The sequence below is a fragment of the Mustela erminea genome, chromosome 6, assembly GCF_009829155.1.
Source record: "Mustela erminea isolate mMusErm1 chromosome 6, mMusErm1.Pri, whole genome shotgun sequence".
NCBI classification, from domain to species: Eukaryota; Metazoa; Chordata; class Mammalia; order Carnivora; family Mustelidae; genus Mustela; species Mustela erminea.
The window spans coordinates 46,165,242-46,237,330 of NC_045619.1; the positions used below are offsets into that span (position 1 = coordinate 46,165,242).

At 38.9% G+C, this 72,089-nt stretch overlaps 1 protein-coding gene across 1 annotated transcript; it reads left to right on the forward strand.

Moving 5' to 3' along the window:
* Positions 1 to 25,288: 25,288 nt before the first annotated feature.
* TSPAN8 (tetraspanin 8) lies at positions 25,289 to 56,466 on the forward strand. The gene is made up of 9 exons (XM_032347031.1): positions 25,289 to 25,305; positions 25,758 to 25,926; positions 38,399 to 38,461; positions 43,298 to 43,435; positions 44,923 to 44,997; positions 45,099 to 45,206; positions 49,180 to 49,311; positions 52,175 to 52,258; positions 56,173 to 56,466. The coding sequence occupies exons 2-9, from the start codon at positions 25,867 to 25,869 to the stop codon at positions 56,224 to 56,226; spliced, it is 714 nt and encodes a 237-aa protein (XP_032202922.1). The 5' UTR covers positions 25,289 to 25,305; positions 25,758 to 25,866; the 3' UTR covers positions 56,227 to 56,466.
* The last annotated feature ends 15,623 nt before the right edge of the window (positions 56,467 to 72,089 follow it).

A 72,089-nucleotide genomic window follows, 5' to 3' on the forward strand; every position in this document is an offset into this window, starting at 1 on the left:
TTTTTTTTAGGAGGGAGTGCCCAAGGACAGTTTTCACATTAATTCTACTTCAAAAACATCTCAAGGTCAGGATAATTTTCTGGGGCAAATTTTCCTTAGAAAACAGAGTATTGTTTCCCGATTCACCATGAGAAAGGATTGTCCTTTGAATCTTGCAAGACAGAGAAGCTCGTGGTTAGCAGGACTGCTTTTGCAGGAAAGAACTGAAGTTGTTCCGGGGAATGCTTTTGTCTTTTAAAAGGACCAGACACATCTGTTTGCAGAATCCACATGGGATTATTAAGCCTTGTGTTGTACAACATAAGTCGTACAAGGGAATAACTGTTGTATGATCTTATATTGATATGTAATTAACATCAATGTTAATGGTCTGTTCTTATATTATAAAAAACAGTAAGCTAGTTTAACCTATCAATTCTTGCATTTAAATCTTATGGAAAATAGCATGTACTTTGTGTATCTCTTTTTAATGTTATACATATAAGAGTTCCTAAATGGGTATGGTCGGATGGTCTCTTCCTTAAAAATAAAAATATTGGGGTGGGGGGTGAGGCAATGAGGTAAGTGGGTGATGGACATCAGGGAGGTCATGTGTTATAATGAGCACTGGGTGTTATATAAGACTGATGAATCCCAGACCTGTACCGCTGAAACAAATAATACATATGTTAATCAATTGAATTTAAGTTAAAATAAACTAAATTTAAAAATAAAATAAAAATATAAAATATTTACATATGAACATCACCTTTGGGCCATGTACAGAGGAACAATAGGCAGGAGGAACACAGCCCCTCCCGGTGTTATTCCCAGCTACAGTATCCAAAGCTGGCTCAAAATCTTGTTCTGTTGGTGCATTTTCTCCCAAATTATCTGGCCCCCCCAGTCTCAAGCATGTCACTTAGCCATTCTAAACCTCCATTTTCTTTTCCATAAACAAGGATCACAATATCTAATTCACAGTGTTATCGGCAGATTTGATAAAGTGACCTGCAAGTAGTTTCCGGCACACACACACAAATGTGTACACACAATAGACACATACACACGGTCCTCTCCAAACCCTAAAGAATTCAGGGAAGGTCTTTATCACAGGAGGGGTTGTTTACATGACTTCGTAGTGGATGCCAGTTATAGTGAGGAGCTGGCGGCAAACATGCTGCAGAGTGAAAAGAAGGCATCTATGCCACATCTTTCAGGGGACCATTTGCAGGTTTAAGTCCTTTCTTTTGCTCCTGGACCAAGAGTGGCAGTAGCCAGATGCTTTGGGAGCCAGAGGGGCAGAAGCACCTGATATTCTAGGACTCTGGGGGAAAATGACTTGGCTTTGCATTCTGGACCTTGCAAGACAGGGAAGCTCGTGGTTAGCACCACTGCTTTTGCAGGAAAGAACTGAAGTTGTTCAGGGGAATGCCTTTGTCTTTTAAAAGGACCGGGCACTTCAAATTCCTCAAGGTGCAGCGAGTATCCTAGTTCTCTTCTAGGGTAGCTCTTAGGAAAAGAACAGGTTAATAAATGGAAACATAGACATGGGTGGGGAAAGCTCAGCACAGGGTCTGACATGTTGTACATTCTCTAGCAAGGTCAGTTATTTATGTTTGAAATGCAAAGAGGAGTGGCTTCTAAGAAAGGACATGTTAATGTGAAAGAAGTGAAATTGAAGAGGATGGAGGCAATTGATTACATATTACATATTGCTCCAGTCACTAGGGCTATGATTTGTCATTTGGAAGATGTGACCTTACAGGACATTGTTGGTGTCATCCCAGAACCATGCAGCACTAGAAATGCATAGAAAACGTAATGTGGTGAACCTATTGTTGAACTGCAGTCCGTAAGTTAAGTGGAGAGTTTCTAAGGCTGCACTGATAGCTACCACCAGATACAGCTGTTGACTTCGTCTCCTTGAGAGATGCAAGTAGGAAGAAAAATCTTAATTATAAGAGAATACCAAAGCCCTCTTTGCTATGTTATCGGCATAGGCCTTCCTGAAGGGATATTCTCAGTCAGCAGATGCCTATCAGTGAGGAAGAGATGTGCGTGCGTGTGTGTGTGTGTGAGTGTGTGTACATGAGTACAAGCCCATATTTGCTGTTGCAGGACTTGAAAATGAGAAAGAAAACCAACCAGGGATCAGGGAGGGCATTGACCCCATGAAATTTAAAAACTAAAGTAGTGGAGACTGATTTTGAAAATTAGGTAGAGGGGTACCTGGGTGTCTCAGTGGGTTAAAAGCCTCTGCCTTTGGCTCAGGTCATGATCCCAGGATCCTGGGATCGAGCCCCGCATCGGGCTCTTTGCTCAGTGGGGAGCCTGCTTCCTCCTCTCTCTCTGCCTGCCTCTCTGCCTACTTGTAATCTGTCCGTCAAATAAATAAATAAAAATCTTTAAAAAAAAAAAAAAGAAAAGAAAATTAGGTAGAATATTTCAAATGTTTAGTAAGACTCACATGCCTTAATTCACTGGGTTTTGAGCAGTCGAAGTAGAACGTTGTGCGTTCCGTTCTCCTCCCTGCCACGATCACTTCATTTTTGTTTGTCTCTAAGTGCACTTTCCTCTCCTTTATTGGAGTTTCAGAAGAAGAGATGTCCCCTCTCCTGGGCAGAGGCTGTGCTCTCCTGGTCAGTTCTTTGCCCCTGCCAAGGCCAGAACCCTGTTCTCTCATTGTTTCTTCTCACATCTGTGGTGTCGTTGTTGTTTTTTTCTTTTTAATTTCTTTTCAGCGTAACAGTATTCATTGTTTTTTTTTAAGATTTTATTTATTTGACAGAGAGAGATCACAAGTAGGCAGAGAAGCAGGCAAAGAGAGAGGAGGAAGCAGGCTCCCTGCCGAGCAGAGAGCCCAATGCAGGACTCGATTCCACGACCCTGAGATCATGACCTGAGCTGAAGGCCGAGGCTTAACCCACTGAGCCACCCAGGTGCCCCCCCCAGTATTCATTGTTTTTGCACCACGCCCAGTGCTTCATGCAATACGTGCCCTCCCTAATACCTACCACCTGGTCACATGTGTGTTTTCAACCTCTCTTGATCTTCTAACCCTGGTGTTGCCCCTGGTTCTACGTGCTCAAGCTTCTCATAGTTGGTTAAAACGCAGAAAACTAGTGTCTTTCTTTGCCTCCCTCATTGTCTTTTACCTTTCCTTTCTCACTAAATTCATCCAAAAATCATCTGTGCTCACCTCTCCATTCTTACTATTCACTTTTAAAAATTTTAATTTCTCCTTTTACCAAAATTTGATAAAAATTTCAGTTTAAATGGTCAGTATCCCTTCATTTTCTTTATCTTTATATTCCTCATAGAACTTAAAACATGCTACTTGTTGGTTCTTCCATTGTCGACAATACCCGTCGATCATTTCCATTCTGTGAAAGACGAGGATTTCTCTCTTACTAACACCGTCCTTTCCATATATACTTTCCAAGAACTCCCTTTCCTGTATAGTTATATTTAAATTTTGGTGTCACATGACTATAACTGTTAAATGGCGTTCCTAGATGAATTACATGATAGGCTTTCCTTTGCCACACACCTTTTTTCTATTTCCTGAAGTTAACAATTTTTCTTTCCCTCATTTGCTTATTCTTCTCTGTATTTATTTAACCCTTCCCCAGTTGTCTAAATCTCTTCTCGTTGCGTTCCAACCCATCAGGGAGTTTATCCGTTTTACCTTTTGCAGACTTTTCTCCTGGAGCCTTCTGACCTGCTTGGGTTTGGGCTGGCTGTGACCCACACCTGGTGCACAGCTGTCCTTCTGGAAGTGCTCTTCATCAGCCGGGACTTCCTCTGCCTCGCCTGTGTGGTGGATTCCCTGTCTCCACACCCTCATTTCGGTAGATTACTCACAGTAATTTCTGGGGAAGGGATGCACGGTGGGTGGAAGAGTGTAAATATTTTGGGTCCTTGCATGTCTAAAAATGTGTGTAGTCTATCATCACATTTAATTGGTAGTATGGCTGTGTATAGAATTCGGAGTCAGAAACCACTTTCAGAATTTTGAAGCTAAGGAACCCAAAACCATGCTAATTCCTGATCTTTTGCAGGTGGTTTAATCTTATTTATATTTTAATCAAAACTTTTTTTTTTTTTTTTTGGTCTCTGTTTGTTTTCTAGGGATACAGATTTGTCCACAGTATTCTGCAGTTTTTCAGGGTGTGCCTGACATTGATATATTTGTACCTAGGGTATGTTTATCTGTGCACTCTAGGGATGCTTTCAATGTAGGAAATGTTCTTTTTTTTTTAAGATTTTTTTTTTTTTAAGATTTCATTTATTTATTTGAGAGAGTGAACATGAGTTGGGGGGGAGAGCAGAGATAGAAAGAAGCATACTCCCCACAGAGCAGGAAATGTGATGGGGGCTCAATCCCAGGACCGTGAGGTCATGACCTGAGCTGAAGGCAGATGCTCAACCAACTGAGCTACCCAGTTGCCCTGTCAATGTAGGAAATGTTCTTAAACTTATTTGATAATTTTCTTTCCTCTGTTGTCTTTATTCATTCTTTTTGAAACATCTGCTATTTGAATGTTGGGCTTCATTGATCAGTTCTCCAATTTTCTTTTCTCTCTTATCTATCCCTTTATCTTTTGCTCTACTTTATAGGAGATTTCCTGAGAGTCTTCTTACCTTTTTCCTATTTTATTTCTGCAAACATTTTTACTTTTTCTTATTCTTCCATTGTTCCCTTTATTTGCAACATTCTGTTTGTATTTTTCAGGCAATCCACTTTCTGACTATATTAATGGTAGTTTTTTAAGGTTTTCACTTCCCTGCATCGTTGGTTATTTATTGTTTGCCTTGTTTTCGGTCTTTCATGTTAGAGGTTTTCTTTAGTTGTTTGGAGATTCTTGACTGTCTGCTCATAATTAAGGTAGCAGCACTAAAAAGCTGATGGGGAATTCTCAGAGAAGAGGGTACATTCTGACTGTGCACCATGTGAGTGGTGACGGAGATCAGGTTGGCTTGGTTCTTTGGAGAATCCTCCATGTCTCTTCTTTTAGGCTGGCTGGAGTCTTTGGAGAGGATTCTTTTAGTCTGAAGATTCCTCATTATCTCTATCCCCACTGTGTTCTGTATAAACCTTTATTATAACCCCCTTGGCACTTTCGTTGACCTCATTTGTTTGCACATATATTTTAAGCTTTTCGAGGATAGTAACTACGTATGATTCACGCCTGGGTCTCCAGAGATTAGCATTCCATCTGGAATACAGAAATATTTCAATATACATTTGAGGATGAATAGATATGGGAATAACAGTGGAAAGCATATGTGCCATTTGCACTGCAGAGAAAAAATTTTCCTACAGTGGAAAAACTTCAGTGCTTCAATGGAAAATTCTGCTTTGGTTAGAGCATTCCCTTCTGTGTTATTCAGTTCTGATTTTATGGAAGCTCTGGGTCTTTTATTGCCTTTGAGCTACTCTACAATTCTGGAAACTGTAGATAATTGATAGTAATGAATAATAATTCTTGCTTTGGGCATGCAAATAAATTCAGCACGGTAGAGATTCAATTGACTTCTCTCCCTTACTGTGGAAATAGCTAACTATGCCTCCATCCATTTGCACAATCATTTCAATATTTTAGACCTACAGATTGTCTTTGGAGTCTTCTTTAAATCACTTATAACTTCTTATCAACTCCTTCACTAATGATGAATTAAAATCTTTAACATATATTCAATTTATATCTGTATGGGCATTATAACTTTCTTTCTTGCTTTCTTTCTTTCATTTTTTTCTTTCTTTCAAGTCCTTTCATTGTGCCTCAAACCTGTCTAATGATGATCTTGGCTATTTTAAAATATTTTGTGAGATGGTCTGAATACAACACATCCTAAGATGATCTGAAACCATCTTTCCTATGGGACATCAAAATTATCATTGAAGATTAATAAAACACGTTAGTCATACAGGTTCGAATTTGAAGCCTTTTGTCCAATGGGAGGCCTGACTTCAGGACCTCTGTGCTAAAACGTGTACAACTTTTCTGACAACTTCTCTCATCCCATGAGGCAGAGAACAAAGATAATTTTTTTTCAAGGATGTATAGAATCATATGGGGCCCTTATGGGGCTCTGGGCATATGGAATCAGAGATGTGCGAATAGTCTTGAGGATTATAGAAAGGAAGATTTGGCAGAATAATAAAGAAAGGAAAATTATGTCTTGAACACCCTTTCAATCTTTATCAAATTGTAACTATTACAAAGATTATTTAACCATAAAGGAGTCCACCTTAATTGGATCCACTAACTTGGGAAATGCAACATATAAATTATGAAATACTACTAAAGGAAAGCAGGTTAATTTAGGACTGGCCATACAGAAAACTCTAATTTAAATTAACTGAAGAAAAGAATCAGAGTTAATGGCATACCTTATTTATGGCAAACTCTGACAAGAAATATAAATTTACAGAGGTCAAGTGTTATAGAGTAAGATCTTAACTTGGCTTGCTTTAATGAGAATATTCATCTGTAATCAGCACATTAATTGTATGCAAATGCATGTGGTTAAATCCACCCAGAAACGACAGGTTTCCTTAATTAAACTAAGCGTTTTTTGCCTCACATTTTGATTACATTATTTATTTGCTTCACAGAACAAATGCAAAATCCCTAATTATCAGCATATGAATTAGTGAGGTTTGTGATAATACAGAAATCCAGATGAAGGACTAATCAAGGGAAGGAGAGGGAAAAGATGCTAAATTTCTCATTAGATTTTTCACTATGCTTTACAAATTTTTTGATATATCTCTTTCTGGTTTAAAGATGTAACTACTGATGCATATTGTTTGAGTGTCTGCTAGAGTTTAAAAGACCCATCAGTGATCTGTAAGCTTTTATAGGTGGCTACCAGGCCTATACAATCAACAGCCATAGCAATAACAAGAATGATCACTTGCTGAGAATTTATGAAGGGCAATTGTGTGCCAAGAAGTTCGTGTATCAACTCTCACAAGAGCGTCCATCTTGTGAGTGAAGCAAAATACCTTTTCCTCTCTCTGATTGGGTATTTCACCCACACTCTTTGTATAGTTGGATGCTTATTTTTTGTATCAACTAACTCATTACCTCCGCAGAGGTTTCTTCAGAGTAGGTTCTTACTGTCATTAATGCTCTGACATCCATCATTTTCCTTCATAGTACTCATCATCATTTGTAAGTACAAATTGATTTGTTAGTTTATTTGCTTTATGTTTATACCCTGCTAGATTGTAAACTTTACCAGGGCTGAGACTATATTTGCTCTATTTACTGTCATGTACCCGAAATCTAATAATTTGTGGGTACTTAAAAAAAAAAATTTGTTGACTAGACAAAGCAACAAAGTTCTCTGAGCTGGTAAGAAACAGATTCTTACTTTTCAACTCAGGACTCTGTGAAGACAAAGCTCCTGCTTCTGCCAAGAACGTTTGGCTTCAACCTCTCTACTTTGGATAGCTCATCACCCCAGCCCCCGCTTTTTTTTTTTTTTTTTTTTTTTTGATGGTTTACTTCACAGTCTCTGATGGAGACCTCTTGTCTTCCTTGCAAGCTGAGCTGCCTTGTATGTTACTGTTTCTGGGAAAAAAGTTGTGAACCTTTCATTCTTGAAAACATTGTGGTATTCTGATGTCAATGGACACTGTTTTCAACCTGCTGTCTGTTAGCTTAATTGGAACCTGCTCTCCTCGTGGGAGGCCTGGGTTGTGCAAGGTGACTTCATGAGGAGCAATGTTAACATGAAAGCTTAGAGAATGTAAAATAGGAAAGTTGGAGAAGAATTTTAGTTAAGAGATAAAAGGATTAAAAAGAGGGATGTTGACAAGTCAGAATGCAGTTTTTGGTTTTGCTTTGTTACTTTCATATTAGGTTAAAATTTCATAGCAGGTTTAATAAAAGGAAGCACTGCGTTTTGTGCCAAAAAACTAGAAAGTCCAAAAAATATCTCTAATTATGGTGATGATGAGAAAATTTGGTGAATTTGGGAATAGTTGTTTCATTGATCAAAGATGATTGTTTTTAAAAATCATACCTTCTTATCTGCTTAGAAATCCCTCAGAAAAAAGAAAAATCAAAACATTTATTTTTTTATTCATTCAGTATGTGCTAGACACAGTTCATGGTATGACAGATACATAGTTGAAGAAATAAAGACCTTGGTTACCTGCATGCTAGTAGAGAGAAAAATACAAATAGATAACTGAGTCTACTAGAGAATGCTTGAATTGAATTATGGGGGAAAAGTGCTCTAGGAGTTCAGGAGAAGGAAGAGATCTATTTTAAAGAAAACCTCTCACATGAGAGGTATCATTTGAATTAAGAGTTGAACAGATCTGATTCTATCTTTGAAGTTGTTGACATGGGGAGAACACTTGAGACAGGAAGAATGGAAGAATAAAAGGAATAAAAGGTTAGAGCTGGTAAAAACAGGAAAAAAGGCAAAAAGTCCAACTTGGTTGGCATAAATGGTACCAGTTGGGAAATCTTAGGAATATAAGATTGGAAGGGGAGAAAGGGAAATTGATGTTGAAGGGCCTTGAATGCTCTGGTAAGGAGTTTATATGAAGTATTTATATTAAAGACATTTTTGTTAAGACATAAGGAGCTTTTTAAAACTGCATTCTTATTCTGACTGTTCATCATGAGAGATGAAAGATTATTTGGGGAGAAATTTCTTCATGGGTCTCACATTTCTGTGCAACTTCTGAACAAAGACATTAAAACTTTTGTTTCAAATATATTTTTAAGAATGTCCTTGGAAGATAGAGGCAGAGAGAAGATTTCAAGGGAGATTGAAATTTAAGAGGTTGGAGTTTCTTAAACTCAGAGTTCCTCAGTGTGATACAAGCTTACTATGTACTCAGCATCCATCTGGGCTGCTGGGCATTTACACAAATAGGGAACCAAAAAAACCTAATATAAATAAAAAGCTCATAGAACTTGCTGTGCTGTGAGTTATAAAGTCATTTGTCTCTGGTCTGGGAGTCTCATGTCTTTTGACAGCAACCATTAAACTGTAGCAACTTAACTTGTTAGTTTGAAAGTGGGATAATCTCTCATAGCCTTCCAAGTTCTTGATAGATTTAAGTCTTGAAGTTTCAGCAGAGAGTAATAACAATTCAAATAAGGCACAATAAGGTATTGGTAGTGTACATAAGTTTTGAGTTTTCCAGAGATAGAATTAACAAAATATGTCTGTAAATTGAGAAAATAATTTATCAAGAATAATGGTTTTTGAGCCTTGGTTTCCCATGGGACAATGCTTTATCTCATTAAAAACAAAAAGGATTAAGAGAATGAAAAAGCACACCACAAAATGCGAGAAAATTCTTGGGAAACATCTATCTGATGAAAGACTGATCTCTGAAACTTAGCAATTGGAAAATAATCCATTTAAAAACTCGGCAAAAGATCTGAAAACATTTCACAGAAGAAGATATATGGATGGTAAATAAACATATGAAAAATACTCAGATCATATATCATTAGGGACTTGCATCTTAAGCCAAGAATAAGATATGGCTACACACCTGTTAAAATGACCCAAATTCAGAACCCCAGCACTTCCAGTGCTGATAAGGATGTGGAGAATCATGAACTCTAATTCATTGCTAGTGGGAAGATAAAATCATGCAGCCACTTCAGAAGACAGTTGGGCAGTTTTTTACAAAACTAGCCACAAACCATACGGTCACTGAATAATCAAAGCCATCTTGAGGAGGAAGAACAACAAACTGGAGGTATCACAATCCCAGATTTTAAGATATACTACAAAGCCATAGTAATCAAAACAGTATGGCACTGGTTAAAAAATAGACACCGAAATGAGTGACACAGAACAGAGAACCTAGAAATAAGCCCACACGTGTGTGGTCAATTAATTTACAACAAAGGAGGCAAGAATATGCAGTGGGGAGAAGATAGTTTCTTCAATAAATGGTATTGAGAAAACTGGACAACTGCATGCAAAAGAATAAGATTGGATCACTCTCTTACACCACATACAAAACAGACTCAAAGTGGATTACACACCAGAATGTGAGACCTGAAAGCATGAAAATTCTTAAAGAAGATAAAGGCAGTAATCTCTTGGATACCAAGAGATTAACATTTTCCTGGACAATCTCCTTAGACAAGAGAAACAAAAGCAAAAATAAACCATTGTGACTATACTAAAATAAAAATTTTTTGCACAGAGAAGGAATCATCAGCAAAATAAAAAGGCAACCTACTGAAGAAGAGAGGATATTTGCAAATGATAGATCCAATAAGGAGTTAATACCCAAAATATATGAAGAACTTACAAAACTCAACACTAAAAAACAATCTCGTTAAAAAAATGGGCAGAGGATCTAAATAGACATTTTTCCAGAGAAGATATACAGATGGCCAACAGACACATGAAAAGATGCTCAGTATTACTAATCATCAGAGAAATGCAAATCAAAGCTACAATGAGATATCACCTTATCCAAGACAAATAACAAGTATTGGCCAGGGCGTGGAGAAAAGGGAACACTTGTGCTCTGTTAGTGGGGATATAAATCCATGCAACCACTGTGGAAAATAGTATGGAAGTTCCTCAAAAAATTAAAAATGGAAATACTACATGATCCAGTAATTCCATTACTGGGTGTTTATGCAAAGAAAATGATAACACTAATTGGAGAAGATATATGCATCCCTATGTTTGTTGCAGCATTATTTACAAAATACAGTAGCCAAGCTATGGAAGCAACCTAAGTGTTCATCAGTAGATGAATGGATCATGATAATATGATACACATAAACACACACACAATGTGATGCACACACTCAATGGAATATTACTCAGCCATAAAAAAGGTACATTGAGAAGGTACATTATGGGGGGGAGAGGTAGTTTGCCATTTGGAATAGACAACATGGGTGGACTAGAGGGTATTATAATGAGTAAAATAAGTCAGGCAGAGGAAGATAAATACCATATGATTTCTTTTATATGTGGAATCCAATACAAAACAAAATAAATAAAACTCAAAATGTAATAAAAAATACAGAGAACAAACAGGTGATTGCCAGAGAGGAAGGGGTTTGGGAAGCTAAGTGATGTAGGCAAAAGGGATTAAGAGGTACAAACTTCCAGTTATGAAATGTATAAATCACAGAATAAAAATTATAGCATATGGAATATAGTCAATAAGATTATATCAACATCATGTGGTGACAGATGGAGACCATACTTCAGTGAGCATAGCATAATGTGCAAAATTGTTGAATCACTATGTTGTACACCTGAAACTTACATAACACTGTATGTCAACTATATTTCAATTTAAAAAAATGACAACAACAAAAAAGAAACTTCCACAGCTAACTCAAACTTTAGCAACCAACACAGATCACTCAGCAGCCATCAACCTCAAGGCAAGAAGCTCCACCAGCAAAAAGACTTGGACCTGCTGAAAGTTCAGATAATTGTTAGCGTCTTTGAGCAATAATTTTTAAATTATGGTATGCATTTTTTAAGACATAATACTATCATATTTAATAGACTCCGGGATAATGTAAGTATAACTTTTATCTACACTGGGAAACCAAAAAATTAATTTGATTTGCGTTATTACAATATTACCTTTATTGCGGTGGTCTGGAACCAAACCCACCGTATCTCCAAGGTATGCCTGTATATAAATTCTGGCTGTAAATTTGGGGGTTTCCTCATTCCCCCATCCATTTTGATAATTTGCTAGAATGAGTCACAAAACTTGGGAAAGTGCTTTACTATTATTATTATTATTGGCTTATTATAAACGATACACATTAGGAACGGCCAAATGGAGGACACATAGGAGAAGGTGCATTGTGGGGGGGAGGGACAGTTTGCCATGCAGAGCTTCCATGCCCTCTCTTGGTGTGCCACCGTCCTATCATGTCAGTTTGTTTACCAACTTGGACTCTCTCTGAGCACCATTGCTTAGGAATTATTATGGATTTTTCATTACTTTCATTACGGAGTTTTCAAGATTGATTAAGTCACCGGCCATTGGTAATTAACTTAATCTCCAGGCCCTCTCTCCTCCCTAGAGGCCAAGGGGTGGGGCTGAAAGTTGCAGTAAGCCTTGATCTTTGTGGGAATCAGCCACTTCCCAGAAGTTGTTTTAGCTACTAATCACCTCATTAGCATACAAATGACATTATTATTCCTCCTGAGATTCCAAGGGTTTTAGGAGCTTGTACATCAGGAACCCACCCCAGAAGGGACAAAGTATGATTCCAAGTATGTGACACCCTGAGGAAGGCAAAGCTATAGAGATAGTAAAAACCAACAGTGGTTGCCAGATGTTGGAGTGGAGTGAGAGAGAAATGAGTTGGTGAAGTACAGGGAATTTTTAGTGCAATAAAACTGTTCTGTACGGTGCTGTCATGGTGGGTGCATGTCATCATACATTTGTTAATATCCATAGAATGTACAACACCACGAATGCACCCTAATGTGAACTACGGACTTTAGTTATGAATAATGCATTAATATTGACCCATCAGTTGTAACAAGTGCACCCTACTAATGCAAGATGCTGATAAGGAAGAAGCTATGTGGGGGAAGAAGGAGTGTAGAGGAACTCTACTTTCTGCTCCATTTCTGTAAGCCTACAACTCCTCTAAAAAGAAAAATGAAGTATATTAATTTAAAAAAGTAATAAAGATGAAGATGGTTGGGAAAATAGATTAGTTTAACTTGATGATTTTGAGTTTGAGGTCCTGAGATACATAAAGATATCAATATGGTACATAAAACAATTAAACAGTTGGGGGGAAAGTGACTCACCAAGGAAGGCCAACAAAATATTGGGTAAGACAGCAAGAAAACTGGTAACAGTAATTTATCCTGGTGGTGAGACGAGAGGGACCACCACATTCAGAAAACAGCTTGTTTCTGCCTGAAACACCTCATGAAAGACCAAAGACCTAGGGCTCAAGCCCCCAGCATCCTGGAGAGGGTTGAGCCCTCTCTCTGTGGTCATCATTAGCTTCCAGCTTCCATAGAATCCACTTTATTTTTCTTTTGGAGAGAAATCTAACATTACCAAGTTGGTCTTTATTCTCTGAGAAGAGCACTGAATTCAAAATATGGAGCAAAGTAGCTCATAGAACATTGTAGATGCTCATAGAACATTGTTCTTTTATACATATCTGCCTGTTTGCATCATATCCTGATGTAATTATGCTCCCTTTTCCTACCCTGAAAAATTTCCTAAATATTTGATTGGTCCCTGATCCCTGCGTTCCCCTTATGTACTGGGGCTCTGTCCATAACCACCTGGCGATTATACCTTTCAGGTTCCCCTCTGATACGAACCAAAGCAGATCTTAAACACCATCGCCAGCCTGTCTGCTGAGATCTGTTCAGTTATCTGTCTCCTTGGCTTTGAATTGAAACTCAGATTTAAAAAAAAATTTTTTTTTTAATTTATGAGAGAGAGAGAGAAAGCGAGAGTGAGCAGGGGGAGAAGTAGAGGGAGAAGGACAAGAAGACTCTGCGCTGTGCATGGACCCTGACATGGGGTTCCATCTGAGAACCTGAGACCATGATCTGAGCTGAAACTGAGTCACACACTTAACCAACTAAGCCATTCAGGTTCCCGGAAACTTAAATTTAAATTTAAAAAGTTAATTTTCTGGATAGCTAATACATTTATATAGCTCAAAAATCAAAAGAAAATAAAAAGATATATCATGAGAAATGCTCTACATTTATGATTTCCTACAGACTTTTATAGAATCAATGAAGAGTTTAATTCTACATGATATAATATTATAATTTTAATGGTATATATGGTAAGAAATCCTCCAATTTAATTTACATGGGAACATATTTTCACATCCCTCTGAAATTCCCAGTGATCAGTGGAACTATATGAGCCCATGTTACTCAGGCTTCCATATTTTGAGTGCTTCCCTTGAAACTTGAAATAATTGTCTAAATGGAATGATTTTGCTTTCATACTTCTCATTCCTTCTTCAGCCCTTTCTATTTGGACTCTGTCTTTACTATGTGATTGAGACTGGTCTTCTCTCAAAGACAGCAGTAATTAATATTCATGCTGCCCGAACCAGTGGCGAGGGAAGTTCTCATCTTTCCAGACCTCTCAGCAGCGCTTGGCATCTGTGCCATTTCTCCTTTAGGTAATTATTTTTTCTTGCTCCCCCCACAAAAGTCCATCTCCCTTCCACAATATATCTTGAATCCAGTCCTTCTCTTCCTCTCCACTGCTATCACCTTTGACCAGTCACCATCATCTTCTACCTGAATCACTGCATCGTGTCACTTTAAATAAGAAATGAATCTTGCAGTTTTGAAGGTTAGAAGTCTGAGATCAAGGTGCCAGCAGTGTTCATTTCTTCTGAGGTCCCTCTTCTTGGCTTGAAGGAGGCTGTCTTATCTTTGTGTCTTCACACGGTCTTTTCTCCCTGTGTGTCTCTGTCCTAATTTCCTCTTATTATAAGGACATTAACCATATCGTATGCAGACCCATCTTAATGACTTCATTTTACCTTCATTGCCCCTTTAAAGACTTTATGTCTAAATGTAGCTATATCCTATTTATTTGCTTATTGTCTTACTGTGGTAAAAACCATTACTGAAGATAGGCACAATATTGTAAAACAGATCTCTAACGCTTAATTATCTTACTTCACTGAAACTTTACCCTTGTTGATAAATAATTCCCCATTTCCCCCTACCCCCAGCCCCTGGTAATCACCATTCTTGTTTCTAATTTATGAATTTGATCATTTTATTTTATTTTTTAAAAAGATTTTCTTATTTATTTGAGAGAGAAAGCATAAGTGGGGAGAGAAGCAGGGGGAGAGGGAGAGAATCCCAAGCAGACTGCCATCCACTGCTGAACACAAAGCTGGCATGGTGGATCCCATGACCCTGAGGTCATGACCTGAACTGAAATCAAGAGTCAGATGTTTAACTGACTGAGCCCTCCAGGCACCCTGAATTTGACTATTTTAGATACCTCCTCTAAGTAGAATCATGCAGTACTTGCTTTTTTTTCCGTGTCTGGCTTATTTCATTTAGCATGTCTTCAAGTCCCTCCATGTTGTCACGTTGTGCACAATTCCGTTTTTTTTTTCTTAAAGTTTCTGTTGCCCTTTTTTTTTTTTTTTAAAGATTTTATTTATTTATTTGACAGAGATCACAAGTAGGCAGAGAGGCAGACAGAGAGGCAGGAAGAGAGGCAGGCAGAGAAAGAGAGAGAGAGGAGGAAACAGGCTCCCCGCTGAGCAGAGAGCCCGATGTGGGGCTCGATCCCAGGACCCTGAGATCATGACCTGAGCCGAAGGCAGAGGTTTAAGCCACTGAGCCACCCAGGTGCCCCCACAATTCTGTTTTTTTTTAAGATGAATAATATTTCATTTTATATTTATATCACATTTTCTTTATGTATTCATTTGCTGATCAAATTTTAGGCATTTCTTCATCTTAGTTAATGTAGATAGTGCTTCAGGATGCCTGGGTGGCTCAGTGGGTTAAGCCTCTGCCTTTGGCTCAGGTCATGGTCTCAGGATCCTGGGATCAAGCCCTGCATTGGGCTTTCTGCTCAGCGGAGAGCCTGCTTACCCCTCTCTCTCTGCCTGCCTCTATGCTTACTTGTGGTCTCTCTCTCTCTGTCAAATAAATAAATAAATTCTTAAAAAAAATTTTTTTTAAATGTGGATTGTGCTTCAGTGAATATGGGAGGGCAGATACCTCAGTGAAAACTCAATTTCAGAGCATTTGGTTATATGCGCAGAAGTGGGATGGTTGGATCATGTAGCAGCTCTATTTTTATTTTTTTGAAGACCCCCCACACTGTTTTCCATAGTGGCTCCTCCATTTTTGCATTCCCACCAACAGTGTGTGAATGTTCTAGTTTTTCCACATCCTACCGAAACTTGTTGTTTGTGGGATTTTTAGTTTGATAATAACTGTCCTGACCGGTATAATCTCATTGTGGTCTTGATTTACATTTCCCTTGTGATTAGTGACCCTGTGCATTTTTTCATATACCTGTTGGCCATTGGTATATCTTCTTTGGAAAAATGTCTACTCAAGTCCTTACCACATTTTTAAATTGGGTCTAAGCTCCAACACTGGCAGGATCAGTCCATCAGCTGGGAAGGCCCCTCTAAAAAGTTGGAGCACTGGATAGGCAAACCAACCCTTCCTTTACCCTGGAAGAAGCTGGGAGCCAGGAGGTCTCTTTCTGATCATGTGGCACGGAACCAGGGGAAGTGACTCCAGGTGGAGATGTCCTGAATTTCTTTACTGGCTTCAATACATCTGTTTTTGTGCTTGGCAAGCATTCAAGAGCCTTTCACTTAGTTTCTAGATTTCCCATAAAGGACATTTATTTGTTTATGAATTGTTTAGCTGGTCTGTTTGTGGGCAGAAGGATGGTCCGTGGCTTTCTACTCCAACATCTTGCTGATGTCACTAATATAATCACATTCTAAGATATTGGGGATGAAGACTTCAACATGAATTTTGGGGGGGCATCATTCAGCCTGTAACACTTTACACTTCCATTAACACTTAAATATATCCATTCTCTTTTCTCTGTCTCACAGATCTCTACAGGATCTGACAAAAAGAGCTTCCTCTGATCTCATCTCTAACCATGCTCCCCATAACTCTCTATGCTACATACACACCAGCCTTTTTTCTCTAGCATGGCAAGTCTGTGCTCCCCTTAGAGTCTTTGCCCTGTCTGTTGTCTTTGTCTAGAATTCTCCTACCCTACATCTTAGCATGGCTTGTGCCTTTTTCTCATGCAGGACTCTGTTTACAGTGTATTTATTTTTAATGATAAAGATATCACTCAAGAGCTTACTTTGCATGAGGCATCCTGCTAAACACATCTATGTCCCAACAGACATAGTAGTTGAAAACATAACGTTTGGAGCTAGACTGCCTGGGTCCACATCCAGGCTTTATTACAAACTATGGGAATTCGGGAAAGTTATTTAACTTACCTGTGCTTCAGTTATTTTCCCCTCAAGAGACCATTTATTTTTATTCCAAATGATCTCAAACCTACAGAAAAGTTACAGGAATGAAAGAAAGAATTCCCACATCACCTTGCCGAGAGACCCCATTTAGGTTGATAGATTTCGCCAGTATCATCTTTTATACAGCAACAGATCCAATGCAGGATCCTATTTCCCCAAGTTGCCATGTCTTTCTCCAGCTTCTCTGAATACGGAAAAATTCTTCAGTCTTTCCTAACTTTCATTGTCTTAGCATTTAAATGACTTAGGCCAGTTATTTTGTAGGATAGCCTTGTTTTGGGTTTGTTTGGTACTTCCTTGGGATTTGACCCAGGTCAGGACTCAGTTTGAATGTCAAGTCCTCAGGGTTCCATCTAATGGAAGGTAGTTGCCTCAGTTACTTTGTAACAAGGTTCCTGCCATCTTTCTCTTCTGGGTGTTTTCTTGCATGCTTATGTGTGTATTTGTGTGTTTGTTGTCTCACGCGGGTGGAGTATGAAGTTCATAAGAGCAGGGTGGACTGATTTCCTTTTGCAATGCTCTATCCTCGCACATGCGCTTATATTATCTGCCAGCCCCTGTGCTAGTCAGTAAGAATGTAACAGGGAACACGAACAGGTCTTCTTTGTAATTACAAAAAATAAATTAGAAAGTGAGTGAGATAACTTGCTACTTACACATTTGTTCAATAAATATTTATTGAACACCCACTATATTCTGAGCCCAAGGGCTGTGGCAGTGAACAACACAGAAAATGCTCCCATCTCCTGAAATTTACATTCCAGAAAGGAAGAAGACAACAATGCACATAAATAAATATATAATACAATGAGTGGAGATGATGAGCCATCCAGCTCCTGTAGATGAAGAGGATTCCAGAAGAAGAAGAGGAAATGGGAAGGCCCTGAGTTGGGGATACACTTGGCAAGTCCCAGGATCTACAAGGAGACCACTGTGGCTGGAGCAGCATGAGTGAGGGAGACAGAGGGAGGAAATGAGTTCGGGGAGGCAGCCAAGGACCCATCTTGTGTGGCTTTGGATTTCATTCTAATTGTGATGGGAATCCATTAGAGTGTTCAAAGCATGGGAGTGACATAATCTTTTACTGCACAGAGAATTGCTTTATGAACTATTTCCTTCGCAGAAAGCTCCTGAGGGGATTGGCTGAGAATCTGTGATTCTCGAGAAACTTGAAATTTCTGGCTGATACTTCTTATACGTCAGGCCCTGAACTGGTAGCTAGAAATCCTGGAATGTGTTCCCAGATTTGCACATTCCTTTTTGAGGGGCTTTGGCTCGGCTGGTCTTCCTGGCTTTACGGTACCTCTTCACACTCAAGGATTCAAGAAAGCATGAAGAGTGAAGAGCAAAGAGAGCAGAGCACTTACGGGAATTCTCTGGCTATCTGAAGCCTCAACTACGAATATGGTATAAATAAATTAGTAAGCAGAGAGAGTCGGGTCCGTTTCACACACACAAAATAAGTCAGTGTGTTCTCCTTTAGAATATTTTCTTAAGGTTTAATGATTAGTGTAGGCTAAATTAGAGGTCAACATGATTCTGCATAAAGTAAAAAACTTGAATTGACCCCAAGAGTAGCTTATTTTAAATTTTTTTTTCACTTCCTCACGTGATTGGCTTATGGACAGAGCATTTTCTGAATCAGTCAGTGTATTAATAGTAAAATAATTGCTGGGAAAGTTTAGGGAAAGATGCTTTAATACCTGAGTATAAATGAAGAAAGGAATAGAAGAGAATTCTAGGAGAAATGGTGTATTCCATTTGTGGTAAGATTGCATTTAGATATTAGATTCTTAAATATGTGTTCTTTTATTTGCTATGGATTGAAATTGGGGTGATCCGTTTATACGGGATGATAGTGAAGAGAATACAGCCAGGCCCTCTTGTTTCGGGAACAATGGGGTAGGTGTTCACCCATAGATTTTCTGGTTCTCTCAGTTCTTTTGCCTTCTTGCAGTAAGGGAAAATCAAGTCTTTCGAGTGCTCAGGGAAAATCTAAGTAGGACTCTCTGCGGTTTAAAAAAAAAAAATTCAAGACAGAGTCTGAGTTGTTTTCTACCTGAGCTTAATTTGGGATCCATTTTGTTGCTTTTTATAAAGGTGTGAAATGGAAGTTTGGGATTTCCTCGTAAATGACCTTCTACAGTGACTTTCTGTTATTTTATTTTCTCCCGGGAACCAGAATAGCCATGCCATACATTCCCACTGTGTGAGGTTGAATAAACCTTTCTAATTTAGAATCAGTCACTTGTGAGAGCCTAATTAGCATTATGAGTAAAACGTCTGTGTTTATTTCTGACCAGTCATGGGATAAGCCTGTGTTAAATTCAGTGTAACATTTTGTTGCCTCCTTCAGTTTGAGAAGCTGGTATCTGATATAAGCATTAAACATCCCCACCCTCTTATTTTTTTCTTTTTCTTTTTTTAAACTCTGTGTTGGTGGCCTCTACTCATTTCCTTGCCTCTTAATCACTGTTACCTCAGAGCCTAATCATGCCTGGCAGCGAATGTGTACCTTGTGAACCGACCAAACAAAGGACTGATTCAGAGAGAACTGAGGGAGAAGCAGGTTGGCATTTACACTTTAAACTTAAAAAGCAAACAGCCAGGCAAATATGCAGCACAGAAATAGAGTATCCAATGATCCTGGGCTGGGGATTACAAAGCTCTGTTTTGTATTCTTCATTCTCCTGTTGAGCATTCTAGTCTGTACGTGGGCACACATCCCGATTCGGAGAGAAGGAAAATAAGATTGATCTCTGAGACATCAGCTAGGAAAATCTATAGGCATGGACCAAGGGAGCAGTCATTTTTAAGTGAGGAATTTTAGAAATCTCTAAAATGCAAGTCAAATGCCATCTTGGAAGCAGGGCTGAATGGTAATTACGGTCAGTAAGTGGATACCCAATATTCTCATCCCCTTGCCTGGGGATAGACTGTGATCACAGAGAAAGCACAGAATGAACAGGGTGCAGAGAGGGCCCCTGGTGGGGAAAGAAATCCATGGTTTGTCACAGCAATATCCACGGAGAGGCTACTGCCTCCACTGAGTGTCATTTGGTGGGCTGGGCTGTTGGATCCATGATATGGTTCTAGACTCACGGGACTATCAAATCTTAGCCATGCATCCACCGACCCTTTACTGAATTTACCCTCGAGGAAGCCATCTCTGTGTGCTCTGGATTCTGCTGCATACTTGCTTACTTACAGGGAGACGATTGTCTGATTCAGCCCCTCTCTGATGCTGGATGGCTTCATGGGTGTGTGTCTCATGATAATCTACGAAATTGACATTCTGGCTCCTGCGATATCATCTAAACTGAATCTGTCCTAAGAAGGAGAGCACTTCAGGAAAGGCTGGCAAAGCTGAGGTTCAGGGGCTGCCCAACCTAGAGCCTGACCCTGGCCCACACCCAGCAGCTGGCTTCTTTCTCATCTTGCTGCAAGCATGAATAAAGTATAAACACTGCAGTGAGATCTAATAAGAACTCATGGGCATCTCTAATCCATCATAGTCAAAAAGTGCATTTTTAATCACTGTACCATTTTGTCTCAGTCTTTGCTAGTAAACACTTGAAAATATATTTTGGTGGGGCATCTGGGTAGCACATTTGGTTAAACATCTCGCTCTTGATTTTGGCTCAGGTCATGATCTTGGGGTCCTGGGATCGAGCTCCGTGTCAGGTTCTGTGGTCAGTGAGGAGTCTCTCCCTTTGGTTCTCCCCCTGCTCATGTTCTCTCTCTCTCTCTCTCTCTCTTAAATAAATAAATCTTCCTAAAAAATTGATTTCGGTGATCTAAAGTCTGTTTTCTGATGCATATTTTCATATTTTTCCTTTTGTAACCTATATGGTTAGTGACTTTATGTCTAGGTACAAATCATGACTATTTTAGAGGAAAAGTAAAAGAGGAAGAATATTGGATATCCATTGTTCATGAGCACTGTCTTGCTACTTCACAAAGACAATTCCAAGTCACACTTTATTTTTGAGTTGGAATTAATACTACAAATAGATATTATTGTTTTTAAATGTCCTACAAAGGAAGAAGACAGATCATTCTCATACCAGATGCTTCCCATCCCCAGTGGGAATATGCAAGAGATTTTTATGAGCTAGGCTCCATAAGCACACAGGATAGGAAGCATAGAGCATTATGTTCAAATGAAAGCGGAAGAAAAATGTTAGTCTTGGGAATGCTGAAATTGGACTAGAGGACAAGAGCCAAGGCTCTACTCCTATAAAGGGAATCATAAAAACCAGTAAATGAGCAACCCTCCATTTTCTGAAAGTAAGAAAAAAGGATTTTCAAAATGAGAAATGCTAAAGTACCAAAACTTTCTCTTCACTCTAATTGTTTATAATGTATGACCTCATATCTTCATGCACTTACACACCCACACCTAAGTAGTCATAAGGCAGAGAAACTTCAACATCATTTCTCTTACTACTGCTATCAGCTTTTGAGGAAATGAATATCCACAATCCATTAAAAAACCCATAGAGTATTCAACGATAGTTATAATGGGAGAATATATAAGATAAAATAGAATATAGTCTTTTCTCTAAAACACATGACTTGAGGGGCACCTGGGTGGCTCAGTTGGTTTAGTGTCTCCCTTTGGTTCAGGTCACAAGTCATGATCCCAGGGTCCTGGGATTGAGCCCTGCTTCGGGCCCCCTGCTCACTGGAGAGTTCTGCTTCTTCCTCTCTGCCTCTCCCACCTGCCACCCCTCTTCAGATGCTCTCTTACATGTGGTCTGCTCTCTGTCTCAAATAAATAAAATCTTTAAAATAAAATAAAATAAAATACATGACTTGATTTTTAGTACCTACTCCAAAGACAAATATACTGGGTAATTAGATTTTGGAAACAAAAATACAAAGAGGAAGTTCTCTTCCTTTCTGGAGTACAAACTTCAGGAGATCAGGAGCATTTTCTATTTTTTCACTGCCAATCCTCCGGACTCAGAATATAGTAGGTGTTCAATAAATGTTTGTCGAATGAATGACTAAACGGCAAGTTATCTGGATATGCTAATTATCTTTAAATAATAATAAAGAGCATCGGTTTATATTCACATTGTAGTGGGACAATAACTTTCTCTTTATATTTTTGTTTTTAAAATCTAGTTACCCAAAATATCTGTGTATATGTATTGTATATAATTTCCCATGAGGGCTAGGGTTTTTAATCTTGTTTTGCAAACTGCTGTATCTCACAAATGTATTTAATACATTTGTGAAGATATGAAGTATCTTGTGGAGGGAAACATGATATCATGGTGAAAAATGAACCTCCTTTTTATGTTTGCTTGCTGGTTCAAGTCCCAAATGTATGCCTGATTTGTTTGATGACCGAGAGAAAATGTTATATTTCATGTAAGGTACCTGATGGCTTTATTCAGGCCCTTTACTCTGAACACAAGGAATTTCTCTCTCTCTTCTCCCTGCCAGGGTCCCCATACTGCTATCAACACCTAGCTTACTATTACCACCTTATGGAGAATGTTCATGATTAACTGGATCTGAATGAATTAGTACGAGTGATAATACTTGGCACAATGGGAGCATTAGGAAACCTTTGTCTAATTTATTAGACTTTTCTTCAGTGTCATTTCCTGCGATATCCTACCCTCCATCGCCTCTCGTTCCTGGCCTGGCATTTCGCTGGGTCTGATATATTACTGACACTCCCCAGCCCCTCCCTCCCTCTGCCCTCCCACTGTTAAATATCTGCATAGAACAACTTCTCAAGATCTAAGGTGGTAACTGACTCATCTTATAATCACATTATATAACACAAGATATAGTTGGTACAAGTGGACAGAATACTGTCTGTCCATGATATCTGTCTGTCATGATATCTGATCATCATGAGACCTCCAGTCTAGAGCTAAAGAGCTCCGTCCTTAGCCAGTTTTGTGGAGTTGGGCTATTGAATCTCCTTGGGCTTCACTTTTTTTTATGTGCAAAATGTGGATGTTTGTTTGTCTAGATCAGCATTTCTATAAGTAAGTGCTGTAATACTGGTTCAAAGATATGCCTTTCAAAAATACTTTCTGGGGTCCCATTCATTTGGGAATTGCTATGTATTTTGTCACCTGCTAGAATATCAGCAATTTAGGATTCTTTTTTTTTTTTTTTAAGATTTTATTTATTTATTTGACAGACAGAAATCACAAGTAGGCAGAGAGGCAGGCACAGAGAGAGGGAGAGGCAGGCTCCCTGTTGAGCAGAGAGCCCTATTCGGGGCTCAATCCCAGGACCCTGAGATGATGACCTGAGTTGAAAGCAGAGGCTTTAACCCACTGAGCCACCCACGCACCCCGCAATTTAGGATTCTGACAAGTTCTGAAATAAACTATTTTTCCTTACTTGATAATTGATCTTTTGAGAAAGGCGAAGGGTAACATGTTGGTAGTTCCCAGAACTTGGTGACACAACACAGAGTCATAAAATCCCAAGAAATATTCTGGTCCTGTGAATCAATGTCAATTTCATGGATATGGATACTGGTTACCGGGTAGATAGAGGCTACCAAGGAGAGAGGAATGGGAGAAAGTTCTGGGAGGGGGGCAGAGGCATGCCTACCTACCCCGTGCTATCAGAGCCATCCTAAGAAGTCTGGAACATATCCTGCAGGTGACAGGAAGCCATCCTTTGATGGGCTTTTAATCAGGGGAATTACATAATCAGTAAGTATTTATGAAGAGATTTACAGAATGAAAAAGAAAATTCTGGAGTGCTAAGGCAGACGGAGGGGGAAGAGACTGACAGGGAAACTAAGGTTCTTATGGAATGAGAGAGGGTAACAGGTTGAATAATGACAGTAGCTAAAGGAGAGATGGAGGAACCAGATTTGAAGGAAATTTAGGAGCTCAGCGGACTGTGGGAAATGATTGGATACCAGGCAAGAAAGAAAGAGGAATACAAAGGGACTCCACAGTATTAACTTGGTAAATGTTGTGTGATTACAAAATTTACTAGGATAGGAATTCAGAGGAATGAACTGTTTCATTTAGATTTTGAATTGAATGTTTGAATCTTCTACAAAAAGGAATTTTTCTATAAAATGCATCCATTGATTTTTGTGTTTCGGAGTTCATTAGTGATTTAATTAAAGACTATATTCTTTTAAAAAATGTATTCTAAACTGAAATTTGGTAAGTACTCAATACATTCTTGTCCACAAAACAGCATTTTTATCTATAGGGTTGATTTTTGTTTTGTTTTGCTTTTTTAATTTTTACCTCTAGCTGATAACCATTTCTAGGACTTCAAATCCATTTTGGTTTTTCACTCAGTCCAAACCAGTTTCTTCTTTCAGCATCTGATAATCCTATCCACATTAATATCTCAGTAGAAGTTTGTGAAATTATTAGGACTCCAACAATTTTCATGATTATTTAAATATTAAGCCATTATTTTTGAACTAATCCTGAACTTGGCATTCACATTAAATATTACTGATGCCAATACAATAAAAATAAATTGTGTTTATACTCAGGGAGTGGGATTTTTCAAGAGCACCTTTCTATGTCAGTGAAAAGTAGAAAAAGATTCTTTTAACTGACCCAGTTTCTTATAGGTCCATGCTAGCTTATTGTATAGAACTTAAGGAAGATTTTAAAGAATTATTCTGTCCTAAAACATTTTGAAGTATAGGGTTCTTTTCTTTAGGGACACAAGAACTCCCTTTTAGAGGCAGGATGTGGAAACAAGCATGACCCAAATTGTTTATACAAAAGCAGTCCACACCTCCCTGATTAGGTCAGAGAATTTTGCCTTTTACCTGCCACAGCTGCCTTCTATTAGCACTAGAAACAAATTGTACAATCTATGGTCACTGAACTGTGACCACCTTCTCATTTTGAATTTCTTTGTCTAAGAGGACCAGGAATCCAGAAACCGAGAGTTCGTGGGGAGGAGCTGTTGCTGGATGTAACTTACCAGGGGAAGGGAAGTACTTCAGCCTTAACAATAAACTGAACTATCAAAATGGCCACCTATTATAAAATGAACACAATGAGGCAGTCAGAAAGTGACTCCTGAGCATTTTCCCCCTCTTTATACTGTAAAGAAATAAAGGTAAAAGCTGAATGGTCTTGTCATAGGCAGGGCAGTCTCTCCCTCCCCACTTCCCGTATCTGTGCTGCCTTCACAGCAGCTCCCCGACTTGTTTTGAAATGAGTTTAGAAGCTTTGGAAGGCAGGTGCATGTCGTGGTTGTTCCCAGTACTCTGGGGTTCAGGATGAAAGGAGACTGGGGGGTAAGGCTTCAGATTTTGCACATTTCCAAATGCATTCTATTGCCCCCAGGAGAAATCTTGCATTGTCGAGAAAATGCAGTGCAAAAACGAGTTGAGATACAATGTCCCTTTATGTCAGAGCGAAACAGTCTTGCTTTCCTATAGTAGAAACAGAGGGCAGGAAGTCAAGTTGTGGTTTCTGAAATCCAACAACCTCGTATCGCCGTGCCACTCTCACTCGGATCCAGCGCCACTCCTTAACTTGATATCTGTTTACTTTAGAGGAGGCAGTTTTTTGAGAAAGGATCATAAATATCCTGGCTGGGTGCCCCAGAAGCCATGACAAGCAAAAGAACATACTCGCCTAGTGATAGTCCTTGTGATATCTAAATGTGTGGGTTAATTTTTTATCCACTTTAATAACTGGATTATTCCCCTCCACTCCTCCTCTGCTTTCTATTTCTACTCTGAAGCTGTGGGCACAGAAATCTCTGCAGGCAAATTACTCCAGAGCATATCGCTGGATAGTCCTACAAGGAACAGTTACATTCACGGCATCTGGATTCCTGATCGTTTTCCGACATGGCAGGTGTGAGTGGCTGTATAAAATATTCTATGTTTATCTTCAACTTCTTGTTCTGGGTAAGTTTTTTTTTTTTTTAATTATCAATTTTAGACAAGAAAGGGGGACCTTGATACAAATTTATCATAAATGAGAACAGACTCTGCACTAGAGAAATAAGAGGAGGAAGAAAATATATTTTCCATTTACTTGTTTGGTTTTGTTTGTTCTTTCTTTGGTTATTTCAGTAATTGAAAATGAGCCAATGACTCAAGAAAAGTGGACTTCAGGATCTGTAAGGATAAACATTTCATAAATGTTTTGATATTGTTGCAAAACAATCACAGAGGGAAAAAAAATCCCTTAATTAAAGGACAACGATTCTGAGTTGTGTATCATGCAGGCCTCCCTGGTTTGAGGATCTTGTGGGAAAAATTTGGTCTCATTCCACCGGCGCCCAGCCCCTGAATCCTAATCTTTACATCTGGGTCTGAAACAGGTGAATGGTGGGGTGTCCGATTAGGGATGTGAGGAAGGGATCATTTTCAGAGACCCAAAGAAGAAACAGTGGGTCATAAACACCTTGAGAGGGAAATAATACAATTATTTAATCATGGAAAAATTAAACTTCGTTAAACTAGGTTAAAAAGAAGTTAGTATTTCCATGTGTCATCACCCTGCCTCTTAATCAACAGGGTTGGTATTTTAGCAGGTCTTATGGGTTGTTTTTGAAAGCCTGTTGACATAAGACAGCAAATAAATTGATAAGTCACATTAAATCTTAGAAAATGGAAAAAATAAGATATGGAAGGCAAAAGGTAAAAGGCAGGCTGGGATGTTGGACAATCGACATCATTTTTAGTAATGTAGGTGTAATTAAAGATTGTTCAGAAGTGAATCAGTAGAAATAGTCCAATGTCCTTAAATGAAGAATTTATTTTGCATACTAGATTTAAGATTTTATTTATTTATTTGACAGACAGAGATCACAAGTAGGCAGAGAGGCAGACAGAGAGAGGGGGGAAGAAGGCTCCCTGCTAAGCAGAGAGCCCAATGCGGGGCTCGATCCCAGGACCCTGAGACCATGACCTGAGCCAAAGGCAGAGGCTTAACCCTCTGAGCCACCCAGGTGCCCCTGCATACTAGAATTAAAAAATGGCTTCTGCGTGGGATGCCTGGGTGACTTAGTTGGTTAAGTGTCTGCCCTGGGCTTTGGTCATTATCCCAGAGTGTGGGATCGAGTTCAGCATAGGACTCCTTCCTTGTTCAGCAGGGAGCCTGCTGAACCCTCTGCCTGCTGCTCCTTCTGCTTGTCCTCTCTCTCTCTCTCTGACAAATAAGTAAATAAAATCTTAAAAAGAAAATGGCTTATGTAGTATAGGCAGGAGAGAGTTTTGGTTTTGTTTTTTACCTGGTTACCTTTAGTAAACAGGCAGCTGGTATCTATATGTTGGTAAACTTCTGTCCTGTTAAAACAATGATGTACCTAATTAAACAACTATAGGAATACAGTCTTGTACAGAATGACTTTCCATTCAATGCCAGCAACCCTCATGAGTACAGATGAAATATTGGTGAAGTAAATGAGAACGTAAACATATAAAATAAAATAAAGACGATCTGTCCCTTTACTTCCTCTTTTCCCTAGAAAAACAGACTGGTTTTTACAAGTATTAAGTCTAGATCATGAATATACGACAGTTTTTTAAAGTTAGTCCTGATAAATTTCTTCCCTTAAAATATTTAAAACTGGTTAAACCTTGAGAGTAGAATATAAACAAAGGGATGTCTATGAACTTTGATTGGTTTTGTTTGTAGCTTTTTGTTACGAAGAATTTTGAACATGCACAGAATAGAAAGAGGTGATCAATCCCATCATCGAGCCCCACCAGTGAGGCCATCAGGGCAATTCTGTGTGTGTGCTCTCATTTACTTTCTTCACCCTGTATGAATTTGAAGCAAATCCCAGATACATCATTTCATCTGTAAACATTTTGGTATATATCTCTAAAAGAGAAGTAATTCTTTAAAAAAAAAAAAAAAAGAAAGAAAGAAAAACCTAACCACCATGTCATTATCACACTAAAAACTTACAAGAATTTCTTAATTATCAAATATCCATCTAGGGATGTTTCAGAATCTAAATAAGGTTCACACTTTGCCATTGGCTGATGTATCCTATATGTCAATTTCACTTCCATCTTTATCTCTCCCCCCCCCCCCGCCCCGCACCCCCGGCCCTTGAAATTTTATGCATTGATGTGTGTTGTCAGTCTTTCCACATTTCCCACAGTCTGGAGTTTGCTATTTGCATACCTGTGGTCTAGTTTATCATGTCCCCATGTCCTCTGTATTATCTCTAATCTAGTGATTGAATTTTTCCCCTTGAAGGGATTCAGGTGCTTATTTGGGGGGCGGGGGGCAGGGGAACACAACTACTTTCAAAGTGATATTGAGTCCTTTCATTGGCCATACAGACATACTGTCTGACTGGGTCGCTTTTTGTGATTCTGGTTGCCACTTGATGCTCAAGAACCTAAGAAACAGTCCATTAAGAGTTCCAAATTGGTGATTTTCTGTATCCATCACCTCATGTATGGGCGGGAATACTTTCAACATAGAGAAACCCAGCATTTATTGACTGGTTACCAGTAGTACCCAGTTTTTATTAAAAAAAGAAAAAAGGCAGCATAAATGCTTCTTACTCTTTACTTAACCAGTTTCGAAATTATGAGTTAATTTCCTGGTATCATGCAACAGTAATTAGCAAGCATTTCTGTAACTCTTTTATCTTTGGCCATTGGGGAGCGTCTTCAAGTTAGCTCCTCAGTCCTTTTGACACAATCTTAGCGTAACTTCTTTCCCATTGGTCTGACAAGGTGTTCCAGACTTATTTCCCTAGTTCTTGCCCTAGACCTGGAATCATCTTTTTCTTCAAGAAGTCCTGAGATTTATTTTTAAAAAACTGCAAACCTTGTCTTTCTAAGGCACAAAATGTATATGGGCCATTTAAACAAGCCAAAATATGAATATGTCAATAAATACATGCCTCTTATTTTAATAAGATCTTCTAAAGTACCTAAACTAGTAGAAGTCTTCAAATTATGAAATCATTAAAATATATCTATATTGTATAAAAACAGCATTATAAAGTGCATTCACAAAGATTGTGAATACATTGGAGATCCGTGTTCCATTAAAGAGCTACTCAGGAATTTGAAATCTGGATTTTAAGCTGAAATGACAAAGAGTGATTAGGCAAGGGGCATGTTACAGGTTCAGGATTATATATTTAAGATTAGAGATCTCTACTGTGTTGTACCCAGATATTGTCACTGCTTTCCCCGAATTCTCTGATTATTTTATGGTCCCCATTATCTATTGTTTTTCTGGTAATGAAGACGAAGTCTTTCCAATGCATTAGATTTCAGTTAGATATTTCTAACTTCGCCCGGGTAAAAGGCCTTGTTCTTTCCATCCGCATATCGGTGTGACCTACAATCTCTATAGGACACATCTCGAAAAGGAGTCTTCAAGTAAGAGGAATGGAGATAAAGGCCAGTGATAACTTCTCAGCCAACAGGTGATATCAACATTTTCATTCAAAATTAGATAGCAGGAGTCCCTGAGGTTAGGGAACCACTGCTATTTCTACTCCCCCTTCTATCCCCAACCCAGCGTTCTCCATTGGAATTTTATGAACCTTCATAGGAAATTAGCAATTTGTCACATTCCTAATGTTTACTTAAACAACAAGTTTAACAGTCCCACTGATGTGGTTTTCTCATAGATATCCATGGCCTTATGTGTTCAAATGCATTCCTTCTGGTGTAGCTTGTGTAGCTTGCAAAACTAAGCCTTTGCAAAATAGGGCCAGATGTTGAAATATCTCTGAGATATGCATATGGTCATATAACCTAAACATACCAGTTTCTTTTGGGAGAGAACTTGAGATAGGTCACGTAAATATGGGGCAATTTCCAATTGTCAGAATTAGCAATTGAAGAAAAACATGTAAAAGTGGAAATCATTCTTAATCACTGATTCTAGTGTTGGATGCAAGTCACAGGGAAGTGGAGAGAATGGAAAAATTCCAGGTACAAAATCTATTTCTCCAAGTCTTGTGTCAGAACAGATGAGCCGCCCAAATTTCCTTATGGTCTTCTCAAATAGGTCATTCTGGGGAGTAGTGTAGATGCTGGGGTATAGTAGTTGTTCTGGGTAAGCACAGGACACGGAGCCTTCGCCCAGGGACGCAGTGGAACCTCCAGGAGGTCCGAAAAGGGAGCTATGGAGAGGCCAGCCCTGCAGAAGGAAAGTGGAGTGAGGTCACATGCCCCATCCCAACTGAGGTAAGGTGAGAAGGAGGGGCCAGGTTGTAAGAGCCAAAGGTATCAACAAATGCAGGATGCTGGGACCTGAAGCCATCTGAAGAGAGCAGAAGGAAGTCAGAACTTGGAGGGAGTCCAGGAACCAGAATTTTGATGTTTCTCCTTGTATTTTTTGTGGTGCCTGGGTCTCCTGGCTGGCTGGGCCTGCAGCAAAAAAGAGAGTCAAGACAGAGATAACTGAGATGGAGGAAGCTGAAAAAAAAATCAGGCCTGATGATATTTCATTCTGTCAGTTGATGAACTCTCCCAGGTTAAAGACCTAACTATGGCTGGAATGTGTGAACTTGGTAAATGCAGTGGTTTCCTGCCATTATGCAGTCGTGTGGAACTGTAACCCTGACAAGAGGCAGCCAAGCCCAGGGGTTGAGAGGCCAGACTGAACCTCCGCTCTTTCATCGCTAGCCGTGTGACCTTGGGGAAATGTGTTGATCTCTGTGTGCTTTAGAGTTCCTCATCTTTAAAACTGGAGCTAGAGTTGTTGGGAAGGTTAAATGAGTTAAGGCATAGAAAAAAAACTCAGAAGAACGTTAAAGAAATGTTTAAGAAGCAGACATTTCCACCAATGTTTAAGAAATGTTTCAGAAGCAGATATTTCCACCAACATTGTATGGACATTTTTGTAAGACAAAAATATGCAACTATGCTGTGCAGTAAGAAATCAGTTCCAGTGCTGGATTCTGAAACAGAGGCAGAAATAAGATGTCAAGAAATATGATGGAGGCAGAAAAATCTTCTAGCACACTTGAGGGGAATGGAAAGAAGGAAAGCAAATTTTGCAAGCAGATAGACTTGAGATTCAAATCCTGACTTCGCTTCATATTGTTCTGTGGACAGGAACACTTTCCTTGACTTTTCTGTGCCCCAGTCTCTGTGTTTGTAAAATGAAGATGATAATTTTATCCAGGAGAGTTAATTGTGAAGATTAAATAAGATACTTTCTGAGAGCCTATAACCAGGGACTCACATGCAATAATAGTGCAATTAATGCAATTTCCCCCAATGCCACCCATCATACTACTTTTTAATTTAAAAGTATTAGAGCCTGGCATGGTAATATTTTATACATAATTGGCTTTAAAAACTGAAATATGATTTTAGCCCTACTTGGCCCTCCTCTGGCCTCATGGGACAAGGAGTTGTTGAGCCACCCTGAGCCTGGCCTCCAAGCTGGGGGCCTGAGACCCCCATTTTCTCTGCCCAAATGGCTCCAAACCTGTTTCTAGGGTCCCTTAGAAGGGTCTAGACCCTTCTTCATGGTGTGGGGCGCTGTTTGCTGGAATGGGAGCAGGTTGGAACAGGGCTGGCTTACAGGCTGATGCATCTACAGTCATTCCTGTTTTGTCCCTTGGAGTTCAAGGACAGAGCCTGGAGTGGGGGCCAGGGGCAGGGCCCTTCTCCCCAGGCCACCCTCTGCTGATAGCAGACTCCGAGGAGTCAGAGAATTCAAAATCATATCTTGTCTTCCAGGTGATTAAGTGGGCACATTTGTCAAGGTTGGATGATCGGAAACATTTTATATATGTTTATTACCATGAATGATAACTTCTCAATATAGAGACCTGTGGGCTGTGGACTGTTTGTTCTTGGTGTCCTTGCCCCAGGCCCTGCAAATGTATGTACAGTTCTGCAGGTTGTGCTTTTGATGCAAAGTGATAAAAACATTCCTGAATTTGCATCATTTTTTTTTTTTTTAAGAGAGCATGAGTAGGGGGGTGGGCAAAGGGAGAGGGAGAAGCAGGCTCTCTGCTGAGCAAGGAGCCCGTTTCGGGATTTGATTCCAGTACCCTGAAACCATGATCTTAGCTGAAGTCAGACGCTGAACCGACTGAGCCACCCAGGTGGCCCCTGAATTTGCATCCGTTTTATGATTCAGAAACATTAACTCGTAACCTTAAGCTCATAAAATCCTGAACATCCAGCTCTCTTTACCTATTTGTGAAGTTATGTACATTTTAGTGATTTTATGCGTTAGTGCAGCAAAGATAACCTGAAGTGTGTTCACCCAGACCCTATTTATGTCACAAAGAAGTGTTGATTTCATCCTCCTAAATTTGATTTATTTCTCCTAAAGTTAGAGCTCCTTAAAATCAGAATTTTCAGCAGTTGTACTGGGCATTTGGCTTATTTTCTGGGTTCAGAAGAGACACATGAAGGCAACTCTAGAGACACTTTGCTATGTGCTTGCCAGTCCTTGATACAACAAATAATCAGTCACTAGAGCCTGAAAAACCATGAGGGCAGAGCCTGCTGACAATTGAAGTTTTTAAGTAACTCGATTGGTGTAGAGCATCAGAAAAGCAGATAGTGTGTGAGCGAGAGGAGGCACGGTCCGTAAGTCAGAGCTGCATTAGGCCATGCCTGGAAAGAGAAGGCCCAGCAAGTTCTCCTCCAACAGGAGGTCTGAGAATTACCGTCAGCCATGTCGCTAGAGTAAGGCAAAGTGCAAAGCCTACTCTCACTGAATAATACATCAGAATGGGTCTCATCTTATTCAAAAATGAATAAGGGAAAAATCCAGCCTAGGTCCTAATAAAGACTGCTGAACAAGTGACAGGAAACTCTGAAACCTTAGAGGACGAGCACACATCCCTGAAAGAAACACTCCAGCATCATGGAGAAAGGACCTGGGAATTGGCGTCCACAGAGCAATGGCAGAAAACAACTCCCTATGAAACAGACGATGGAGGCCACGAGAGCAGAAAAGGTCAACGGGAAAAGCATAGAATAAGGTGAAAAAAACAAAACTAAAGAAGTACCTCATGTAAACCAGAAACCCAATGATAGAGTTAAAATCCACTCCAGAAACATTACATGGAAATGGTGAGAGAGAAGCCCAAACTGAGAAACCCTCCCAGAGGAAAATCAGAAAGAGATAAATGAGGTGGAAGAAGGTAGACGAGAGAATGGACAACCGGAACAATTTGTACTCCTGAAGAAGAGGATACAATAAATGGGAAAAGAAAGATAAGCTCACATTTTAAAAAAATTCTCACAGGCAACAATGGCACACTCTGCATCATCTTAACCACAATGCCATGGAACTAGGCTTTTAAATAAATCTTTATTAAAAAAAAGAAAGTTGAAAATCAACAAAAGCAGTTCTGTCCTAAAATGTTAGGGCTCTTGGAATCCTTGCCTCCTGCATTCATGGCCGGAGGTGTCTTTGGATTACCATGAAAATAGATCTTGGAGTCATCCAGATTATCCATTTGGATATTTTCTTATTCTTTTATAGCCTTTCAGGAGCAGCATAGGAAGCTTTCCCTTAAGCTTACCGAAAATGTGTCCATTCTGGGCCAATAATGATAGAGCTCATGATCCATACTTTCCCCTAACAGAGCGCTGTGCACTTTCTTCCATTTTTAATGCCCCTTAAATACACTCTGATAAATCAAAAGGTAGAATTGAGAGGGAAGGAGTAGGAATGATTGGCGGGCGCCGTATCCAAGAAGAGGACAAATCAGCTGGTTCTGTATCATTTATCTTTGCTCTAGATGGTGCCTCCCTTTTTCTTCCTGGCACTTGGTAGTTTTCAGCTTGTGCCCTGTTTTAGTCTGCTTGGGCTGCCGTACCAGAGTACCATTGGCTGGATGGATTAAATGACAGAAATTTATTTTCTCATAGTTCTGGAAGCTGGAAGTCCAAGATGAAGGCGCCAGTCCATTTTGGTCCTGGTGAGGCTCTCTTTCTGGCATGCGGGTGGCTGCCTTCTTGACCTGTCCTCCTCACACGGTTTTTGCTGGTGCATAGAGAGGGAGAAAGAGACAAAGAGATCTCTTCCTCTGTCACCAATCATCTTGGTCACCAGTCATCCTGGATTAGCATGCCACCCTGATGATCTCATTTAACCTTAATTACCTCCTAAAAGCCCTATCTCAAAATACAATCAGACTGCAGGGTAGGGCTTTAACACGTAAATTTAGGAGGGATATAGTCTGGTCCATAGCATGCTCCTAAGCAAACATCAAAATTATTACCTAATTTTTTAGAATGTTGGCTCAGACCAACTGCATCCTAATTCCATAAAAAGAAAGATGTCTTATAGGAGCTGAGTGATAACCAAAATGAAAGATGTCTTATAGGAGCTGAGTGATAACCAAAATGAAATTGCATTAATTGCACTATTATTGCATGTGAGTCTCTGGTTATAGGCTCTCAGGCTCTGTCCTACCTTCAAGGAGAAACCTTTGGGGTTTAGGGGCAGTAGGCCTGGCCAGTTCTGCATGTCCATTTACATTTTCTTTTACAACCTGCTCAATAGAAAGTGGGACAGAGCTAGGTACTTATATCTTAATTTATACTCTTGATTATTTAGATAGTATAAGAAGGCTGTGGGACAAAGACCCAAAGCCAAATTGGAAAAGGGCTCAGAGAACCATTATGATAGCTAGTCTTGTAACAATTGGGATAAAATAGGTTAATACCAACCATGACTCTAGAATTATTATTCTTGATAGAAAATAAATTTACTTTTAAAGTTAGTATAAAATTTAATAATTTTATATTATTTAGACTGATTTTTATGTGTAAGTTTTTTCAATAAGATGAGACTGGCATGTTCTAAACATGTGTTTCTTTTAAGATTAAGCTAGAAGAAAAGATAGAGAGATAGGGATGGAAATGACTATGTATTCAATTTCAAAATTTCTAAGAAAATTTAGCTAGTTGTAGAAATTGAAATTGGGCAAAATATTCTTGACTTCTGAAATAATTGGATATTCTTTCTTTTTCTCTCTTTCTTTTTTTCTCTTCCCTTCTCTCTCTCTCTTTCTTGCTTTCTTTCTTTCTTAGAAAGAAAGAGAGAGCATGCGAGTGGGGTGGGGAGAAGCAGAAGGGGAAAGAGAGAGAATCTTAAGCATGCTCCATACTCAGTGTGGAACCTGATGTGGGGTTTGATCTCACGACCTTGAGATCATGACCTGAACTGAAATCAAGAGTCAGATGCTTCACTGACTCAGCCACCAGGTGCCCCTCTTTATTTTTCTTTTTAAAAATTAATTTTTAATTATTTAAAATAATTTAAAAATAAACTGAATTTTTTAAAGAGCAGTTTTAGGTGTACAATTCTATGGAAAAGATGGGACAGACATTTCCCATACACCTTACCCCCACACATGCATAGCCTACCTTGTTTTCAGTATCACTCACTAAAGCAGTACACGTGTTACAATTGATGAACCTCTACTGACATATCATAATCACCCAAAGACCATAGTTTTCATTAGGTCTCATTCTTGGTTTTGTTCATTCCATGGGTTTGGACACATGTATAACGACATTGACATGTATCTATAATTGTAGAGTATTATCACCGCCTTAAAAATCATCTGTGCTCTATCTATTCATGCTGTATCCCCTTCGGCAACCCCCGATCTTTTAAGATCTAAAACTAATCCATAATTTTGCCTCTTCCAGAGTGTCATATAGTTGGAATCCTACAGTATGTAGCCTTTTCAGATTAGCTTCTTCTACTTAGTAATATGCATTTAAGTTTCTTCCATGTTTTTGCATGGAGTGATAGCTCTTTTTTTTTTTTTTTTTTTTAGTGCTGAATAACATTCCCTTGTCTCAATATACCACTTTATTTATCCATTTATTCACCTACTGGAGAACACCTTGGCTCCTTCCAAGTTTTAGCTAGTGTGAATAAAGCTGCTATAAATATCCTTGTACAGGTTTTGTGTGGACATAAATGTAGAGAGATACCAAGGAGCATGATTGCTGGATGATAGGATAAGAGTATGTTGGGTTTTGTAACTGCCAAACTGTCTTCGAAGGTGACTGTACCGTATTGCATTTCTATCAGCATTGGTTGAGAGTTCTGTTGCTCCACATCCCTGTCAGCATTTGGGATTGTCAGAGTTTTAGGTTTTGGCCATTTCAATAGGTGTGTAAGGGTGTCTTGTAGTGGGGTTTTTTTTTTTGGTTTTGGTTTTTTTTTTTTAAGATTTTATTTATTTATTTGACGGAGAGAGACACAGCGAGAGAAGAAACACAAGCAGGGGGAGTGGGAGAGGGAGAAGCAGGCTTCCTGCTGGGCCGGGAACCGGATGCAGGGCTCAATACCAGGGCTCTGGGATCATGACCTGAGCGGAAGGCAGACACTTAACTACTGAGCCACCAGGCGTCCCTATCTTGTGGTTTTCATACTCCTTCTTTTAAAGTTAGTGTTGCAGATAACACTTGTGGTTGAGAAGACTAAAGGTTATCATTTGAAGGGAAAATATGGTTGATTTCATTGACTTCTCAATGAGTTGATATGTAAAAGGATTTAAAAAGTAAACTAGAGCCACACAGAGAAAAACAAAAGTTAAGGGTTTGAAAAACCAAAGTCTTAGTCTCTAAGAGTTCCTACGGTTTTCTCACTGGTAGTCTCATAAATTAATATCGGATAAGGATAATAATCATAATAATTAATGCTATGTTTAGTTAAAGTTGGATAATTAATGCTATGTTCAGTTAAAGCTAAAAGCCAGAGCAACTACTAAGACAATCAATGTAAATCTACTTGAGAAGAAAAAGAAAGAAAATATCAGTGAACAAATTAAACAACAAACAAAAATCTAACTGCTGTAAATTACTGAAAATCTCAGGGGGTCTCATTATCATTCGACATAAATCCTTACAGACTTATTTATTAACACAGAACTACTAAAATGAGCATTTATCTCCATCTGCAAGTGAAATTAGGATTTAGTGGAAAGGAGGGGGGAACAGGGTTGTCAGGCTCTAAAGCTGTCTTTTCAGTGGTTTGAATTTTATGGTGTATGCCAGTGTGTGACTGTAAAATAATTAAATTGTGCAGGTTATTTGGCGATTTGAGAAGGAGCTTTGGTTTTCCATTGCCTTCATTATTTGGTAAGAGTTAAAGCATGTGGAGGGGCGGATTGGGTTAGGAGTGGGGCTGGATTTTCATGACAGAACTGTTATTTCTTGGGGTTCTAGCTCCTTGATCTGAAAGGAAGGGTTTAGACTCAGATGACTTTCTTGAGATCTTTTAGACAACACGGATATTCTCCGATTTTTCAGCTGCTAATGGTACTCCCTATTCCTTAACAAAGCCTTTGACTCTACATTCAGGGTAGACTTAATGAGAAGCCACTGAAAGTGAACCGGTTGTTCTGGGTTTGCTGGCCTACGGCTCAACCATGCACAACAGCAACGGTAGGACAAGGTCAGCGAGCTTCAGAAGACTCTGGAATTTCTCTGTCAGAGCACCCCACGACCAGAACAGTCTAGAAAATCTTGCAAGCGCTGCTATGTTTGCTATGTTACCAAACTCGTTCTCAACATCTCTCTTTAATGATAGAGCTTTGATTTTTTTTTTGATGCTATAACATACATATATATATATATATATATATATATATATATATATATATATATTTGAAATGAAATAAAACAAAATCAAATCCTGAAAGACAAGGGTTTTCCTTACACAAAAGTAAAATGTGTTTCACATTTTATGTGTTGGCTTTGGTCCAAATGAAATAATCTGGGAAAGTCATTAAATGCATTTAAGAGTTTAAGTACTATTGCTCATTGTTCCTCCTCTCTGGGTAAGTTTTACAACCTAAAACAGCTTATTTTTAAAAGAGTTTATTTGGGTACAAAAAGTGTAAACCCTTGTTGCTTACCTGAAGATTTTGTCAGATGTACTACTGTTCCCTGCCTATCCCAATTTTTTGCTTCTAGAATCTTGAAGGAATGTTTGATGATTAGTTTTTTCTTCCCTTTTGGTCCAAGACATCTTCTGAGACAAACCCAGGGGCCTAGTAAGGATATTTTGTCTTTAAACTGTTGTGACCTATCTTTCAGCTATTATAATCTAGCAAAAACACAGAGTTAGTGTTGAAATATAAAAAACTATTGTTCCCCTCCCCTGTAGTGGTGGTGACTTCTTGTCTGCAGACCGATGAATGGACTGTGGATGGGAAACAGAATTATTCTTAACAAATTTACCAATTTAGTGGAACATTTTAGCAATTACCTGCACGTGAACATGCCGGATTTACATCTTTTAGGTGGAAGTGTATGATTAGTGATAAGCCATTATGATCTAGGGGTGTGTTCAGTCAGAGTCGCAGCTTGTCTCTGTTGTCCTCTAACACGTTTTTTGTTTTTTGTTTTTTGTTTTTGTTTTTGTTTTTTTTTCCTGCAGCTATGTGGCATCTTGATCCTGGGAGCGGCAATTTGGATACGAGTTAACAAAGATGGTGAAGAGGTAAATAAATAGATACAAACTTCTCCACTCCCAAAACAGGTTATTTCTCTTCCAATGATGAAAATAGTGACAACAATAATATAAATATTTCTATAGCCTTTTCCTTAACTGCTTGATGTAGTCCTTTGTGCTGGTTTGCGATCTTATAATTTAATTCAATTTAATTAATCAAATTTAATTACTCACTATGTGCCTGGCACTGTGCCAGGCATGGATCAATCCTTTTGGAGAATGGAGGGGTGTTATTTTAAAGATAGGAAGACTGCCATGAACATGGAGATCGGAAGGGGCTAGAATGGAAACCAGGCTCCTTCGTTACTGGCGGAAGGCCAGCCTGAAGTGTAGCTGGAGGAGACAGACTGCCATTCCTCCACACCAACAGTGTCTGTAGTCCAAGGTACTGACCATCATTTGGCTGATTCCAAGGTGGAAGGTTGGTCCAAAGTAAAGAAAAGGAGAAGTTCTTTTGGAGAAGAAGAATTTGAATCTAAAGGCAACAAAGTACAAAGGTGGTTAGTAATTAATTACCTGTGCCAACTGGCATTGAGGGTGACTCCTTAGAACAGTAAGACAGCAGTCCCACTAGGGCAACTGAGCCCTGGGCCGGGGGTGTCCAACCTCTTGCTATCTAGATAAGATTAGCGCAAGCCCCTCTCCTTCACCAGGCGCCATTCCATGCCCCGTGGCAAAGCACTTACCAAGATTTCCACAGGTTAGGAAGAATTCAGTTCGTAGAGTTAATTCTGGCTCCAGTCTTTGGATCGCATATGGGCGGTTTCCGTTCCGTATTACATCCCCTTTGTGAATGCAAAAGAGTGCATGAGGGAGAGAGGAGGAGGGAGGCGCGCGGGGCTCTTCCTTTGGTTCTACCCAACAGAATAGCTGGCATCATTTCCTGGCTCCCCTGCTTCCATTCTTCTCTCCCCCTTCTTCTGAGGGGCCCTCCACCCCCCGAATTAGTCTTCCCCGCATGCACAGCAGTTCCCTTCTTCTTTGTGGTCTGGGCTCTTGCCACCGTTCAGGATCCTGTCTTCTACTGCTAGAGCCTTTTCAAGATATTTATTTGCCCAAATTAAGTGTCCGCCTATAAGAGAAATTTCGATCCTTATTTGATAATAAGTAACGATAAGCCAGCGATTAATGTATTCTGATTATACTGTGATGAAGCTAAATGCCTTTGGAGACAGTCTTGTCGTAAGAGAGACTAAAAGCAAATTAACATCTGTTCTGATTCCTTTCCTCAACTGGGTGGCTTGTCTGCCTCTTCCTCCCTTCCTGCCTTCTCCCCCCACCCCCCTCCCTTCCTTCCTTCTCTATCTCCTCTTCTCTTTTTCTTTTTCAAATCTGCTTTCTACCCTTAGAGAGCCCAAGGAATCACAGGGGCAGTTAGCTTCCTCATTTGGTGCCTTCCCACGGTGAGGAAACTGGGTGAGGGACAGGTGTGGCAAACTAGTCGGTAACATCCTAGTCCATCTGGATTTCATTTATGGTTTTATACTGATAAATGTTAACAGGGACTTCCAGGTGGCCTTGGGCCCTGGGTTTGCACTCAAGAAGGATATTTGAAGATACCCGGAAACTCTGTTGTCTAGAAGCTGACGTCTGACTTTCGGAAGCGTAATTAAGCCCAGAGATTAGACAGCTGCCTATTCAGAGGGTGCGTTTGCCTTTCTAAGATGTGTGTGCAGCCTGTCTTTTATTTCACTTTATTTCTGGTTGATATGGGAACATTTTCTTTCCTCCAAGTGCTTCTGGTAAACAACTTTGGTGTTTAGTCTGTTAAGAAATTCCACACATTGAATGTATTAAAGGAAAACTGTTGTCCTTGAGAGGGAGGGACTCCACATCTGGGGACACAGAATGAATTTGTAGAGCAAGGCAGCATCTTCTGTTACGTTTTGACTCTTGTGCTCTGTCAGCCTCGAACCCCAGATGGAAAGTCCGTATCTGCTAGGACACCAGGAACCAGCTTGGCTTCTGTGAAGTTGGCTTGATTTATCTCTCTCTCTCTCTCTCTCTCTTTTTTTTTTTTTTAAAGATTTTATTCATTCATTTGACGGAGAGAAAGAGATCACAAAAAGACAGAGAGGCAGGCAGAGAGAGAAGGAAGCAGGCTCCTGGCTGAGCAGGGAGCCCAATGTGGGGTTCGATCCCAGGACTCTGAGATCATGACCTGAGCTGAAGGCAGAGGCTTAACCCACTGAGCCACCCAGGTGCCCTTGATTTATTTTTATCTAAAGTCTCTGACTAAGAATCAAGACTGCAAAGAACTAATTTTAGTAGGGGAAAAACAGAGGCACCAGTTTTACAAGGAAAAGCTGGAGCATGAAGGCAAAAAGGAAGAATGTCTGGGAAGTCTTTGTGCACAAATTTGAGCATATCTCTTTATGCTCAAAGTATCTGTGCTAAGAACACTTTGTTTTCCCTCAGGGAAACTCAGCACCCTGAGGCAAAGCCTGTGGGCAGCTATTCTGTCTCAGGAGATCTCTTAGAATTCAAAGAACACCCTGAGTCTTCTTCAAGGTTCAGCCATTAGAAATCATTCTCCCTTTGTCTTCACCCACACAGACACTGTTCATCCAAGACAGCCTTTGAAACTCTGGTCTCCCTTTCCTGGAGTGAACACCTGAACTCAGATTTCCATGTCTTGCCTGAAAAAGAAGAGCCACTTGTTGGGCTGGTCTTAGAACAGCAAACCCTCAGGCATCCAACACATTGCTTTCTGGCCAGTCTCTGGCAAAGGGTCACGCTGCCCACACCAGTCTTCTAGAACTGCTTCATTACAATGCTGGCTGCCCTCTGCAGTCTCCCCTGTAGGTATTTGACCTGTTATTTCTGTCTGGCCTATAAGCCGAATTCTGACATCTCAAGACAGTGAGTTATCCCTCTCAGATGCCTTCAGGTTTACCTGCACTGGCCACAATGTTCTAGGGGAGTGATGTTTGACGGTAGGTGGGTAGAGGGGGTTTCCTTAATGCTGCTTTTTTGGGTCATTATCTGCTCTGATCCAGGTGCCTTCTGTGTTTATTAACAAAACCAATTTCTTAGCTTCAGTATGAACACGCAAACAACAATTAAATAAACAAAAACCCTGAAAAACAAACAAAAAAATCTTTAAGACATAACCAAGCTTTCTAAATATGTAGGTTGAAACATTATCTGTAAGCACAGACTCTTAGAGACAAAGGAGGCCTCAGGGATCACAGAGGCTGACCCAGTTTCCTTTATAAATGGGAAACCAGGGCCCCACAAGGTTAGTTGACTAGTCTGGGGTTAGAACCTTAGTTATATATAAGGACTCTGACTAGAGTATAAATCTTTGTTTTAATGCTTTTACAGTTGCAGCGCATTCTTTCCTATTAACATTGAATGAAGCTTTCCTTTAGGCTATAAGCTGGTTTTTAAAGTCTTTAAAAACCATACACATTATTATTAGCAGTTTGTGTTTTTTTAATGTATTTCCTATTAAGGGAGTCCACATGCTGGCCCACATGCTGTGCAGCAGTTTCTAGAAGGCAGAGTCTCTGAGGTAGTGTAACAGCTAGGACTCTGCCTGGAAATAGCCCGGTAGATAGAGAGCATATTAATGGATGAGATCCCAGGAGCACTCGCGTACAGAATAGGCACAAGGCTTCAGTTTTCGCTTATGATTTATCTGGAAAACAAGTGGTAGATTGAGGGCAGGTATCAGAAAGCTGATGAAGAAGAGTATCTGTATTACGGGAGAGAAAAACTGAATTATGCAGGGAGGGTAGCCCAAGCCCATATAAGGAGCCCTAGGATGTGTTCCTCAATATACCATTGCTTAACAGGCAAAGTAAAGAGTTTCTGACGACTCTAAAGACCATACCTTCTGGGAACAAGGAGACAGAATTACATGGAATGTCAGCAACTAGCATTATTTTCTTGGTTTAAATATTTTTGTTTGTTTGGGCGAATGTATAGACCTGCGTGATCACTATTACAATCAACATGCAAAGCGTTTTTATCCACCCATACATGTTCACCATATCCCTTTGCAGTTGGTTCCATCTTTCCCTCCTGTCTTACTCAAAGTCAAACACTGGTCTGATTTCTGAGTTACTTATTCTTGTATGTCATATAAATGGAATCATACAGCAATCACTCTTTGGAATATGGCTTACTTGACTCACCCTAATTTTTTTTAAGACTCATTCATACTGTTGGGTCTCTTGGTAGTTTGAGGAACTTGCCTTTCGAATTTAAATAATTAGATTGCCATAAAATATGCATGGTTTACTATGTGACTCTTAGGTATAAAACACAAAATATGAAAACTAAAAATCACATCATGGGTGAAAGTACCTATCCCTCTAAGCTTTTAAAAAATAATCGCCATTTTAGGGGTGCCTGAGTGGCTCAGTGGGTTAAAGCGACTGCTTTCAGCTCGGGTCATGATCCCAGGGTCCTGGGATCGAGCCCCACATGCGGCTCTCTGCTCAGCCAGGAGCCTGCTTCTTCCTCCCTCTCTCTGTCTGCCTCTCTGCCTTGTGATCTCTATCTGTTAAATAAATAAATAAGATCTTTTTAAAAAAAAATAATCGCCATTTTAAAAGTCTATGACATTTCCTCAATAAGGCATCCAAAATATCATCTTAGAAAAATATACATTGGAAAATGTTATTCAGGTAAGTAATACCTCAAAAGAATGGAGGCTCCTTAAAAGCAGGAATTTTTTTGCTTCTGGAAATCACTGAAGTATCTTAAGGTGCCAGAATAGGGCCTGGTCCATACTAAGTACCCAATGGATATTTCTTGAACAACCAACATGGAAGAAAGGGATTTTTCTGTCATTCATCTCTTTTTTATTTTCAGATTCTCAACCCTGGGAATTCTGTTACTAGCCCCTATATTTCTGTGAACATCTTGATCGCTGTGGGGTCTATCGTCATGATTCTGGGTTTCCTGGGATGCTGTGGTGCCGTGAGAGAAAGCCGCTGCTTGCTTCTTTTGGTGAGTTCTCCAGACAGATGCCAACACCCAACCTTCAGACTTCTGAGGCTGGTCTTCCATTTCCATTGTCTGTCAAAAAGACTTCCCAAGACTGAGGAAACTCTAACTTTTGTTTAGGGGGGTTGATTATAGAGGCTAATATTTTTTAGCTTAGATTAGAGGATGCCCTAAGAAATTATAGTCCTTCCTTCCTCTCTCCCTCTCCCCACTCCTTCCCTTCCTCCCTTCTTACTGAGTACAGGGTTGTGTGCCAGATACTGGGCTAAAAGACACAAAGACATTAAGACAATTAGAACCCATTAGGGAAGACAGACAAGCCAACTATTAGCTCTAGTGTGTATGGCCCAAGAAGAGGAGGGCAAGGATAGAGGAGAGAACTTTCGAGCTAGAAGCGGAAGTGAAAGTGGTGTTTGTGTGGGTGAGGGGGTGACGGGCTTTCCAGAGAGACAGTTTGTCAGCGTGGTGCTGGCATGTTTAGGGAGTGACATGGCCTTGAGTGTGTCTAGAGTGTGACAGAGGCTGTTTTTAGTGCATGATGGGAGATGGGTCTGAGTGCGGACGGCGCCAAATCCTATTCCATGCTGACCAAATTATAAGAGAGTGAGGTAATCAGATTTGTTGCTTAGAAAGTTTCAGGGAGGATGGATTGGGATGGGATAGTCCACAGACTTTTACCTTTACCAGGTACAGTAGAAAATAATAAATGGATGTAGAAAAAATATTAGAAAAATATCCTGACATATTTATTAGATAAAAGCTAACATTAGTGTTTACAGAGATCACTTCAGCTTGTTTCTCTCATAGAGTAAGTATTGTATCAGTCCCTGAAAGATACTGTGTAACAGTTTGTGTATTATGAGGGAAGGCGGAGACACAGACCTCAGCAGGATTTTAATAGTATCCCTAGTGGTTGCCTTTTGATCAATAAGGCCTCATTCGCAATTTGGGGGACTTAATTACTTGAGGAGCTTGTTTTAAAGAGAGAAAACTAATTTGTGGGCTGCATTCTTTCAAGTTAGAATTCAGTAGATCTGAGGCAGGTTTCAGAAGTGTACATGTATAATGAGATCCCAGGTGGTTCTGCTAACGGTAGAAAACTTGTTTTGAACTCCTTTCTGAAGTTTGTCCTAAAGTGTGTGTGAGTTTGCATTTGATGAAGAAAAAAGAGTAAGAATATTCCAATAATTGTATGTATGTAAACGTTCAAACTTCCTTCCGTTCAACATCACACCGACGTCTACAATCCTCTCAGTAAATTTTTGTTTTAACCGCTTTGCTTAGTCGGTGTTTGAAACAAAGGATTTTGACGACTAATGGCCCGAAATTGTCTTTTTGAGGCAAAGGGTAGAATAAATGAGGAATGGGGTTATTCTTCCAACGGTAATGTGATCCTGATTGCAGAACAATGCGCCAAGCCCAAATGTCCCAAGATGTGACTGAAGGCCCTGGGGATAATACGTGTTCCATTTGTTTTCTTTTTTTTTCAGTTCTTCATAGGCTTACTTCTGATCCTGCTCCTGCAGGTGGCAGCAGGTGTCCTGGGAGCTACCTTCAGATCTGATGTATGTATATATACGTGATATTTGATAATTCCGGAAAAGTCTAAAATATCAAAATACTACCTTCCAGCATGAATAATTTAACAATGCTTTTCAATTTTCAGTCCGAGCGCATTCTGAATGAGACTTTCTATGAAAATATAAAGCTTTTAAGTGAAACAGATGAGGAGGCACAAGCATTCCAGGAAGCCCTGGCTACATTTCAAGAAAAGGTAATTAGCATTTATAGGTCATTTGGGGAGTGGGGCGTCGGTTTTGCGTTTACTTAATTTTTAGCAGGAGTATTCCTTAAAGTAAAAACATGTCTCCGTTTTGCAGATTTTGACTGATTATTCTGTCACTATGCAGTAAGAAAAATCCAAGAGTATTTCTGACTTTGCTTCCAGCTTCTTATGAAGTTCTGACCCAGTTTAGGAGGACAGAGATTAAGAAGATATGTTTATGACCAATTAAGCCTCAATGGACCAAATCAATAGTTGTTTCATACTTCTTACCATTAACCAGGATAGTGTGTTTGGGGCATTTGGAAAGTCTCTCTCCCTCTGTCTCCATGTCTGTCCCCTCTGTCATAAAAAGAATTACATGTATCATTTCTTGCTACTTAGTTGTACTGGGCCTTACATTTAGCAGGTCATTTAATTTTTATGACAACTCTTTGAGGTGGATCATTATATCTTTATTATCCCTCTTTTATAGATAAGGGGGTTAGGTGTTGGAGAGGTCTGATGGCTAATGAGTAATAAGCTTGGAATTTGAACCCCGTCGTCTGACTAGTAATTTTTTTTTAATTGGTATACCAGCCTCTCCCTTATTTACTTATTGAAGTTGCTTCTCTGTCTTTAGGGTAAAGTCAAAACTTGGACAGGCATTGAAGGTATTATATTCTCTGGCTCTTACCGTATATTTTAATATTCGTAAATACTACTCCGTAAATATAAAACAAACAAAAACAAAAAACAAAACAAAAAAGAAGCCCCTCCCCTCCACTCTCGTCCAGTCAGGTTTGTCTGCTCAGGACCCCTTAAACAATTCTGCCTTCCTACCTTGGCATCATTCCCTATCTTGGAAAATACTAATACTTTTCTCTTTCTTCCCAAATACTACATGTGCTTCAGGGCTCAACGAAAATGTTACTTACTCTGTAAAACTCCAAATCACTCTTTTTTTTTTTTTTTCTTCAGAATTCCCACTGTATTAACCACATGTAGCATTCGGTTCACATGTTAAGGAAATTCTCAGAATCTCAGAGGACAGCTGGACTTTGTAGGGCATTTAACTTGACTTCTCATTGATTGAAGTTTTTTTTTTATTTATTTATGTTTATTCACCCTCTAAGCATTGAAGAATTTAAGTTCATCAGTTTTTGCCCATCCACCCCATTTATATCTAAGTCTGATGATTAGTATGTTCTTTCTTAATTTGAAACAAAACCTGCCTCCCTAGGATTTACATCATTTAGTCCTAGTTCTTCCTTCTGGAGTTTCAGAGGAAAAAAGAAAATCTACTGATGCTTCTGCACATTGCAGCTTGTACTTTGACAATGGCTATCATATGACTTCTAAAAGCTTTGCTTTTTAAGTTGAAACATCCTTGGTTTCTTGAACTATTTATCAGATGACTTTTTTTTTTTTTTCCCAGAGCATTCCCCAGTTCCTGTTTGAATAGACTCCAGCTTGTAAAAATTCTGTTTAAAGCATCATTTCCAAGAGCTGAAACCTGATAGGAGTCAGTCTCTGTTTCACTTCCTCTGTGGTGTGCTTTTCCCAGCATCCCCAATAGCTGCATTTCTTGATCCTCTCCCCTCCAGCATCCTACTCTGGAGCCCAGATCAACCCAGGTTGAAAGCAGGAAGAATTTAAGCAACCCAGTTCTTCCCCTGAGTGGGACCGATCATCCTTGATCCTCCCTGGTGGTTGACTTAAGACAAAAGGTGCTCTAGGTAAACACCAGATCTCTGGATTGGGTCCTGAATTGCACTTGCTGCACATTGTCCCTGATATCCAAGGTCCCAGTAACAACCATGGGGTTCTAAATGTTCCGTTTATTTTAGCACAGTTCTGAATTACTTCCGTTCTTGTATGCTAATCCTATGCCTGAAGCTTCCTATGCTCATAGAACTACAGTTCTTTTTTAATGTCCATTTTGAGTTCCTTCCTTCCTTCCTTCCTCCCTCCTCCCTCTTCCTCTCTCCACCAAGGTTTAGTAACACTTTTTTTTGGAAAAAGAATCCTACACCCAACTCTTGCTGGATGACTCGGGGCCCCACCACACATGAACAGAAGTTGTATATACAAAGTGGTTTTTTTCTTTGGATTTTGGAGAAATGCCCCCATGACTTCTCTGCTAACATACTAATGGAAAGTGCTTCTCTCGGATTCTTGGTGACGACTCTTTGTCTAGAGGTGGTTGTATTGTTCACTGTGCTGTGTCTTGTTCATCCAGCTGTGATAACACTTCCAACAAATCCTGGCCAACTTCTTCCTTGACTTATCACACATCTGATCTGGTGACCAGATATCATACCAAGTTTAGTCTTTCTACCTCCTACCATGTCTTCTGCTTCTAGGCCTCTTCTTAAGGAAGGAGTCCTGAGGTATATTGTTCTCCAAATATGGACTGATCTGTGAGTACATATAATGGGACTTTTAAAAAAATCTGGCTGTCTATATCAATTAATATTATTCAAGATTATTTAATCAAAAAGCATGAGCAATTAATCATGTCTATCATGAAAACAGGAAAGGAAGCTTTTCAAGATTGTTTTTTTTGCTCATACTGATTGACCTTGGGACAAACTGAAATCTTTCACTCTTCGTCATATGAATGTCTGCTGAGTCATATATTTGTGCATTTAAGGCTTTGAGCCAAAGGGCAAGACTTTATATCTGCTTCAACTGAACTTGTTGGTTTGAGTCTATTTTTTTCAACTAACTTTGGAACTTGAGTCCATTCCCCAAAATGTTAATCATCACTGCCAGCTCTATAGCAACTACAGAGTTGAAAAGGTACTTTCCAAATATTTATCTAAATGATTCATATCAGTGTTAAACAGAGTATAATGGAAATGGTAACACCCACCACAATAACAGCAACAATAGCTTCCACATACTGAGTACTTTCTATAAGCCAGGTACTGGGCTAAGCACTTCCCATCTTCACAGGAATATTACTTTTTTTGTTGTTTTTTTACAACAAACCCATGACTTATCTACTCTGAGTAACTACTGTTATCTGCATTTTACAAATGAAGAAACTGTAGCACTGAGGGGTTAAGTAATGGGGGTAGTGTGGTCACCCAGCCAGAAGTGAAAGATTTCTCAATATCCTGGCATTTATAATGCATCTTAGCCTAGAAAATCATGTAGTCTGGGTTCTATTTTCTCCAGCATTTTTTTCTACCTTTTCTTCATGAAGAGTTGTCTTTCTAATAGATAAAATAGAACAAGATGAGGTACGGTTACATCTCTCTTTCATCTGATCATACGATGGGCCATGGACCCTGAGTCATCGGGTTTATTGTTCCTTGTTTCTTTTCCCAAAACACGACCACAGATTCCCTAAATGTTTCCCCATGTTTCAGTATATTCTGGGCCTTCCTTGACATTATTTTAAGAGTTTCTTCCTTCATTTGCCTCCCTCCCCCATTTTGCAGAGGTCCATGTAAAATTCAGCTTTACCGGAGGCTCACCATGCATCATCTTTTGGCCTTTGAGAGGTCTCTCATTCTTTCCTCCTCTCCTTCAAAAATGATCAAAGATCATTTTTAAAACCTCTTTAAAATCATTTTTTAAAACCTCTCATCTCTTTTGAGCAAAAGTTATTTAAAGAGAACTTGATTTTCTCATGAACTTTTTGGAAGCTTCTTTCCCCAAATCTGGGGTACATAGACCTGATTCTGCCCCTCTCTTTTGTCATTTAAAACTAGGTGAATTTTTCATCTTTTCTCCAACTTCCTCAGACATGTGCATCTGCAACCCTATTTTTCCTTCATTAATATTAAGACCAAAATGGAAGATTTCTTCATTTTTGCTTCTATATCCAGAGAAATTAGTGAGGTGATTTACATGACATTTTGGTATAGGAAACACCTTAATAATAGTTTCAGAAAAATAAGATTCAACGTATTGACAATTTTTTTAAATTTTCTTTGGTGATTGTTTCATATATCTACTTTCCATTAAACAGTTTAAATGCTGTGGTTTGGTCAATGGAGCTGCTGACTGGGGAAAGAATTTTCAACAAAATTTTAAGTCATGTGAATGTACAAGTTCGACAGATTCTTGTGTGGTATATGAAGGCAAAAATGTTTACAAACAGGTAAGAACAAATCAAACTTGACATAGTAAGTGGTTCTGTTAATTCTTTTTCACCATGAGTCTCTACAAAAAAAAAAATTAAATTGCAAGAAATTACAATGGGAATAATGATATAAAAGTCCCAGGAATTTCCCAAATAATAAACAAATCCTATTTAAAGATAAAAGTGGATATAAAAAAGTGAAAGTATTTTTTATTTTTTCTGTGAGTTTGATATCTTTTAAAGTTAACATTAATAGATCAAAGAAACATTCCACTGCAAGAAGGAAAGCACAATCTAACTGATGAAAGTTATCTCATCTTCATTAATAATGATTAATGACTAATCATTATTGTTCTTTATTTTTTCTATTTTAACATAAGTCCTAGAAAACTATATTTTCACTTTAGTTTGTGAAGTAAAGATTTCTTTTTTTATCAAAGATTCCTTTTCTCAAGTAATTGTGCAGGTATAAAGACTTGGCCTTTAGGGGTTTGGCTCTGGATGTTAAGTACATCAATCAATTTACCTAATTATTGCTCCAATTAAGAAGTGGCCTCAGACATTTAAAGTCAATTGAAAAAGCTGTGTTTGTCTTTTATGAGCTGTAGTTGTCATATTTATGTCACTTGTAGATGTCAGTATGTGTTATATTTCTTATTACTGTTTAATTCATCAAAACTGAGTGACCACCTCCTAGGGGCCAGGACTTTTACCAGCCACCGAAAATCTATTCCTGACAGGCACAATGTTTGCACTCATGGAGATGACGCTCAAATAATGAAGAGAGAGTGAAAACTAGGCAACTTCATTTCAACAAATTATTGATATTTCTTATATAGAGGCAGGTGCAAGGTATTATGGGACCTTATCAAACATAGTCTTCAGGGTTCAAGAATATAATATCTGTTCCTTACCATGGGGCTTTACATAAATTGTTCCCTCTGCTTGGGAGGAATGCAGAGGACAATGATAATTGATATTAATGTTTCATTTATTTGTTGTTATTCTACAGTGTCCACCACGTATCAGACAGGCCCTTGCTAAAATCACATACGTCTGGACCTTTGAGGAGATTATCATCTAGTTGGGAGAAAGATGCATAAAAGCTATTATAATTCAATGAATTAATTTCTGTAACATCTGAAGATTATTTTCATTTTGGCATTGGTGCAGTAATGGCTATTAAGGTTAATTATATAGTAGGAAATAGAAAGTATCGTGGGGGACATTTCTCTCCCGCTGGCTGTCACATCCCTTTTGCTAATCTCATCACAAATCAGGAGACTGTTCTAAAGGGGAATTGCTGTTACTAGTACTTAACATAATTCACGGGGGAAAGTTATCCCAACCAGACTACAGAGCAACCATGTTTTTTTTATTGTCAAAGTAATATCCCTAAGCAGTTTTATTCTTACTTTTTATATTTCTTCCGACCTAGTTTAGTGATGCGGTATCTCGAGGAAGAGGTGAAATAAATATGGTATAAATGAATGCAGTTGCCACTTTTAGGATGATGAGGGCATTAGTAAATTCAGTTGTAGATTGTTATCTGTTGCCCATTAAAGATTCGATTCAAAGGTGTTTTTCTGCAGGATAGATTTCTTTATCCTAAAAAGTAATAGACATTCCCTCCAAATTCACACATAATTCAGTGGAAGATAGGCTGATAGCTGTACCAGTTTCCCAAAAGGAGGGTCATAAATTCATAAAATACTTCCATCTGCCTTGTGTCATTTGCAAGATGTCTGGAAAAATAAGAAATCTGGAATTGCCATAATTCACATTTCCTTTTTTTCCCCCTTCCTTTGTCAAGGTAACCTGGTTATCTGCAGGGGAAAGGGGGAGAAAGCTCCTCAAATATAATGAATGTGACTCAGTAGATAAGATTATTAATCTCATAGTTAACCCTACATGACATAATAATTTACTCGAATGTTTTACCACTTTGGATCAGATGTGAATGGAGAAACCCATTACATTCGAGAATGAGAAGGAAGAGACTGTTTTACTCAGGCTTATGGAGAACTTTTATTTTATCAACCGTAGCAATATTTTGTTATCCCTCTGCACATATAAGACTATCACAGGGATGATATATTTTCTGGCAATACAGATAATCCCACTATTACATTATGCAGTATTTTTCCATTTTGAAAATTACCCATGTAATTTACAATTGTTGGAATTTTTAGGTCTGGTCTGAAATGTTATAAGCTTGAAATTGCATGCCAGTTTGAATATATTTCAACAAATATGGCAGAGAATCTACTTTCTCAATTCTCATTTTTATCTGAAGTAAAGACAAAAGAGTGGACATAATATCTTTTTCCCTTTTAAAGTAAAAATAATCCTGATATAAATTACTAAGGGATTTTTTTTAAAAACCTTGTTTTAAAAATGAAAACTTGTTTTATAGTTAGCTAAAACAAAAATCAGGAAACTCTTTGTTGCAGATTACAAACCTAAAAAAAAAAAAAAAACCCACACTCAAAGTGATAACAGCTCTAAAATGAATAATTGAAAGTTAGGATAAAATTATTACTTATACCTAGAGATCCCTAGATTTAGCAATGAGATACTTGAATTTAATCGTTGGATTTTACTTCTCAGTGAACAAACCACAATTAACCACCTTTTGGAGCGGGGAGGAGTGTGGTGTGGCAGAATGGTGGAGTGGAGTAATCTAACTCCTTTTTGTTGACTGTGCTTCTCGGCCTTTTGGCTAAGATCAAGTGTGTTCCTCTGTTGCAATGTAAAAACCCAACCTAATGGGGGGAAAATCTTAATTAAAATAAATCAAATAAAATTTTAATAAATTAAATAAATAAAATAAAATTTTCATTAAAGGTAACTTTTTTGTTTTTGTTTTTGTTTTTAACAGCCATGCATTTCTTTCGTAAAAGAAACAGTTGCAAAACATTTTCTCATAGTTATTGGAATAGCATTTGGACTGGTGTTTATTGAGGTATAGTATAACCTTGCATTATTGACTCTTCATTCATTGCCTTGTTTATTCATTAATTCTTCCAACAAATATGAATAGTAAGCCAAGTATAAGCCAGGTGCTTGAGAAAAATACTGGGTGCCAACTGCCCAAGGTCCAGCATCTTTTTTCTAGTGGTCTTCGGTCTGGGAAGAGGATTACAATCTTACCAATTCAGCAGGGCTGAGACCATTATTTATGAACGATCTCTCCACTGGGAAACAAAAATTGAATTAATTCCAACAGTTCTTAGTCCCAGATCCTTTTCCTGTTGAAAATTAGCCCAAGAGTTAAAGTTTCCTGAAGTTAGAAGAAAAAGCACCAAACAAAACCAAAACATGACCTCTACAATTTCTTCTCTCTTCCCAATTTTGAAGTAGAGAGTAAAAACTCAAGAGTGTGGGGAGCTTTTTTCTTGCTGTTCCATCTAGAGAAATCTAATAATTTTTAAAAACTAGAGACAGACGTCTTAAAGACTATGGATTCACTTGAAGAAGTTTTAAAGGAAACTTAAGATTTATATATTTACACTCATCATTTTGATTATTGGTGTTGAAAAAAAAATCCTGTATAAGATTTTTATTTTGATGGATTTTCTTGGCATGGGTTTTTCTAAGAACTCAAAGGTACTTTCTACGTGGCCGAAAATTCTTTGCTAATAAGATGAAATAAAACTATTTCAGAGAAGCATTTTTGGAATCATTCCAGATCTTGGTTAATTTAGATATCACATGAGTCAATTCACTCTTGATCCCCTGTGAGGACATTGGCAAGAATCCTAATGATGTGTGAGGTGTCTTCCTGCTTCCTGCCCCAGAGGGCTGGTTAGGTCAAGGTAGTAACTTCAGCTTCACTCTCATAGTTTGCTATACAATGCCCTCCCTGAGATTTCTGGTAGCTTTCTAGCTCGTACTTTGCTACTTTACCAACAGAGAGGAATTTTAGCTGGGGTTGAAGCAATTTGGTGTTCTAAGTGGTCTTCTAGGTTACTAGTAGAGTTTGAACAGCAAGTTAAGCTGTTGAGTATTACTTCCTTGTAGTCCAAATTAATAGGCTTAAGTATGACACATTCTGTGTCAGTAGATAGGGCTAACTTTCCTTTTGTCTGCCATATGATGGATGTCACCAGGTCTGCTTCTCTTTTGATTCTGTCTTTTGTAAAATGTCTTTCGCTGCTGTGTTTTGGTTTTGGGTTCATGCAAGTTTAGAAATATGAGCTAATGGTTGAAGAGGTGAGTAAGGAATCACACACAGATGTACTCATACATTTATAAGCATAAGACACACATACATGTGTGTTGGTAGAGTAGACTTTAAATGAATGATTGAAAGATCAGGCTTCAAATAAGGTATTCAGTGTAATTGTCAATATAAGTGTCAAATCCATGTTAGACTCAAATTCAGTCAATTGACTATGACTGGCTACAAACCACTGATGCTTTTAAGAAACTTCTCGGAAGCAAAGCCAGAGAAAATAAGGACATAGTCAACTGGGAACTGGGAAGATTGATGTCTCTCATATCATAGCCAAAGGCTTTGCCAAGAATCTAAGTACATCTAATGGAAAATAAGATTACAAGAGGAATAGTATTTCAGTATTTTATGAAATTGGTATATTCCATGTGTTGTTGCATATTTAGATATTTTACTGGTGTGCTAAAGACATGGATAGGAAAAGACCTTAATAGAAAACTTCCATGGAGTAATTTATAGGTATGGAATTTATGCAGTGGTATCATAAAGTATACCTTTTTCTGAATTAATGCCAGTTAAATTAAGTGTGATTTCTAGACTATCTGTAGATATAGCAAAGAGTTGGTTCAAAGAGCTCTTTGCCATTTTGTGTTGTTCACTCCCCCAATCTAAAACCTGCACTCCATCTAGGATTTGAAGAGAAAAAAAAAATCATTTTATATTCCCCCTCTTTTTATTCAAAAAGGAGCTTTGAAATTACCCAGTCTGTAAAACTGTATCCCAAAAATGTGCATTAGTCTGGCTTATAGGCATTAATACTAGTTGCCTAACAGGCCTTTCTCTGTTCTGTTTCTCAAACTCAAATTCAAGAAAACACAAACATAGAGAGAAAAGTCCCTTTAATAACTATTTTTTAAGAAGAAAATAGAAACAAATAGCTTCCTGCAGAAAATATATTCAAACTATTTCCATAGACAAATATCACACCCTCTGAAAAAACCACCCTCTGACATTTAGACCTTTGATGATAATCTGCTTAGGCAGAGGCTGTGAGGGGCTGGGCCAATAGTTATTTTCAAGGCTCTGTTAAGACCACATCCCTGAGGGATTTTTCTCGGATAGGATGTCAGGGATCTATGCAAAATACTTTATTTTGTAAGAAAATTTTATCTATAGACATTGGAATTCTCAATATTCAGTGCAAATAACCAGACTCTCCTATGTCTCCTTATTTGAGACCAGTATAAAAAATGAGAAGCACTTCCACTCCTCATTTTAATTAGGGAGAAAAAGAGCCATTGGCAATGATCGTCATCACTTTGTAGGATAGACATTATCTTGACAGGAGATCCTAGAAACAGAGCAGTTAAGAGAGAAGGAAATGAGAATTTGTAACATTTTTTGGATTGCTTCAGAACACGGGAAATCACACACACTACTTAGCACTTTTATCCTGAGTCTTAGCACCCATCACTATCTGATGAATCTCTTTTAATTATTTCTGTTTTTATGAACAGTGATAAAGTATCTTTTCCAATGCAAAAAAATGTGATATTAATTATTTAGTCTGCTGATGAATAGTGGATTTCTATTTCAAGGCTGTGACAATGAATAACAATAGACAGTAGCTTTATCTCAATATTTTGCCCATTTTCTTTTTTTATTTAATTAATTGATTGATTGATTATTGCCCATTTTCTTTCCTCTTTCCTGATACTTGTCTCCCAGACTGAAGGTTTGGGACTATGGCAAAAAAATGAAATTCCAGGGCTTTTCCAGGCCATTCTAGAAAAACATTAAGGATGAAAACCATTATTTTTGCAGAGAATTGGTGTCTACTGGTTTGTTTTTAAGAAGGAAGAAATATGGGGCAGCAATTCTTGTTTGAAATGCATTTCCGGGGAAGAATTAGTAAGCAGGATGCCTCAGTACAACAGGAACACTTGGGATGACTCAGCAGAAATGGCCCCTCGCTCCCCTCCTGCCTCTGGTGTCTGCAATACACATGGGTCCTTTCCATCATTTCTGCATGGAAGCCACAGCAGGCCAGGCACTGACTTCAGAGTCAATGAGGGCACATTTTGGGGTCCCTCATTCTTGGGAGAGCCATTTAATGGGATGGAAATTATGCCTTAGCTGTACTTTTTCACTTCAAAGGAAATTCCTGAATTAAGCTATTCCCCATAGATTTAGAAGCTTTTTAAGAAAAAAAAAAGTGATTTTCTTCATTCCTCTTGGCAATGCCTAAAAATATAGCAAGAGAAATTCTAGGCTCCTTGATTTTATGCAGATGATCTAAACCAGATGATTGTATAACCCTTCCGTGGAAGCAGTAGGTATATCTAGCCCCCACAAGGCCTAGGTTCTCCAGAGCTCTAGGATACATGTCCCACAGAGGGGTGTTTGTGTTCGAGAAGGATGGGGTGCTCTGGGGGCAGCCAATACTACCCAATGAAACAGAGCCAATTAGAAGCGGAGTGGCCAGCTAAAAACTGATTAAAACACAAAACTACTCAGAGAGCTTTCTCAATACTCTTTTGTCCCACTGGAGGCTCCAATTTCCCAAGCAGAGAGATGACTTAGATAAATAAGATTAGAACTGTCATTAGCCAGCATCTTTTCATGTGTAATGTCCTTTCTGTCTATTTATAACGTCTCCAGAATTTTAAGTTCCATGTTAATCTTGTTATTATATTTTCTAGGTACTTGGTCTTGTATTTTCTATGGTCCTGTACTGCCAGATTGGGAGCAAGTGAATCTGTGGATGTGTCCAGCTATCCTCCATTGGGCCCCTTTAACATTTGGCTTTGGTTTTGTAACTTTAAATATATAAGTGCCGTACACATTAGGAGCAGCTGTCTGATTCAAATATCTCATTGAACTAGATCACAGGTATCATCCAGACATATTGAACATACTTAAGATGTGAGCGACACAAGGAAAATGATATGAATGTGATTTTTACTCAAAATAAAAGTGACCTTGTGCATGCTGGCGAATTTCCATGTCTAATCATTGTGTTCAGGTCCTACCGTGCTTAGAACGTTCATTCAGAGGCCCGGGTGGATTAATTTTCATTGCTAAGTGACAGGTAAGGCCATAGTTAGTTAAAGCAGGGGATCAGGGCTTTTCAGAAGCAACACTGTCTTCTGTGTGGTGTGTCATCCATTGGTGATAAGATTGAGTTGAGCGTCTGGTTGAAAAAATTGAGCGTGGCCCAGCTGAAAGAGTCAGCCTTTCTTTTCTATGTGTGCTAATGTTTCCTAATGGCATCTCTTCTTTTCCTCCCAGCTGTTGAAGTGGGGGTGGGGCAGGAAGGTCTGAGTGCTGCCTTTTAGGCTCTGAATCTCAGGGACCTCTTTGGATCTTCCTCTGGGACATGGATCTAAGTGCTTTTATCTTGCGAGTTCTCAGGAGTATTTTTACATTTTACTTTTTATTTAGGTATAATATCCACACGACGAAGTGAACAAATCTTAAGGCTCCACCTGTGTAAGCACTTTCCAGATCAAGATACAGAACATTTTCAGCACACCAGAATGTTCCTTCATTCTGATGTGCTGGAGCTGGCTCCCACCAGCTCACGGGGGCAGACTGTATGCATGATGTGGGTTCAGTGACATCACATTGGTAGCTTGAAATCCACCATGGTGAGAGGATTGATACCATGGAAATGGGCAAATGCTATAAAATCAGGATTTTTTTCTTTTCTTTTTCTTTTTTTTTGATAGTTGGTTGGTAATCATTTACCAGTATCTCATCACTCTCGGCAAATACCTCCCAAAGGTAACCACTTTTCTGATTTCTGTGGCCATAGATTCATTTTGCCTATTCTTGAACTTTCTAGAAATGGGATAGTAAAGTATGTACTCTGCCTTCTTTTGCTCAACATTTTGTTCGTGAGATTCATCTATATTATTGTATGCAACTTCAGCTGACTCTTGTTGCTCTGTAATATCCCACTGTATACTAACCTATTACAATGTATTTACCCATTCCCCTGTTGATGGGCGTTGGGTTTGCTTCCAGTTTGGTGCTGGTATGAATAAAGTTGCTGGCTGTAAACATTCTTTTACATCTCTTAGTGCTTATAGGTACTGATTTCTGGATTCATATATTTAGGTTTAATAGATTCTATTCAAGAAATTTTCTGAAGTTGCTGTGCTTACCTATAGTTATACTAGAAAAGTAGGATAGACAGCCTCCTCATCTGAGGAGGAGGAAGGAAAGAAAGGCCATCATTATCAAATGAATCAGGGTGGGGAAGGAATGGGAAATGGGGAGCGGGAATGCATACTGGGCTGGGGTGGGCAACCTAATTCTGTGCTCCGCTGTTACTGATAAAGATAACAAACTATCCTTTTCTGAGCACCTCTCACCACCTGGAAACTAAACCAGAAGCTATACTTTTATTGTCATATTTCTTCTTACCACATCCTTATGAGCTAGATACAGCTAGATATGAGCTATTTATCCTCATTTTGCAGGTAAGAAAATAGAGACTTCTGTGAATTAGGTAACATGCCTAGGGTAAAACCATTAGTGATAGGCAGAACTGGATCCAAACCTTGACAGTTGCCTTCCAACCCTCTCAAACAATTGCCTACCAAGTGGATCATGTTCTACTTGGCTTTCCCATATGTCTATTACCATACTTGCCACAGTGTATTTTAATCACCTGTTCAAATGTTTTTCTCTGTTAGTATACTGCAACTTTTTGAGGGCATTGATTGTTTCTTATTTGTCTTTATGTCCCTTGTATCTATCACAGTGCTCAACACGCAATAGATGCTCAATGCATTGTACCTAAAACTAATACTTAGAGTTATCGAGAGCATGCCCTGTGCCTAAAAAGAATCTAAGCACCTTGCATAGAGTAATTCATTTAATCCAGAACAACCCTCCTAAGTTAGTAATATTGTTGGACCCACTTTGCACTAACTCTTCTTAGGTCATGCAGTCACCAAGTGGAGGAGTTGTGATTTAGTCGAAGTGACTGGAAACCTAGGGTCTTCATGTCATTTGCCCAGTGTTGTTGAGAGAAACAGATAAGGAAATGAATATGGAAGTGATTTTTGCATAGTGTCAGGCACATATTAGGACATTTTATGGCAAACCTCTTATGGTATCCGTGATACAAAGAGCTGTGTCAGGGTAAGAAGGAAAGCAAAATTCCTCTTAGCTATTTCAAACAATGGAAATACAATGCAGGGAGTTGCAGTATTAGTCAGCTAGGACTGTCTAAACAAAACACAACAGACTCATTGGCTTAAAGAACGGAACATTAGAGAGAGAGTGAGAACTCTCCATTACCTTCTCTCATTAAGACACTAATGCTCTCAGATCAGGGCACCATCCTCATAACCTAATTTAACGTTAATTACTTTCTTATTCCAAATAGAACCACACTGAGGGTTAGGGCCTAACATATGAATGGAGGGGGCCCAAAATTCAGCCCATACCAAGATGAAGGAAATTCAGCCCATACCACAGATGAAGGAAAAAGTAAGTGGTCAAATGGGGAAGCAAGGTAAACCGGAGATCAGCAACACTGGGGAATCACTACCACCCTTAGACCTGGAGGGACAGAGATGGTGGAGCCCAGGATCTAGACTCACCTGGTGGAAGATGGAACCACGGCAGGGACAGCAGGAGAAAGGCTGGTTAGCAGGAGTTAGAGCCATGGAGGTCACTCAGCAGCTATTGTCACAAACAGAGAAAGGGAGAAGTGTCCTGGATTCTTCCCTTTGGCACACTCCAATCTTTTGTCAGTAGGTTCCATTGGCTGAACTCATCTAGAAGCCCAAGTACAAGGGAGCTTGGGAAATGTAGTTTCCTCTGATACAAAACCGAGCTAAGAATGGCAAGGACTGGATTGAGCAGAGGGAGAAGACTTCAAACAGCTGGACATTTAGAGAGCAAGCAAAAGAGCTGAACTTTTTGATGAAAGGGTGATACAATTGCTGAAAGTATAACTGACATTTAAATTTTTCATGAGAAATTGTACAAAATTTCCTGGATTCTTTCTGTTTTGATCAACCTTCAAAGCATTTTCAGGATAGGGAGGACTTTGTAGCAGTTGTTCCTTACTGGGGCCATCTGTCCCTCAGGGACTATGTGGCAATGTCTGAAGACAGTTTGGGTTGTCACAACAGGGGGAGAAGAGGAATGTTACTGGCATCTAGTGGGCGGGGGCCAAGGATGCTGCTAAATATCTCAGAATGCACAGGAATGTTCTCCCATAATGAAGAATTACCAGACCAAACTGCCCTGGGGGCTGGGATTAATTGAGAAAAACTGCTTTAGAGAATCACATCTGAATAACAAAATATCCTCTTTCCAGGGCACAGTAAGTTGCATGTTATCACGGAAAGCAAACTGGAGAAGAGTCAGGAGTCATCCTAGACCAGGCTCCCAAAGCAATAGGCTGCTTGCTGGCTTTGGGATTTTTGCAAATCACTTAACTTGAAGTTTCTTCCATTGCAATTAAGACATTTTATCTAGAAGAAGATATTTATCTGCTTGTGATAGTTCACTAGAGTTTTAATTTTGGTCTTTGGTACTGAAGGTGATTTTGAGGGAAGCTTTTATTCTCTTGTAGTAGAGTAAAATTAGTTTCAAGAATAATCTCATACTTTAACTTCATTCCTCCCAGAACAAACCACAATATTCAAAAACATTGAATTACTTAACAAAGGTGAAAGAAAATAAAAGATAACTTGTCAAATTGATAATTCAATATAGATGGAAATATTTCTTCCAATTAAGAGAAATGTAGGAATTATGTTCATGGTGCTTAAGACTGGTCTGTTGCACTAATTTAGATACAGGTAATTATATTAGATTTTGACAAATGTCCACTTCCCTGTTACCACCATCCTGTGTGATCTTACTTAGTCCCTCCTGAGTTAGAAACAACTAATGGTCTACTCAGCATCCTTGTTTCTTTGTCTACCTTACTCTGGTATACCCTGATTTTGTTGGCATACAATGATCCAAACCCTGACACAGCTCTTTGCCTAAAATACTTTTTTTCCTGCTTCGGGCTGTAGTGAATCTCTTCTTTAACACACCTAGCAAACACACAAACTAAGAACACACATAATTAGTGAGTATTTCTCAATTCCCATTGGTAGCAAGCAGATCCCATTTTTAAACTATTCTTACAATAATGTAAGAGCATCTTTTAAGAGACTGAATTTACTGGACACAACATAGAGCTTTAAAGTAGGGTTTTATCATATTGATGAAAGCGATACTATCTGTCTGATGCCTGTAATCTGATGCCTGTCTGATGCCTGTAATTGACCAAGTGTCACATAATTTGAACCGTGAACTGTTGGAAAAGTAACTTCTGTATCCCAGAAAGGATGAATGTCTTAGGTTGTAATGCAAGCCTTTCCCAAACACCTTTCCTTAAGATCTGGCTCTATACTAGACAAACACAGCCAACTGGCAAAGGTGGGATATTGTTCCAAATTGTCTCAAGGTCTGCTTCTGGACTCTTCGTTTTGTTCTATTCTTGGACTGATACCATACTGTTGAATATTATAAGGCTTGATATAAAATAAAAGAAGCTTTCTTACTTTGTTGTTCTTTTAAAATATTGTGGTTATTCTTTGGCTTTGCATTTCTGTAGAAATTTTAGAATCAGCTTGCTAATTTACACACACACACACACACACACACACAAACACACACACACACAGCCCTACTAGAATTTTTATTTAGATTGTTTTGAATTTATAATTTAGTTTGGGGAGAATTGACATATTTATAATATTAAGTCTCCCCATCTTTGGCATGGCTATCCATTTATTTAGATTTTCTTTGATTTCTCTTAAAAATGCTTAGAATTTTTCTGCTAGAAATCATTCAGTTATTTAAATTAATAAGTAATGTTAGCAAAGTTGTTGGGTTTAAGATCAAGACACACAAAATTGTATCACTGTATAACAATGATAAAAATTACACATTGGGAAATTTTTAAAAAGGTATCGTTTATAAAAAAGAGTGAAATGTCGAATACATAGGATTAAATCTAATAAATAATTGGAAGATTTCTAACAGAAAATTCATAAAATGTTATTAAAAGAAATTAATGTATATTTGAAATTTTTGTGTTTTGGTCTTCAATCCAATAATCTTGCTAAACTTACTAATTAATTTTAGTAATTTACCTGTAGATTATTTTATTTAAGGATTTTCTATGTATACCACATTTCATTGGTTTGTAATATACAGCTTCCTTCCTTCCTTCCTCCCTCCCTTTCCTTCTCTCTCTTTTTCTTTCTTTCTCTTTTTCTCTCTTTCTCTTTCTCCCTTCCTTCCTTCCTTCCTTCCCAATATTTATTCATTTTTATTCCTTTTTTTTTTTAAATTTATTACATTGACTAAACCTCCAGTGGAGTGTTAAATAAAAGTGATGTCTTCCATCGGTGTGCGATGTAGATACATAGGCTTTTTACACATTCTAGAAGTAGGGTATACTTCTCCTAGTTTTGTAAGTAACCAAAATTATGTTAAAATTCAGCATAGCCCTAGGGACTTACGTAAAGAAAAAACCCTATTAAGCATATTCTTGATTAGATGGTTCATAAAGTCTGAAAGAACAAAGAGATTTGGAGGAAGAATTTGGATGGAGGAAAATAGGAACTAATAACATTGGACTAGAGACAACGGCCAGCTCCCCAAACATCTATTTTTCCCCGAGAAAGATGGTAATGGGCATTGGACTAGAGAGAAACACATGGTCCTAAACACATTTATATTTTACATTAGCAGCACCCACATTTGTCATTACATGAGCATTCAACCACTTGGAAAGCAGTCTGAATAGGAGCACGACATCCAAATAAAAAGAATCTGGGTTTAAATTCCAGCTCCACCATTGTGTAACCACAGGAAAGTTGCTTCATCCCTTAGAAGCTCCCGTTCTCACCTGTAAACCAGGGATTCATACTTACTGGGATCACCGTGAAAAGGAAATAAGGTAATACATAGGTGTCATCAGTTCTATCAAAAATGTATGAGAAATGTTAGTTTTCTGCCCTTTTTTTTTGGTTTGAATCCTTTCTGTTGTGTTGTGTACTATTTCTTACATAAACTGTATTCTTTTGTCTTGGCCTTCCTCTTTTTCCTGTCTCAACACCACCCCTAAATGTCCACACTGTTCAGACACATAGGACCCTTGAGGAGGAAGTGATAGAGTGGAAAGCAGAAAAATCTGCCTTGCTTCTAGCTTTTGTATTCAAAAGCTTAACATTTTAAGACAGACGGGTTATATTCATGAGCTCTGGGCCTCTTTGCCTTCAGATGTGTTGTGTATTTCTTCAGTGTTTAAAATGCTTTTAATAGCTCCTAGCAGTTAAAAGTTGGGACAGTTACTCTAGAACTCTGGAAGATCTGCCACAGCTGGATCTGCAACTTCACAAGGAGGAATTTGCTAGAACTACAGTGCCTGCCTGTTGAGATGGGCTTCTCAAGCTTCACTTTGGGAGAGCCGCCATGGACCCGCTCCTTTCATCTACATACCCTGTCAGTTGTTGTAAGCAGTCAAGTTTGTGTGTCCTTCCTGGGACATTTTATGTACTTGGAGTACAGGCAAGTATTTGGGAGAAGCAAGGGAGAGAGATTAGGGCACTGTTAACCCCCTCACCATCTTAGAAGAGGTGTCTCCCAGACCCAAACTGTAGGCAAGAGACATTGAGAGGAGAAGTGTGTGAGTGTGACCGTGTGTGACTCTGTGTGTATGTGTGTGTGTGAACCTAAGTAAGACTTGGCTAAGCACCTAGGGAGGGCTTGCTGCTGAGAAGGAATGGCCGTAGGGCGTATGTAGTAGATATAAATGTTCTGAACAGTCTCGCAAACAATTTTGGCACCAAATTAATGGAAAAAATCTCGTCTTGTCCTCTACCTCAGATATGGATTTGTCTCTGAAATGGCCATGGGAACTGAAATGAGGTCTTTCTCAGGGTGTTCTGTGTGCAGTTCTGGGGCCTGGTGAGCAATCATCAGATGGGCTTCCCCATGATACTCTGGCACTGAGGCTTCCAGAAACATGCTTACATTAAGTTTCTATCTCTCTACACTCACCAAATGTCCTTCTATACTCCTCCCCACAGCAGGCATTTTGAGTTTAGTTACATTTCTTTCTATTCATTTCTATGAATTGAGAGGATTGACTTCTAGTCTTCTTAAACTCTGCCCCCAGGTCACCACATATTCTTGAACTATTGTCTTGTAGCTTCCACAATCCTACTGTCTGCTCTTTCTCCCTCACTCTTTCTGTTTCCAACCCCCTCACCAACCCTCCAATGGACACAGTCAGATACTCATGCATTGGTCGCTCTTTCTGTGTCTGTTCTATATTCTATTACTTACCGTCTTTCTTCTGGACACTCCTTTCATTTGGGAGTTTCTCAGACTTCTAGTCTTAGTCTTCTTCTCATTCCACTTTCTCTTTCTTGTTGATGGTAACTATTCCAATTTCCTAGCAGACTCCCAGGACTTCAGGATCCATTGCTGGCATCAGGACTGGTCTCCTAAGCCCCTGAGTTGAATTTTTTAGGTGCAGACGGAGATGGTTTAGACAAATCTGCTTTTCCTTCTGCCCTTTTTATTTTTGTTATCAGGATTAACAAATACTTAGTCATCCAAGCCAGACACCTTGGAGTCATCTTCAACACCACCTCTTTATCTACTGTATCTAACCGGTCGCTCCTTTTTGTTGACCCGTCTACTGTACCTTCTCTTTTCCTCATCCTTGCTTATGGCCCAGGCTCAGGCCATTTGTATTTCTTTTTAGGATCATTGCAATAATCTTTTGATTTTTTTTTTTTCCTCTACCTTTATTTTCTCTTCAAATCTACTCCCTATGGTTCCACAGGAATATTTCTGAAATGCACATGTTACCAAGTTGCATTAATTTCTCCCAATTTAGAATTAACTACAAAGCTCTTTGTAAGAACTAATTCTGCTTTTCCCTGCTCATCTCCAGACTCTCTTTGAAGCATAAGCACTTCACAAACCAACCTTCTGTTTTTGTTATCCCTTTATATCTTTGCCATATTGCTCTTTATGACTGGAATGGCCTTGATACTTATTTGGTTGGATCTTTCAAAGTCTGGCTCAAATGTGACCTCCTCAATAAAGGTTTTATGGGTTCATGGAGACTGAATTAATTTTTCCATTCATCTGCATTTTCCCACAGTACATTACACTTAAATATCACTTATTGTAATGTACTGTAGCTAGTTTTTGGTAGCCTCCATTTTATTACGAGCTCCTTGAGTATTCCTGAGATCTTGAATTATATTTGTCCTCCAGGCCCAGGCATGGTACTTAGAATATATTAGAGGCTCAAGTATACGTTGTTGTCATTAATATCACCTGGTCCATTTGAAGAAAGATATCCATCCTTACTTCATAAAAATCTTTCATTGAATGTCAATATTTTTATTAACATTATAATAACAATAGCTAATGCATATAGTGCTTATTATATATCAGGTGTTGCTCCAAGAAATTTACATATATTAACTCATTCAATTCTCACAGTAAGTCCATTATTAAAATTATTATCCTTGTTTTACAAACAGAGGTTAGGTAAATTGCCAGAAATTAATGGAGTCAAGCTTCAAACCCAGCCACCCTGGCTCCACAGCTTGTGTTTTGAAACCACAACACTATAGTGTATCTCTTGGGGAAAAAGCTGATTTGTTTAAGGAATAGAATTTTAGATTTTTTTTCTGAGGTAGCTGAATCATTAAGGGTAATAGCTGAACATTAACGTATGTTGACACACTGCCATAAGTCCAAATGCATTGGTCTCCTTCTCCCCACCCTCATACTGTGTGTACACCTCCATCAGAACCTCTATCACACTATACTTCAGGGCTTTGTTTCCATGTCTGCCTCTTTCATCTGGCTTAGAACAATTTGAGGTAAAAACTGTATCTTTTTAAACTTAGTGTCCTAATGATACATAGCACGGTACCTAATGATACTTGCTCAACCAATGTTTGTTGAATGAAAGAAGAAGAAATAGTGCTTGCATTTTTAAAGACATTAAAATGGCCACATCCCTAAATGAGAGCTGACAAGTCCTATGACTTACAAGCAATTCACTTATCTCCAAGAAATATCTGCAGATTAGAATATCCTGTCTTTTTTAATGAGAGGAGTTTGTTCACTACGACTTTGTTCTCCTCTGTCTATGGGTGGTGATTAAGATCTATAGAATCTGGAATCAGATTTGTCTGGATGTCTTTACAGGACTGCTAAGAAATTAAACAAGGCAATACATGCAAAATATTCTGAACATACAGTACAGTTAGTAGTCAATAGGTGTTAGCAGCTATAATATCATCAGTATTATAAGAATAAATAGACTTGGCATTGGTATTTAAATATTCACTTATCAAGTTTTGGTTTTGATTATGAGGCTTCTTCGCACTTCAAAGAAAGCTTCAGACCATCAAAGACTTTATCTTCAAAGATCTGAATTTTTGAAATGGATTTTGACACCAGCTCTCCCACAGAACGATAAATCTTCTCAGAATCTCCTTCCAAAACTGCTCTCCCGCAATCATGTTGAGCAGTGAAACCAAAAAGGCAGGGAAGGGAGACGGGGCCAGGAACTGAGCCGCATGGAATGACAGACAGTAAATGAAAAGGGATGTAATCTGGGAATCATGGTGATGTTGAACAGCATGCATCAAGCCGAGCGGAGAGACAGCTCTGTTGGCGTTCCCCGCAAGGTGAGACCCTAATAAGTCATGTCTACTTAAAGCAATCTGAGCATCATTTGTGGCAAAGCCAAGAGTAATAACTTACCCAGGCGAACACAACGTTGCACCTGGATCGTGCTATCTCCAAGAGCAATTTGCAACGCTATTTCTAGTGAGTCCAGTAGAACATGTTGTTCTCTGCAGAAATTATGATTTTTGGAAAACAGGTTAGGGTTCACGGCAAATTTTGAGATGGAAATAGTAAAAAATGTCATAAACAAGCAAGAAACCCTTAATAAGTTCATAACTGGAAGCCTTAGTAACTGGCAATTGGACTTCTTTTTTTTTAATAACCCCAAAAATGCTTAATATAGAAACAGGCAAGTCAAGAAAACTCAGCCCAGTAACTACTCAGGAATAAAACGAGAATCAAATGTGTATAACGAGCACTAGGATGTGGTGAGGACTTGTTGACTCGGGGAAAGCAGAGTCTCACGGGTCTGGAAGCTGGAGCCCGGGGTTGTAAGTCAGGCTGTGGGCCTGGCTCTGTGCAATGCTGGCTAAACTCCCAATACCTTTTTTATCCTTGTTAATTATCCCTCAGTGGCTTAAAATTCTGGACTTTGGAAAGCACTTTCCAAAGATCTAAAGATTTAAAAATCCTTAGATAGAAACAGCAAATTTCTGATGGAAGAACCAACTTTCTTTCCTGGGAAGCATCCAGCCATAAAGAGTCTAAAAATATCTTGGAAAGCATATATTTGAGAAATATAAAGCAGAAATTCTATTTTCCCTACTACCCAGATTATTCTCATATGCAATTATCCTATATCTTTACGGTTAAATGGTAGCAGTAATGTGTGTCTGGTGAGAGAACTGAGAAACTTACATTTTTCACTTCAGGAGAGCAGGGGAAAAAAAGGAATGGTGTTGGGATTGTGAGACTTGAAGTCTCCAAAGAAAAATGACTATTCCGATGAGCTTTTCTGAGATGGCCAGATTAAATTACAATGTTGGGTTTTCTATTGTGAAAAAAAAAAGTATTGATAACATTAGGAAGGGCATCAACATTTATTTGGTAGATCCTAACTCCTTGTCAACCTTGAGGTTAGACACCCCAATTCAGTGTCTCAGTACCAATGCCTGGGTCCCATTTCTACAGGTATTCACTCATTCTTTCATTCATTCATTTCTAGAGGCATTTATTTATTTATTTATTTATTTTCTAGATTGTTAGTTGATTGGTTGTTACAATGTGCACCTGCAGTTGAGAACCATACCCTCAGAGGAGTCCAGAGAGAACTGGTTCTTGCTTCCCAGTAGCTCTTTCTCTGGTCCAGTTGAATTCCATACATTTTCTCAAGCATGTTCCCTCAGAGAACCTGCATGCCCCTTACTGTAACAAGATCACCTTGGAACACATCAGGTAATTAACTATTTTCCACCCTCAAGCCTGGGTACAAACATAAATTCAACCTTGGGCCTTCCGTGGGTTCCATCTTGGCCCTAAATCCAGAGTGGAATTTAAGGCAGTGCTGCCTTTCTAGAGACTCACTCTCAATTTATAGCCATTATCTCCCCAGGGTTCTGTAGCATGCCTGATATCTAGCAGTCTTGTATTGAAAGCAGCCAACATTGTTCTTTTCTTCCATTGTCTAATGTGGATTGGTTGTCTTTCCTTTAGACCGGAATCTTCATTTCAGATGTGCCTGTGGAGTAAGATCCAGTGGCCAACGCAATGGAACCTCTGCCATTTGGCTCAGGACGGTCTAGAGGTGCACACCCTTCCTGAGATTCAAACTGTACCTCTGCACCCTACCCCAGGTCCTGCCACCCATGTGCCTTTGCTGAGGTCTAAGGGGTCCAAAGATCTGTGTATAGTGGCCCACATATACAGTCTCACCTGTATGAGATGCTTAATGGCCTGTCGACAGAATGGCCAGGAGCAGCAATCACTTCCCAAGATCGGGCTAGAGCAGTTACATTCCTATCACACAGCAGTAAAAACCCTCTTGGCTTGCTATGCTCTATGTGAGCCTTTATGCACCACTAGGGGTGGGGGGGGCAGTACTCCCTCCCCATACATTCAAGTCTGTGGTCCAATAATCCAAGCCCAGTGAGAATCCTCTTGATAGGTTTCTTTGGTCTATCATTCTACTCCTAGTGTTCAAAGCACGTATACCAAATGTTGGATTTGAGATAATACTCTCCAAACTATAAAATCCTACCGTAGAATGAGCTACCCAAGAGATATACCAGCTTCCCATGGGGAAAAAGAAGGAATTAAGCCAGGCAGGCCCAGTTTATGGCAGACTCTGGCTATTGTCAGATGAATCCTTCTATCTTCCCTAGGGGAGAGAAGACCACGGGATAGAGAAAGCTGGGGGGAAAATTATTTATTTATTTATTTATTTATTTAGAGAGAGAAAGAGACAGCATGAGTAGGGGGAGAGAGCATGAAGTCCAGTGTGGACTTGATCTGAAGCCCTGAGCTGAAACCAACAGCTCAGGGGACCAACAGTGGGACCTGAGCTGAAACCAACAGTCGGACACCTAATGGAGTGAGGTACCCAGGCACCCCTGGGGAAAACATTTTTTAAAGGATAATAATACTAGCTTATAGACTGATACAATGTTGAATGAAATATGGTTGTAAATGAGATATTTATTGAATAGTAGATTTCAGGTTTCCTGCTTCAGATCACACCCAACTAAGATTTTTCACGGAGACCTATTTTTAAAGAATTATTTGGCATTAGTTATACACTTAGAGTAAATTGAAGCAAGACAAATAATTATGGAAATCTCTTTACCAAGAATGCGTTTGGCTTTGATTGTCTATCTTTTTTGCTTTGTTTCAAATTTTATAATTTAAAGCATTTAAAACATACAGACTAGAAAAGAACAAATGCATTGTTCTGTGCATTATGACTGAATGCATTGCTTGATTCAGATCTGTCCCATACAAAAAAGAAAGACAGATATGGCTTAAGTCTTATTTTCCTCTGCCTCATACAACCTCTCTCCTTACCTCCCCAGAAAAAAAAATATGTTCTTAGAAGTTAATGTTTACAATTCTTACGTATTTCTTATTCTTTTTTTAAAAACACTTTTTTAAAAGATTTTATTTATTTATTTGATAGCAATCATAAGTAGGCAGAGAGGCAGACAGAGAGAGAGAGGAGGAAGCAGGCTCCCTGCTGAGCAGAGAGCCCGATGTGGGGGCTCAATCCCAGGACCCTGGGATCATGACCTGAGCCAAAGGCAGAGGCTTTAAACCACTGAGCCACCCAGGTGCCCTATATTTCTTATTCTTAAAATAACCATGTAACTTGAGTTTTACAATTTTATTTACTTTTTATTTTTATTTAGTTCTTTAAAGACTTTATTATTTTGGACACACAGAGAGAGAGAGAGCAAGTGAGCATAAGCAGGGGGAAGGGCAGAAGGAGAAGCAGACTCCCTGCTGAGCAGGGAGCCCATCCCAGGGTCCTGGGATCATGACCCGAGCAGAAGGCAGACACTTAACGGACTGGGCCACCCAGGTGCCACTTAAGTTTTTAAACTTTAGAGGAATTATGTCAACCTGCCCACAACTTTTCGTAACTGACTGGAAAAAAAAAGTTGAACACTGTGATACTGAGACTTATTCAAAGGCAGTGAATTCATTCTATGAGATGCTGCATTCTGTGACCTCAGTTTATCCACCTATCGAGAAACAGCTCGTTCATTTCTACTGCTTTGGAATTATCAACAGGCTCTGCTCAACATCCGTGTGCACACTCGCCTCTCCTTATACACATATACTACAGTTTCTCCAGCGATGATGCCAGGAATAGCGCTAGGGGGACGCACGGAAGTGCCCGTCTCCAAACTGACAAGCTGCTTTCCAAAATAATCAACTCGTTAATTATCACACCAGCCAATATTGGTTGTGTGTATTGACTATTGCATGATTGGTTCTTTGGAATTTTATTCTTTTATTTGTTTGAGTTTTCTGAGGCTTCAAATGCGGTTGTGTCTCTCCAAGATGGTTTGTATTTGCTTCTTCTAGTTACCTGGAGATCCCACCCAGCTGAGTGGTTTGAGGTTTATCAGTTTTTGTTAGGTATCCCACATTAGCTAGGCCCAAGGCTTTTCCTCTGTCTGTGCCCATGCAGCCATCAAAGTAGAAGCTCAAGGTCTCCAGGACCTACTTAGCCAAATTGCCCAGGACGAAAGCTGGGTGGTACACATTGCATTGCAGAATTCTAACATTCCATCATTTTTGGCTCCTGTGTGTTATTTTTTTCTTGCCAGCTTAGCAAAACATTCAAAATTATTTTTAATATTTATTATCTTAGAAATGTAATACTTTAATTCAAAGTATCTACTCTGTAATGTGCCCAAAACAAAGATCACAGTTAGGTCTTCGATCAACCTGTAATTTGTTTTTTGTGTGTAGAAAGTAGAGAGGTATATTTTTCCTTCCCAAATGAATAGCCAGTTGTACCTGCACCATTTAATAATTAAACCATTCTTACCCCCATTGACTTGTAATGTACCTCTGTCACTTGCCAAATTCCTGTATATATAAAAAAATGTGGATATGTTCCTAAGCATTATTTTCCATTCATTTAATTTTCTTATCTAACTTGGTAGAGTCTCATTCTGATTTAATTACTGAATGTTTGTAAGAATAGTAAAATGTGAAACCTCCCTTTTTAAATTATTTCATTGCAATTATTCTATTTTTAGGTTTTAATTGTACTGGATGACTTATAGAATGAACTTGATAATTACAACAAAAGAAAATCGTTAGGCTATTGACTGATCTTGCATTTAACTTACAGATTATTTTGGAAAGACTTGCTCTCTTTATGATATGAAATCTTTCCATTCCTCTCTCTCTCTCAATCCATTTTATATCTTTCAATGAAATTCACCAGCAAGACACAATGATTCAAAACATGTTGGCAACTAAATAACAGTGAAAAATTCAGTAGAACTTTAAAAAGAAATAGATAAACCCATTCAAAATTGCTTACTTGAATACATCTTTTTCAGTAATTAACAGAAAAAGCTACAAAGAAGTTTACAGAAAACTCAGGTAACATTATTACTTATCTTGCTTTAATTGACCTTAAAACAGCACACCCAACAACTGCAAAATACACATTATTTTCCAGCACACATGGAACATCAGCCAAAATAGACTGTATGATATATAGTAAATATTAATAAAATTTAAAAGGCTAAAATCATATTGTAAGATCTGTCACCACAGTGAAAATCAACTAGAAATCAATAACAGCAAAAGTCCTAGAAAATTCCCAGGGGCGCCTGGTGGCTCAATTGTGTCTGCCTTCAGCTCAGGTCATGATCCCAGGATCCTGGGATGGAGCCCTGCATCAAGCCCTGCATGGAGGCCCGCATCGGGCTCCCTGCTCGGCAGGAAGTCTGCTTCTCCCTCTCCCCCTCCCCCTGCTTGTGTTCTCTCTCTCACTGTCTCTTTCTCTGTGTCAAATAAATAAATAAGATCTTTAAAAAAAAAAAAAGAAAATCCCCAAATGCCTGGACATTAAGCAACATGTTCTAAATGACTCATCATTTTTTTAAAAAAAAGCAAGATAAAATTAGCAAGTGTTTTGAACTAAATGAAAATAAAAATATAACATATCAAAATCAGAGAGGTACAGCCATAGTAACGTTTTTTGTTTTGTTATTTGTTTTTTGTTTTTAAAGATTTATTTGTTTATTTATTTGAGAGAGAGAGAAAAACACAGCAAGAGAGGGAACACAAGCAGGGGACATGGGAGAGGGAGAAGCAGTCTACCCGCCAAGCAAGGAGCCTGATGCAGGCTCAATCCCAGGATACTAGGATCATGACCTGAACAGAAGTCAGACAC

Bases quoted from the DNA above. Each gene is read 5' to 3' on its own strand.
- TSPAN8 (XM_032347031.1), top strand. From the start codon at position 25,867: ATGGCAGGTGTGAGTGGCTGTATAAAATATTCTATGTTTATCTTCAAC. The intron at 49,312-52,174 runs GTAAGAACAAAT...TGTTTTTAACAG, and splicing joins GCAAAAATGTTTACAAACAG to CCATGCATTTCTTTCGTAAA. The intron at 52,259-56,172 runs GTATAGTATAAC...TATATTTTCTAG, and splicing joins TTGGACTGGTGTTTATTGAG to GTACTTGGTCTTGTATTTTC.